The sequence below is a fragment of the Chanos chanos genome, chromosome 5 (genome assembly GCF_902362185.1).
Source record: "Chanos chanos chromosome 5, fChaCha1.1, whole genome shotgun sequence".
In the NCBI taxonomy this organism is placed as follows: Eukaryota; Metazoa; Chordata; class Actinopteri; order Gonorynchiformes; family Chanidae; genus Chanos; species Chanos chanos.
The window spans coordinates 14,384,092-14,456,180 of NC_044499.1; the positions used below are offsets into that span (position 1 = coordinate 14,384,092).

At 40.4% G+C, this 72,089-nt stretch overlaps 3 protein-coding genes across 3 annotated transcripts in view; 1 reads left to right on the forward strand and 2 right to left on the reverse strand.

Moving 5' to 3' along the window:
• LOC115812886 (protein strawberry notch homolog 2-like) overlaps window positions 1–10,686 on the reverse strand; it is a 23,088-nt gene extending 12,402 nt beyond the window's left edge. Inside the window, 9 exon segments of the mRNA XM_030775439.1 lie at window positions 277–410; window positions 943–1,103; window positions 1,342–1,453; window positions 1,706–1,786; window positions 2,108–2,263; window positions 8,175–8,262; window positions 8,855–8,934; window positions 9,604–9,798; window positions 10,552–10,686. Of these exon segments, the coding sequence (XP_030631299.1) occupies window positions 277–410; window positions 943–1,103; window positions 1,342–1,453; window positions 1,706–1,786; window positions 2,108–2,263; window positions 8,175–8,262; window positions 8,855–8,934; window positions 9,604–9,723 (932 nt within the window). The 5' untranslated portion in view covers window positions 9,724–9,798; window positions 10,552–10,686.
• Window positions 10,687–11,703: 1,017 nt separating this feature from the next.
• On the forward strand, window positions 11,704–15,627 carry tm6sf2a (transmembrane 6 superfamily member 2a). The gene is made up of 10 exons (XM_030773977.1): window positions 11,704–11,966; window positions 12,416–12,519; window positions 13,216–13,313; window positions 13,534–13,637; window positions 13,883–13,965; window positions 14,145–14,269; window positions 14,525–14,626; window positions 14,773–14,865; window positions 15,090–15,209; window positions 15,329–15,627. Exons 1-10 carry the CDS (start codon window positions 11,875–11,877, stop codon window positions 15,533–15,535), a joined length of 1,128 nt encoding a protein of 375 aa, XP_030629837.1. The 5' UTR covers window positions 11,704–11,874; the 3' UTR covers window positions 15,536–15,627.
• A 6,865-nt stretch (window positions 15,628–22,492) lies between these two features.
• Window positions 22,493–53,616, reverse strand: ncana (neurocan a). Its single transcript, XM_030774684.1, has 14 exons — window positions 53,556–53,616; window positions 49,067–49,468; window positions 47,398–47,572; window positions 46,600–46,727; window positions 45,961–46,248; window positions 44,772–45,278; window positions 41,309–42,154; window positions 36,747–36,851; window positions 29,527–29,640; window positions 28,145–28,303; window positions 25,613–25,695; window positions 25,176–25,320; window positions 23,060–23,242; window positions 22,493–22,593 (listed from the first exon to the last, which is right to left on the reverse strand). The coding sequence occupies exons 1-14, from the start codon at window positions 53,614–53,616 to the stop codon at window positions 22,493–22,495; spliced, it is 3,297 nt and encodes a 1,098-aa protein (XP_030630544.1).
• Window positions 53,617–72,089: the final 18,473 nt, after the last annotated feature.

The window sequence follows — 72,089 nt, forward strand, 5'->3', positions numbered from 1 at the left end:
AAATGCTTCAAGAATCGCTCCACGTGAAAAGGTTCATTTGAAGCTAATAAGCAAGAAAAAAATTGCAGCACTTATAAACGATTCTAACATGCTAATTATCATTACGGCCCAATGTCAATTTGAACTTTAAAGATGGCAAACCAGATGGAAACAATCTATTAAAACGTTCTATTCTAATTCTAATTGTAATAGCACAGTTCTGCTCCTTTTTGTGTACAAGAAAGCATTAATACATAGATCCTTTGTTATTCTTCTAAAGATGAACAAAAGTCTCACCATAATGCTCTTTTGCGTCCCTTTAAGTAGTTCTCCAGTATAATTCCAGCCACTGTTCGGCCTTTCCCAACTCCAGCTCCGTCTCCAATAAGAAATCCTGCTCTTTGTCCATTCTGCAGGATCACCTCATGTTGCTGGATGGAAGAGGAACATGCAAATGTTTTCACATACAATCCTAAAATCATAATCTTCAGATATCTCACTATCTCCAAAGATAAAAAGAACAAGGTCAGGGGCAGCAGGGAGATACAGGCAAGGACCTGAGCCACCAGGCAGGCACTCCTGAGAGCCACCGGGCAGGCACTCCTGAGAGCCACCGGGCAGGCACTCCTGAGAGCCACCGGGCAGGCACTCCTGAGAGCCACCGGGCAGGCACTCCTGAGAGCCACCAGGCAGGCACCTCAGAGAAAGCAGGTAAAGGTGGAAGAGTACCCACGAGACAGACAGGAATGAGAGAGAACTGGAAAGAAGGCAAGCAGATACGGAGCAGGGCCAGACAGAAAGCAAGGGGATAATAAAGGACCTGAGAGAGTGAGTGGGAAGGGTCCAGGACCTTAAAAAGCCAGAGGGAGTGAGGGGGGATCTCCACTAGCATAGAGAGATAAGGAAAAACATTCAAGAGGAAAAAAATAATTGCAAAAGGAGCTGAGGAATGGCAGTTCATACCTGGCAGGCATAGACAATGGCCTCCAGCTGTAAGGCGGAGAGTAAGCCATCGTTGATGGTGCTCTCTGGGATTGACAGGGTGTAAGTGATGTCGGGGGGAGGTACGCTGGAAAGTGTGTTGGTTTCCACAACAATATCCGGATGAGATTTTCCAATAGTGGCTTTAACCAGACAAAAAAAAAAAGAAAGAAAAGACAGACAGAAATTATGAATCATATGAATCATGTTCAATTCCCATGTTGCGGCAGCATTCCAAGGGCAGGCTTTAGGAAACCAAGTATCTGTGAGATATCTGCAAAACACTGTAATATCTCTTCGGTAAACCAAACTGAGTCAACGACAATAATCACAGACTCGAGCAGATCCTTCAGGCTGTGGAAATAGGAAATGGTTCCTTACATTTAGATGGCTTATACTCTGCATATGTATCCACGTGTCCGAGCTCTTCTGTCTCTTCCTCATCTGCTTCCTCTTCCTCTTCCACCTGAAGCTGAGCAGGCTGAGTAGGCAGCTACAGGTTAAGCACATAAAGACCAGTTTTAGGTGGACAGACAGTAAAAAATGATCTTTTGCAGTTGTTGACAAGATCTCAGTCATGCTTATCTGGAAGGATAGAAGACGCCCGAATGTATAAAAAAAAGGACTGAAGAATCATTATCTATGACCAGTTTCCGGTCTCTCTATATGGACATGATAAAATGGAAGACAAAGTGAAAAGACTTAAAACAAAAAAGGCAGAGGCACAAGGCAGGTAAAATGTCACCTTGAACTCTCATACCTGTGAGGTGTTGAGAATGGCTGCAATGTCCTCCAGGCTACTAAAGCCTGTAAACCTGCTCAGGCTCTGCTGATGGAAAACGGGAAGGAAAAGATACAAAGAAAACAAATGGGAATAAGAAAAAACAAAAAAAAACCAAAAACAAAAACAAAAAAAAAACATGAACACACATATGAACTGGGCAGACATATGAAATGGATAATTCACTGGATGACGGATGGAGATGATAAGAGACTGAAGTAAAACTAGCAGTGCAGTTCCAGCACTATCACTTGTGATATATGTCACCAGGACTCTGTGTCTGTGTGTGCTCGCGCGCGCGTGTGTGTGTGTGTGTGTGTTCCTCTCTGTCACTGTGCTGACAGGGTGTGGTGTGTATGTGTGTACCTCTCTCTGGTTCAGCCCGTGTAGAATCGGGTCCCAGACTCTGTTCTCTGGCAGAGCTGGTGCCACGCTGCTCTGAGGGTCAGGAAACTCGGACAGCGAGTCAGGAGAGGAGGGGAACAGGGACGTGTTGGAGAGGTCGTCTATACATGGCAGATCCTGAAAGAGGGAGGGAGCAAGAGAGACCATGTTAAATTAAAAAAAAAACAAAAACAAACAAACAAAAAAAACAGATCTGTCTCTATGTGATTCTGATACAAAGCATAAGACAACCATATGTTATACCATAACCATTTTGATTCAGATAAATTGGTTTGAATAAGAGAGGCAGACGCAAGCTATAAACTATCTATGAACTGACGAACGACTGCAAAAAGAATGGCCTTCATGTCCTGGGAACTCTGATAGTACTCTTCTTCTTAATCAAACTCCCTGTGGGTTAAGAGTGGTATTTCTGGGAAAATGGAATTCCAGTCAAACAACAAAATCTCCACTCTATAACGGGGGGGGGGGGGGGGGGCGGGCGTCTTCTATTCTTTTTTCTGCAGTTCTATTTAAGCTGTCCTTGACCTCCGGCTCTCTATTTTTCATATTAAAAAAAAAAACATCAGCAATCATATTCCATATGGATATGAAAGATGATAGAAAAAAAAAAGGTTCTACTTCATATCAGACTGCATCACACAGACCTTTAAGCAATTAGAAGTCCCATTTGAACATACTGCCCCTGATTTCGAACGAAATCTTTATAAATGATACAATATAGACTGAATGAAAAAGCTGCATGAGGTTAAATGGTCCCAGTACAGTCCCAGTGCTGGTAAAACTCTCCTCAATTCAGGGATGCCAGAAACCGCTAAAAAGACTAGCATCACAGGAAGCATTATCAAAAAACATGCTACACCGTAAGCACGACACACACCATCTGAATTTTAATCACTCCCACTGTATAATGCAAAGCAAGTGGGGGTGGGGGGGGGGAGACGGTAGCTAGGCTGTAAGCAGCTCTGATGTTGTCCCTAAGATTGAATTCTGCTTTAGATGAGTCTCTGCAAGGAGAAGATAAGACTTTTCTGCCCCGATGACGTCAACCATCTTCTTGCAGCCTCTGTCAACAGCCAATACATTTCATTTGTGAAGCAAGAGGTGCAGTCTTTCATCCTAATGTATGCCGTTTCCTGTTAGTAACAGCTCCAAATCTTCAATTTGCAGCCATTATTGCCTCAAGGTCTCTTCGGCTGGGTACAGCATTTAACTGTGTTATAAAAATGATTTGGGGCAGTAGTAAGACGATATTCGTTATCCATATTAGTGAGCCTGCTCCACTGTGACAAGCTCATTTTAAATTACACAGCCCTGTATCCTTTTGAAAAGAGTGCGATGTTAAAAATAAAAAAAAATGAAATGGAATTGCCTAGTAATTTCACACTAATTCTTGTCTGGAACGGAAAACGAATATGCAGCCTTCACAGAGAAGCTCCGTGAGTCTTAGAAAACACACACACACACACACACACACACACACACACACACACACACACACACACACACACACACACACAAACACAGACAAAGAACAGAATTTGCTAAGCACTGGAATGCAGATACATACATCTTAAGGGTGTACACAAGCTAAAGGCACAAAATGCTGACAGAACAATTCTCACATCACAGTTTTTATCATAATATAGAATAAGACACAACTGCTCTATTAGGTCAACGTATAAAAATATTTTCTGGACCAGGGTGAACAATCCTGAAAAATGCTAGCTCACAAAACTCTCTCATGAAAACAATACAAGCAGCTGACATGCTCTCCTCAGACTTCCTCTCCAAACAGGAAATTCAGTGACAGCTTCACTTATAGCATTGTTGTCTCCAGATGACAAACGCAACCCAGTAATAATAACAGGCCCAACGATCTCAGAGGAAATGAAAGGGAAAGGACACCTATGCAAGGCTGACAAATAAGACAAAACTATCACATAAAATAAATCTGTACTACTGTAGTTGTACGTTGTAAGATGTAAAATGTCTTTGTAGGTCACAGGCCCCAACAGTCTGCACTGTTATCAACAGCTGTTATTCAGCGAGCGTTTTCTTTATAATAAAGACAACTGAATTTCTAAGTGACCTACAGAGGGAAAACAGAAAGTGCCGATAATGCAAATACGCGTAAATCAAGGTGCAATGGAAAGAGTCCATGCTACAGTTACATGCAATCAAGCACATAATTCGTTCCCAGCGAACAAGAGCAGAAGACATCAGTGCCAGGCAGTGGAAAGTACTCTGGAAAAATCATTTGATTGAAAACTACAGACATTGTGCACAGTGACACGAGGATAACTTAACATAGAGTAACAGAAGATAAAGAGGGAAAAAAAAAAGGTCTGGCTTCCTCTCTCAGCTTAATGCAGCATCCTTTTCAAGGTCACCATCTAACCAAATATTATCACCAAGCCTGTAGCTGCAAAAAAGTTAACTGAGATGCACCAAAGGGCAAAGGCAGTAAAACCATACTGTGAACAATCAACACTTATTTAAGTGCAACATTTAAGTTCACTTCTTAAAATCATGCTTCGACTGGTAATAGTGCCACTGCTTTGGTCACTGCTAATAATAATGAGCTGTTTCTAATCGTAATGTTACAGGTAGGAGTATCTGCAGCGGGAGATAGCTTGCAGGCACTCATCTGCATTCAGGTCTGTAAAAAAAAAAAAAAAAAGGGAGGAGACGTGAGGATGTTTTTATTTGGTGGTTGGGGGTGGGGGGGGGGGTGATGATCTGTCAGGAAATGATGCTTTTGTTGGAGTGTGAGCAAGATTACTGGCAGTCAAACTTAATTTTACCTCATCTGCTATTCTGCTATTCAGTGAACCACAAATTTGGTGGAGGAACAAAAAAGCTCCTAACACCCCGAACCGAATGGGGTTTGGTGTTTTATCCTATGCGAACTCTTTAAGTAACTAGCCTAGCGTTAAAACTCACAACCCATTGCATAATCTACCTTTGTAGACTCCTTCAGTTTCTTCTGGTGGAATTCATTAGAAATACGAGTAAAATTTACCCAGAATTCAGAGCATATTTACACAAAAACAAGAAAAGAGGTGTGAGGAAGCAGTGTCCTGTGTTTTCAGCTGGAACACAACAGGCCTTTTCTTTAACAGTCACACATTACTTGTCCACATAACACTGATAAGAGAACCTTTTCATGTCTAGGAGCTCAGGCCTATGTAATCCACACCTGCAAAAAAACCTTTCAAATTTTGAAATGACAATACCTTACATCAGAGGCATATATTAAGAAACCCGTGGGTTCTTTTGAACATCTTTATAAATGCCTTATGGGCAAACTTCATAAGTCAGTCTTTTTATGTGCAAAACACTTGACACTTTTGTTTAAAGGCCAAGCTACAGTAAAACACTTTTCACCAGGGTACCCAAAAACTACTGACAGAGAGCTAGTGTTGTAACTGGTAGAGTTAGTGTTTTACTAAGATAACTCTATATTACTCGGTATTGTTTGCCCAGTAATCTTTCAGTATTCACTGTTAAATTCTCTTATTGGGTTGTTCTAACAAGGCTATAGCGTGGTGGTTTTGTCATTAACAGAGAGCTTCCTGGTCTGCCTTTGTAGGCAAGTTAGGACTGAAACAAAACCCAAAAAGTGCTTCATCATCATCATCAAAGAACCACATTTTCCTATTTGAACTTCAACAACAAAGGAAAGCCATTCAGAGATGGCTAAAATGGATATAATACTAATTCATATTTAGATCTATCACTCATTGACAATGAGGTTTTCTTAGAAGGTAAATTTCAGATAATGATGTGCATGTAGACAACACTCAATTCAAACAAATCACTTAAAACAACCATATTTACAAGTGCTATCACAGTTTTGTATCAAAACCAAAAACCACATTTCAGTAGTCATCACTTCAGTTCACTGAAGCATGATTTTTTTTCTACTCCTGTAAGTTGCTTTAGAAAAAAAAATGTATACAAATCACAAGGAATACTATATTCTTAGTACAGGAGAACAATCCACACTGTTTGTGTTTTTCATCATTAAGAATAAAGTTCATCATAATTTGAGGAAAATGCGCCTTCGATTTTCATTTCACCTCTCAGTGTGAGAAAATATATGTATTGCACCATACTTATCATGTAGTGCACTTACGCTTTCACCAAGCGGAGGATTAGAACAACTTCAATGACAATGTCTACCAAGTAGCCATTTTAAATAACAACACAGAACATGGTGGCATTACCCAGACCATAAAAAATTCACGTCATGTTGAAATATAGGAATCCACATAAATGAACAGATCTAATCTCTAGGCTTCCCTAAGCAGGAGCTCATTTTTCTTACACCGAGGAGCCGTGCACTGGTCCGAAAAAAGGTCAGGGCAGTTGGTTATCAGTTTGGAGCCTTGAAGATGCAAAATGTACTGATGTTTAGATTTATTTCACTCATTGTAATGGTGAAGCCCCATAACTGTTGCTCAATTTTAGTTTTCATACATTTATTTTCTAAAAGAACCTTAAAATAGGTTTAAACTAAAAAGAAAGAAAAGTTTCGGTTCTGAGGGTTCAATATTCTTTCAGTAAGAAAAAGAGTACAGTAAGAAAAAGGAAAAAAAACAAACAAACAGTGAACCAAAAACTGAAGTGCAAACCGAAGCGTGAAAAGGATAAATAGTTCCACCTCCAATATTTACACATCTTCACACGAGGGGGCATGTAATTAAAAGGTGAGGCGAGAGCTGATGCTCTTCCCTAGTCACACCCTTAGATATCTGATGTTATCAGAGCTGGGAGAGACAGAGTAGTCTTTGCAGTTGAAGATGCGATATTTTTTGGCGATGAGTGAACAGTTTCTGATCAAGTTATCTGACGTCTCACTCACACAGAATGCCTCAGAAGTCATGTTTCTCTGTCCGTCACTGACGTGCATGTGTGAGGAGGTATACGTGAGAACATGGGAAATATGTGGCATGTTACTGATATTATTCTCCATGAATATGGGTGAGTTTTTGCTCTGAAAAACCACAAGGTTCCCCTTAATGTGTAACCATATATTAGTACATTTTAGAGGCGATAGAAATGTATCTTGCAGCTGTTAAATAGCAAAAAGGTACATTTAATTCTCTATCTACCACATTCAAAGGAGGTTACTATCATACTTCTTTACTGCGCAAAGCATGGCACTTAAAAGAGGAAGTACGAAGTTGAACTTTCCTCTGGATTTTGATAGTGCACTTGATAGCAGACAGCAATGTTTCTTTCACCCCAATATACTTTCAGACAGAATACAGTAGACCAAACCATGATCAAGAAATCACAAGCAATAGAGGAATATTGATTTCAACAATATATACAGTATATAACACATTTAAGAATGTGAGAGTACTCTTATATTCTGAAACAAATATTTGTCTCAGTGACTTCCCAATCACTAACTTGAACAGTATCGTTATGACTAAACATTGTACAGAGCTGGAGTTTCCATTCTACTACTTTCAGTAGGTCGATTCAGATGGACGTTTTTGTCACGGAGCAACAGGGTTTATATGTGGGGGCCATTAAAAAAGGAAAAGAAAGTGTCATTGGTTCAGATATTCTGGGAAATTATTCAAACCAGCAATGGTACACCTCAAAAAGAAACTGGAAGTCATAAATCTGTTGAAATTGCAGAACTTTCATCTTTACAACTAAACTTTCAATATAGATTTTCTAAAGACAGAAATAAAACAAAAACACACCACGAGTACTGACTACAGAAAAAACGTTGCCAAAAAAGAGCTCTCTGATATGGAGGAGATCTTCTCAAATTCTGAACCCACTGCATGTATGTAGCACAGTGAGGAAATCAAAGGCGAACGTACTATCATTTGTATTGTCTCTTGAAAGAGCTCTAATAAAGTTGAAGGTTAGGCTATAATAACACAACATATTTTGCTTTGAACACTCAATGACTCCACTACTGTTGATTAGAGTTAGAATTTTGGTACTCTATATCTACTCCCAGAAATGAATGACCCCAAATGATAAACCTTTCTCTTACCACAGGGAAATCTGGCAAGTCAATATCATGTAAGCTTGTGTTGCATGGATCCACGTTTGCAACAGTCAAGGAGCTTGACTGAAACGGCCTGAAAAAAGGACACAAGAAAATACAATGTAACAGACTGTGATGTATACGCTGTAATGGCACTGTACAGTATATGTAATTTGATTTGATGGCATTTTCAACAGTATATGCAAAAAATGGCATTTTAAATATCTTTTCAATAAGCGGACAAATATTTGCATTGAATCAAATGCTGGCATGTATCTGTAACGCCCAGATACAGGGCACAGCCCATACGTAAGGGCAATTTAAAGCACAAATATCTAGTTTGCATGACAGAGCAGATTTTTTGACCTATTCATCACTTACACTTGAGGATGAATGATACTACCTGATTCATCACACAAAATAAGAGTCTAGCCTAAGCATGTTAAAGACAGTACACTGCTAGATAATACAATACTACTCAGACACACAACATTAAAAATGGAAGAGAATCAAAACATCTTGTCATCATGTGCTTGATTTAAGAAAACAGAAGAACATGATGTTTCTTCTTGTATGTAATGCTACCTATCTCATTTGTCTTCTTTCTTATGCCACTTTCTGGAACCGGCCAAAAACTATGTGTGGAGCGTTCTAATTTTTGAGACATACACAGAGTGGTAACTCACCTCCCAGATTGCATAGGATAGCGCAGGTTGACTGTTGAATGTTGAGAGAACGCCCATGAATTAGGGGTACACAGCTGACTCTATGGGGGAGAAATATGATCAGATGTATGAAAGTAGAATTAAGGGATAAGTGCACAACAACAGAAGCACTTTCATTCCCCTGTGAAATATAAACATTTTGCACAAATTTGTTCAAGGAAAACGCATGCAATACTAATAGTTCAGTGGAGAAGATCTCCATTACTGAACTCTACACTTTTCATCCAGATAACATATTCACAATACACCACTGCTGTGTCAGTCAAGTCATCCCCATAATGGTAACTGTGCACCACGTGAACCATCACAGACACCATGTATGAGGACAACATTACCACAGCAAGCACTGCAAGCATCTCTCTTTTTGTAGGGGGATGGCAGGGCCCAGGATGCATTTGAAGAAAGTAAATAATGAGATAGGACGACAGACAGATAGCCCTGGATGTACACCCAAAAAGACGTCTGATAAAACAAAGGGAAAGACTCATTAACTAAACTGAGAGTTAAGAAATGCACTCCCAAGATAAAAGTAAGTGCTGTGTATTCAGTATCGTGTCATGAGACTAATTAGTAGCCTATACATGAAAGTATGGGGATTAACCCGGCCTTTGTGCAGTTCCTAGATAATTATTTCCACTGAAAATTATAAAAGGAGTGGGAAGAACACATTTTGAACATTTTTTTTTTCCAAAAATGGAACTCAACCGTACCTCCAAAGAGTTCGGCAGAGGAGGACTGGGGGTGCTGTATTTGGGACTCCTCAGCTGAGGTCCCTCAGGATGTAGAAACTCCTCTATGTCCATGGTAACAGACGTGGTGAGAATGGACATCAGGCAGTGGGGAGGAACATGGTGACAGGCCCACTCAATGTGTCAAACAATGCCGCACTCATTCTCCAGCCATTTCTGAGGAGAGAGAAATGAGAGTTAATTTTGAGGAACAGTTACACACAGACAATGACATAGCATGGCAAGGCAAGGAAACAGTAGCAAAAAAATCTTGCAGAGCTACAACTTTTATACTTACAGCCATATGCTAATGATTGTTCACAATTTAACGAATATTTGGTACTCTTGTGAATTCCAGTTAATTCTAGTTGAGTTACATGATACTGCCATTCTTCCACTTGCTTTAAATTATACTAGACCCTCAGTTTAATACTTGTTAACTCTTCTGATGTAATATTTACTTGTCTCAGTTTCATTTTCACGAACCGACTTGTATCAGCCCGTTCCGGAAAACTGCTCGCGAGGAAAATTTGAGAGTTACGAGCTTGAATTTAGGACAAAGTAAACTGGCCGGCTAGCAAACCAGCCAGCAAGCTATCTACTATGATACAGGCAAATAATATTCACCTTTTACATGGTCCCTGTTGAAAATATCTTTCGCGAAGGATACAAACATGAAAATGCACCTGTAAATTTCATATATTACAGTTCTACATTTTCACATCGATGCCCGAAAATTTGAAGAATACACAGCGAGCGACCTCGCTCCGGTTAATTACAGGGCCAAACCCTATTGTTAGACCTGCTCGCTAGATTTGTGTAGCAAACTAAGCTAGCTGATTTAGCTGTTAGCTAGTCGGCTATATTCGTTCGACTCAAGCCTGTATTTGTTATTGACAACACTTTCTCATAAGGAAACAATGGACTTACCCCGTATGGTATAAACGCCTAGATCCTATAATACCTCTCTGAAAATTACATCCACCGCGATTACTTTGAAATCGACCAAAATAAAAACCCTAGTCCATATTTTACAGTACGGTTGTTTATCTCACTTCCTGGTCAGAGTCGCCATCTTAATCTAGGAAGAAGGAATCTTCCGATGTCGTCATGAGCTCCCTCTGTAGCTGTGTTTTACGAGATGCATGGACAGGAAAGTACTGTACTATGATAAGGTTAATTATTGTTAATTATGGTCAGAAACAGTGGGCACTTAATTATTTAAAAGCACACATATTTGTCATTATATTATATTATATTATATTATATTATATTATATTATATTATATTATATTATATTATATCTTTATAGAGCATCCTGGCTCTAGTGACCTTAAATTTTCATGGGATTCAACAGGGTTCCTGTGTAACTTTACTTTGACATGAAATTCTAGTCGAGCCATACCTTAGTCTCTGAGGCAGTCTCTTCGTTTTCTTTTTCTCTTAAATCAATGTCTTCAGTAAATTTAACCGAAGAAAAAAGTATAAATTGAAGAATATCGTATTCAACACGAAGGGGAATCTTAAAGGGTTTTCGGAGTTGCAGTTTAAAACGATTTTGTTGTGTCATTGGAAAAAGTCGATGTCACAAATGGTTCGTGTTCTAGATCTGAAATTCGATTAAAAAATGACAGAACTGGTGAATCCATGAGAATGGTACAGATAGTCTGAGCTGACAGTTGAGCTGACACAATGTCTAAAAAATAATAAAAGATATGTGTATTGGCTTCTAATTCACTCATACACAATGTCTTCACACACCACCAAAATAAAATAATTATGGCTTATCAATGTGAGAAACTTTGAGTTGTGCATTCCGAGCCGATTAATTCATTTTTGTTCCTTACATTCATTTTCTTCCCTGCCATGGTTTATCATGAGGTATTATTGCATGATGTGCTGCTTGACAGCGAGCCCTGGTGGAACATTCTGCAACTGCGGCTTCAACAACCTTACTCCCTACTTAGTTTTACAGCGGAACAAAGTTCTTGGACTTTGGAGGGTTTGTCCTGACACGGTAGCTCACGTTGCTCAATCTCAGGACAAACTTTTAGGACACAGAGCAGAGTAGATCATGCATTTGTAACCTTTTCACTGTGGCAGTCACAATGAATACATAGAGTATTTCACCAGGCTGCACTTTATTCCACGATTTTTCCTGTTATCACCCGAACATTTTCACGCTGGAATCTAAAGTTTTGAAAAATACAATCACAGTTTGAAGTACCTGCTCAGATTTTGCTCACTTTGGGGATGGATCTACCGCAGGAGGTGCATATTTTCACTGTATCTCTGACCGCGCCGTTTGTACTCTATGGCATGAACAATATATCAGCTTTTCAAGAGTAAGTTTTGCCGCCGTTATCTACTCAGACAGTCTCGTGTATGGTCATTTACATTGTGTCCCCTTGTAGTGCACAAACGATTTTTTAATCCTTAAATTAAATGTGAGATCATATAAGAAATTGCCCTTATTTTCCCTGGATAGGCACACTCCTTATCCTACAGAAGGCTCTAACAGTCAAATGTTGTTTGTTTTGCCGCCTGAAAGGCTTAGTGTCTTGTATGAACTGCTGAACAGAGAGGAGTTAATTTTCTCAGTTCATTGCACGATGTTACCCCCTTAAGCGTCACGACTGATCACAAACTGTAATTGAAGTTAGACTGTATATTCACATTGATGATCGTTTGTATCACTTTGGGTCACTGAATTCTCCATATACACGTTATCTCTTGGAAATACAATAAAGATTTGTAATATGCATCTCTGTAATCGTGTATCGTTTTTGCTTAGGCCTTTAGTTGTGCTGGCACTTGGAGGGATCGCTCTCCTGACTGTTTTGTTCCTGGCTCACCTCTCAGTTCGACACATAAAAACCGTTGATCCCCTTTTTTATGGTAAGACTAATTTTTACTTTGGGAAAAGCAAGCTCAATTAAAATGCTTTATTTTAAGGCCACCAATTAATGATTTTAGTTATTTAAAGAAAAATTGTGCAGTTCCTTTGGAAAAAAAAAAAAACTATATAAACACTGGCATTTTCAATGCCTTTGGAAACTGTAAAGTGAACTGTGTGATTGCTTGTGTGTGACATTTTACTTCAAAGATTCTAATCATGCAATTCGTGTATGAGATCAAATAGAATAACTACATGTCCAATAATGAACTTTGAACACTGCTTACACATCTTAATTTTGCTGCCAAGGAGCTGACTCGCCTCTTGAGTTGTGGATGGTCACTGAAATGCAATACAAAATATCTCTGCCTTTGCTACAGACTCACACAGGGCTTCTCCCTCCCTCTGTTTGTCTACATGACAGTCTTAACTTATGTCCCTTAGATCACACAGCCTTGCCTCTGCTGCTGTTTTATGTTAGTGAGAAGTGCTATATACTGGTGAACCGGGCACTTGGTTTGAGTCAGCCATGAGTTTATCTGTCCCTTCTCACGTGAGCACCTTTCAGCTATCATTAACTCAGAGCAGAAATCAATAAATGGACAGATGCGAATGAGTGAGAGAGAGAGAGAGAGAGACCTGGGGCTACAGTAGAGGCAAACCATATTCTCATTGTTTTGTGTTGTGCTTCATTCCAGTGTTTGCCCTCTTTTCTTTCACCTGTGTGGTTGGTCTCACTAATGCTTTGGAGCAGGATGGCTATATCGCTGGGTTCATGGGCTTCTACATGAGGAAGGTCAGTTCCCAAATGATGTCACCAACACACACTTAACACAACTTTTTTCAAGTTGCCGCCACCCCACACACACCCACACCCACACTTCATGCTCCTCCAACTCTCCAAAACATTCATACTACATAAAAAATGAAACTGAGAGAGAGAGAGAGAGAGAGAGAGATGTATTGGAATTTTATGTTGTTTACCTATTTGAGACATGCTTTTGTTTTTCTTGAAGGGAGAGCCTTACTTGAGTACAGCATATGCCATCATGATGAGCTACTGGGATGGAGTAGTGCACTTCATCCTTCTCCTCCTGATGGTACACCATATGTTCAGAGGGTAATTGGTTTCTCAAGCCTCCAAGTCATTAGTGAAGGATGATTTTTATACTCTTATGATTTTGAGATATTTTTTATCTTGGGTTTTTGCCATCTGTAAAGTTGAAGTTCGTCAAGGATTTACAATGCCTTAGCTGAGGTTCTCAAGAAAGTTGATGCTCTTTAATTGTTACAGTATCTATCTCAGGTCACTGAATATGCACAATACAGAAGAAGTGATATCACATAGGTTTTCTCTGTTTGCAGGAAACCATTTCGTAATTTGGCTCTCTTCTGGGCTGGCTCCATGATTGCTAATCAGTTGGTTTTCATCCCAGGCATCGTCATAGGTTAGAGATTCTCTCTTCAAATTATGAGACTGATAAACATCTTTTTAAAATATAATACATTAAAATGGAGTAACTGCTTCAACTGTGTACTTAGATATAGCTATGGATGATATTTTGGACACCTCTGAAATGTCAGTAAATAAATATATAACACTAACCACTGACTTTTTTCCCTTCAGGTAAACATGGCAAAAACATTTATCCAGCCTTCTGGCGCAACACACCCTTCCTGCTTTTGCCCATATGGGCAGCAGCCAAGCTCCTCCATAGGCCAAGGGAGCTGCCAATTATTACTGCAGACAAGGTGAACCTCAGTATGACAAACCTAGCAGACCAATGAGCTAAATTTCAGATTTCCCAAATTCGCCCTTTTTGTTGTGCATGCAACTCTTTATGGCTTCATTTTCAGAGGATAGTTTTAAATGGTGCATTCAGTCATATTAAATAAAAACAGGTTCCAGCTCTAATCATTGTATGAACCTTCAGTGCATGTGAAGTTTCTTAGACAACTGAACTGCATACCTCTAGAGCTACAGTGACCAAATCCTCTTGATCTTAGATTGCAGCTGAGCAGAAGAAAGGGTTATTTTCACGGCCCATAGACTTACTTCTCACTGTTGGATTACTGGGGACCATGGCCTTCACCATCTTCAGAGGCTTTGTAAGTGTTAGACATCTCAGCTTATTATCAGACCATTAACAACATTCTTTATAGCTTATTTCTCATTGCTCTTTTAATTTTTCTTTCTTTCGTTCTCTCTTTCTTTATTTCTAGCAGATGGCTAATACAATAAGTCTTTTTTACAGGTCGTACTGGAGTGTCCTCTGGACAACTGTTTCACCTATATCTACCAGTATGAGCCCTACCTCAAGGACAATGTCGGCTTTCCTAAAGTCATGGTAAGTCTGGCTTCTTACTCTGGCTGCACTGTAGGGTGCTGGATTGTGCTTTGAAGGATTAGAAGGAAAGTATTGTTTACTGTATGCTTTAAGTTAACAGTCAAAAACAGCTTGTTCCATGACTGTGCCAAAGTAATAAAGATATGAAGACTCTTTCACACTTTTCTTTTTTTTTTTTTAGAGAATATGTGTGACACTGGAGTTTTTGTTCCATCTTTTTGCAGATGCTGGTCTTCCTGTTCTACGCTTTGCCACTGCTAGCAGCATTTGTATGTGGACTTTACATTCCCGGGTGTACCTGGATGCTCGACTGGACGATGATTTTTGCCGGAGCATTGGCGCAGGTAATGAAGCGCTAAACAGTGATCATTTCAAACGTAGCATCGGATTCTGAATAACAAACTGTAGCCCGTGAGTATTGGGTAACATTTCCCAACCTTGCCACATCTCTGCCTTTCCCCAGGCTCAGTGGTGCCACATTGGCGCGTCGCTGCACTCCCGCACCCCCTTCACCTATCGCGTTCCCAGGGACGTGTGGCGAGTTGTGATGACGCTCAACGTGCTTTACATGGTACTCCCCCTCATTCTGGCACTCCGCTGTCACACCAGGGCTGCTTTCTTCCTGAAGGCCGTCCCTCAAGGACAAGCCAATGACAAGAAGAAAAAGTAGTCGCTTTCTTACACTGGCAACTTGGTATTGACTTTCTGCTGCAGTGTTTAAATTCTACGAAAATATTTGCGAATCCCTCTGACGGCGAGACTCGGGGGGGGGGGGGGGGGGGGGGGGGGGGGGGGGGGGGGGGGGGGGGGGATAGGACTTTGTTTGTTGTTATTGTTTGTTTTGTTTCTTCGTTTTGTTTTCTTTATTTTTTTCCTTTTTTTTTCTTTTTGTGAAGAGAATGGCTTTTCTGAATTTGTCTTAAAGTTGATACCAAGGAACGTGCTGTGAAACTGAACCGAAGACATAACTGCAAGTTCATGCTTGAATTCCTGAAGCTCGTGGCTAAGAAGAGACTTTCAACGCGGCAGTCCTAGCTTAAAAGTGATAAAACTCACAACACAGATTTAACTTATTTTTTAAGTTAATCCCGAATTGCTAATCTGTCAGCTCCGGTCAGACTATTGGACGATGATCAGCCTCACCTTCCTCTAGCTCAACTTATCTCGTTCCAGTGAGTGAGTTACCGGGAGACGTGCGGGCTCATGATGCAGTGTGTTTGGACTCTGTCACATCACTGTTACTATAGTCAGTTTCTAATCAGGAGCTTTAGAGACCAGTCAGAATGAGGGGGTTGATGTGTCTGGGTACTGAATGAACACCGTGTGTGTTTCCGCCTGTGCTTAGATAAGAAAGACAGCCACAAATACTTCACAAACAACTGATGTAATGTGCGTACATAGGTTTCAGCGCTGAAGCAGAAAGTGCAAGGTTCTCTGATTACGTGAGTCAGCCTGATGAGTCAGACGGGGAAGATTAATTTTACTGATCAACCACGTTGTTAGTTTTGGATTATATACTTATATAAAAGGAACCTAAACCGTAAATAACACAAAAAGCACCTGTTTGGTAATTCTGGTACCATTTCTGTTATCTTGCTTTGGGTATGTGGTTTTTGTAATGGGAAACTTCAGATTGCCTATTTAGAGGAATTCTGGAAGTGTTTGTTGTGTGTTTGCTTGTTTTTTGTACATCAGTCCACTGAGGGAGTCCCTAAGGTGTATGTTAAGGTGCTAAGGTGCATACTAAACACTGAAACCAAGGTTCACTAGATTACAGTAACCCCATCACTCTCATTCTCAGATTTAAAGCCTATCTTTATACAGCTACAAGTCCTCAACAATCTCCAGGAGACTGCAAGAGTCAAACATTATTTTTCTGACTTAACAGTTTGTTTTCAGTGTTATGTGGATGGCTGTGTACAACTCTATTTTTAAGGTGTTTCTGAGGTGTTTCAGAACCTTGAATGACACCTGCTGCCTTCTGCCACCAGTCTGTTAGTGATGATATCATTTTTTTCTGTGTGCAGTGTACCGTTGGCCTAGTAATCTTTGGTCGCATTACATGCTACTCCCAACAAGACAGATAACTGAGGAATTGCAGCATGTTTTTGCAGGTCCTCTTTCACTCAAATAAAAGTGACCGTCGACACTCTGTCTCAGTTGTTAGGAAAGACATTGAGGTGAGTGAACTGAGGACGTTTTCTTTTTGTTTTTTTTTCTCCAGTACTTTCAGAGACGGTTCATTAGTTTTCGCTTCATTTAAATGGTTAGCAATTTGACATTTACATTAGTTTTAAATATTAAAATGCGACAAGTTAAGCTTGTTAAAGTTAAGAGCCGCGTGAAGTCCTCAAACACAAACTTCTTATGTCGGGTCTAATATGCCACTTTAATATGACTGTGATTACAAGAATAGCGCATGAAACCAGCAAGATGCAAAGTAGCGACTCAAGGCTCCAGAGGGCTCAGCATGTCTGTAATAGTACTGTGGCTGACTTAATTAACTGTGTTTCATGCCATCCACATCCTCACTCCTTCTGACTTACTGTATTCAAGGTCTAGAGGCACAGCGGTCTGCCTAAATCCACAGAATGGATGATAACACCATTTAAATGATCAGGATCAGGATTCTTAGTCAAAATGCTTTATATACAGTGGCCTCTAATAAACAGATGCCTTCTTATGATAACTACACATGCAAATATGGTGAAACTCCCATGTTAGTCAACATGGTTACACTTGTACCAACAGTTTTTTACAATGCACAGCTTGAGTTCTTATGTAAATACACAGTTATTAGGGACACCTAGTATAAACGGGGACCTAAAAAAACAGATTAAACTGTCGTATATAGCTCGCAGTGAGTGCCGAACTATTCGCTCTATTTTTCAAAAACAGGTTTTGCACTCTTAGAATTGAGCCTGTAGAATGTGTGTGGGTGGTAACTGTGACAACACAAACTGTGATCTCATTGGCCTGAGGCAGTTGGATTAGTGATGATATGCTTATTAGTTCAAAGAGCCACAAGGATGTCTGCAGTCTCTAGTCTTTTATCAGATCCATTTGATATTTATTCAGTAAACAACTCTGCCAGTGGGTCTTTTATGACTGGCTGAAAAATATTTATAAAATTCACACCTCAAGGACAGAATGAGAAACCCTTAACAACTAATCGGAAATTGTAATCAGGATTGTACTATCCATGTAAAACCACAGAGAACGATTGAAAAGAGAATGAGAACAGAAGGCGGAGAATAACCCCGGCCTGTGTTTTTATTTGTCTGTCCTGCGATCATCTTTGAGTAGTGATATCTGAACTCACTGTTTTCCACTGTGCAAATCAGATTTACTTATCATTACATCATCTGGCAGCCATCAAAGAACTTTTTGACTTAACCTTAGCAATACATAAAACATCTCTCTCCAAAGATTGGCATTGGCAAAGCTGACAGGTTGTCAGAATAATGCTTGTCTGCCATGATGATAAAGGGAGGAAACTCAGGGGAAGTGAGGGAGTGTGTGTGTGTGTGTGTGTTAAAAAAGAGACAGGGGGATTGTTAGGTGTAATGAAACAGGCTGATATCTGTTTGGATGTGCTGTGGCTATTGCTAAAACACTCACCCTCACGACTACTATGACAGGGAGGGTGTTTTTGTGCCTGTTGGAGAGAAAAATGGAGTACTTTCCAGAGCAGAAAATGAAATAAACTGAACAATGGTACTGGGGGCTTGAGTGAATTCAACACAATCAAATCACAAAGGCTTTCAATTCTGCCTCATTTATCTTGAGGGGATGGGGTCACAGACAAATAGCTCTCCCTGAAGAAAAGCCAAGCAAGGTGAGAAAGAGGACAGACAATTTGCTCTACAACAGAATGACTGTAACAGAAACAGAGCTTTGAAAAAAACACCACACTGTGAAGACAACAGCCATCTGCTCTCTTTGTGTTGAGGTGATTCAAGCTGTATTTACTCTTTATTATCCTACATCTTCTAGGGAAAAAGGAGCAATGTAAGGACATGGGACTCCTAGGACAATCTGTTTTGTTGGTTAAATTTGTTTTGGACATAAGGGATTCAAATGATAGTTGTTCTTGAATATAACGTAGTGAGAGGCATGATAATGTGTGTGGGATTAGGTGTTGTTTTATAGGCCATATTTGACCTTTCCAAGTAAGTGAAACTTCTAGAGAAAGCAAATCAAATAGAAGATATAGTGGCTCCAAGCTTGGCTTTGAACCCAGTGGTCTGGAGGGATGTCATAATTAGTGATGATGATGACTTCTAGCTCATTAAGCAATGAGATATGTGCGAACATCTGAAATGAAGTCATGCACACATACACATACACACACACACACACACACACACATCTCTGCTGCTATACTTTTTAATTGCATTTTTTTTCAGTTCTGATTAACTTAAAAATACATAGACATGAACAGAAGTTGTGTTTTCTGTAGACAGTCCTTCACGTACAGCCTGTCTGTTTATGTTAACTGAAATCATGGAGAGGTTGTAATGGAACAGCAGGTCTGTGTGTGTGTGTGTGTGTGTGTGTGTGTATAAGGTCATTGGGAAGTTGAGAGAAGCAGGTGGTCATCCAGGTATCACAGCTGAGCGACGACATCGCATAATAGATGGAAAGAGGTGTCCTTCCAAAGGGAGAGAGCCTAATAGCCCGGTAATGAGGAACAAACAGCTACTACAGCATAATAAGGGCAACGGTGTATACAAATACATTCACGCAGTGCATCTCTTGTGCCCTTCATATGTCTTTACAGTGGTTTTATATGCCTCTGGGAATTGTTTTCATCATTAACAGACTTCTGGATTGCAAGGCCTCATCTTTCAACGTGCTATCTAAATAATTACACATCTAAATGAACTTACTAGACAGCCCTGCTGACAGTGTGTTGTGTCAGATTTATCCATAGGAATCTCCTTTGACGTTACCCATAGTGAAAATGTCTATATCAGTACAGAAACATTGTGAATCTCTAAATCCACAATCATGACAAAAGACATCAGATCGCAGAAAAGAGGCCTCGGAAAATGGTACTGATCCAATCAGTTTTATTGTTTGTTTTCTGCATAACAAATGAATAAAACACAGCAACAAGAATAGAAGTCATAACAACACCAAAGAGGGTTGATTAAGTCCTCAGAGATCCAATTCATCACGTTCCCCACACACTTTGCATTATATCCATTTACTGGCTGTTCCAGAGCAGTTCAAACTGATGTCATTGTTAAGAAGATGGAGAAGATGTGTTGTAGATAGTTTCCAAATTCAGTAGCTTATCTTCACCTCATACTCATCTTTACTCCCCTCAGTGATCTAATCTCAACTGATTTGTGAAAGATTCACGGCTGTTGACCCAAAATCAAGCCCCCCTCCACAACGACTGACTAATTTAGACGAGAGACAGATACAGCTGTCATGTTAACTGACCAATAACCTGTTTTTTAATGAAAGTAGAGTAGAAGAATGTTAGCTACAGGCTAGTCTGACAAAGCCTGTGATACAAAGTTATTACTCTTTGTATGGTGACTAGGGTCTTTGTCAAAAGCACCAGCAAAGCCTTGTAAACTGTGATAAATAGTTTTAAGGGGGAAATGAATGAACAAGTTTTCTGAGGATGAATAAGGAAAAACACAAGAAGAGAACAGAGAACGCCAAACTCCACAGCATCAACACAGAGAAGAACATCACTCAGAAGGTTTAATGGTCTTAATTTGCAGATAAACTAAAAGCCAAGTGAGTATGTCTGCATAAGCAAATATGTGCTATTGGTTATTGGTTTATGTATTTCTTCATCTAATATTATGTTTACTAACAAATACATCGTATAAATAAATACATAGAGAACACGAAAAGATAGCAAGTAATTATGTAGAGGAAAGTAAACCGTCTATAGGCTAGGAATAGACACGTTATTCAAGTTAGCGAAGAGAAAAAAAATCAATACTCAGTTATGTTTTCTGGGTTAATTTGGGACAAATGCTGATTGCATAACACCCATGGTTTTAAACTGGTAAATGATTACGTCTGCACTGTAGAAAACATCTCAAACTTCACCAAATTATACAAACCCCACTCAGACTTTCACACACTCACTTACACAGGCATAGGTACACACACACACACACACACACAGTCACACATTCTCCTCCACGCCATGCCATGTTATAATATGTGGCCTCTTTAAATCATGCAAACTAGCTAGTTTAAGCTTCACACTAGCATTTCACACTTCACCAAGATTTGCAATTAAACAGTCCCATTGCTCGCTATGTAACAGCTATCAGGAGTGTGATCACAGGCTCCCTAGAGTTAGTGTCTAGTGACTTGTTAGTGTACCAAAGTGTGAAGACATTGTATATGTGTTCACGGTGAAAGTAATTAACGGTGATATACAAGAGCAGGAAGGGCCTGAAGTTCAAACTGAGGACCCAACAAAAACCTCTGAAAAGCCTGATACACTCACAGATTGTGCCGTCTACTTAGACTATCATCACATTTAACCTGTCTGCTGTACCTCATGCATATACATAAAGGTGGGAATACTATTGTTTGTGATATTTGACGTGGTTGAACTTTTTCACTAATTTTAACTTTAGTCTCATTAAAAAAAAAAAAAAACATTAATTAATTAGCTGATAGACTACTCAAGAATCTGACTGGCAGTTTGATAAGCCAATCGTTATGGAAATGCGATGGGAGGCTGATATTTGCATGTGCACAAATATCGTATGCATATGTAGAATGAGAGAGAGGGTGAAAACCAAGACAGAAGCTGCAATCAGTACGAGGAAAGCAGAGAAAAGGGTATTAAGAGTCAAAAATGTCCTGATTCTCTCACTGACAATGAGTAGTATTGGCTTTGATATAACCATCATATGACCAGACTGTCAAATTTCGATGTATCTGCAGTTAAAAATCACAAAGTTGAGAATTTTTATATTTCTCCAAAGGTGAAAAAATCAGTCTAATTTAAACTCACTCACTACTGCAAATTGAAAATTAAAATATAATCTATGTATTGTGTCAGTTGTTTTTGTGGATAGGGCCAAATTCAACATCATTTAAGATTATTGCGCAACAAATAAAATGTAAATTACCTTAAAACTCTAACAAACATATACAGAACAAGATCTACTGGAACGTTCTCACACTACAACAACAACAACAACAAAAAAACCCAAAAACTTTAGGTTACTTCGACTGAGAGTTAGTATTCAATAGTTCATATTTTAGAAGTTGTCCTGCTCTTTAATTAAGTGAATATAATCAGTAGAGATAAAACAAGAGGAAGCAAGAGTGGGGCCATTAATATAGAGAGCGTGTAGTCTCTATGAGATAAAAACAAACACCTTAATGAAGTCTAGACTAGATTAGCAGACAGAGAGGGAAGAAAAAAAAAACCCCCGCACAGAACCGAGACAAACCTGTGAGGGAAAGGGAGAGAAAAGCAAAGAGCAATTAGAGAGGTCAATGTTTGCTTTTCAGGTCATTCAGATGTCCTGAGCTTCTGAGGAGACCGGTCCTCAGAGCCACGGTGAAGGGACCCAGGAAGTCATGTCATGAGATCGGGAATGAATGTGACGTAATAGGCATCAAGATCCTAATTGTGGCCCCTGTGGCCCCCAGCTCCGTGTCTCCGATGTCTCCGATGGTCACGGTGGGATCTGTGGTGTTGTCGACGGTAACGGTGAGACCTCCGGGCTAGAAAATAGAGATATATAACACTCAGAGCATGCAGGTCTAGTGCTAAATTCTTCAAATCTGTTGCTAGTGCTGTGTGGTGAAAGAACTGTTGAGTGGTCTAATAAAGTATTTATTTTCCAACAGCACTGACTTCACTGTGCAATGCTTAAACACAGCCGTGTGTATATACAGACTATTATATCATTACATAAATCCGTCAAAGATTAAGGTAAATCCGTATAGGCTACTTACTTCACACACTATATCAGCCGCTCATAAACGTGGGAACTGTGAAGTAGTTGTCAAAAACTATGCTGTTAATGACATCTCCCCTTTAAGGATCACCGCAAATCAGTCAGTCTAAGAGAGTACTTGAAACGCAATCCTTGTGTTGAATACTGTAAGTTTAACGAATTCAAATTCATTTTCCTAAATGGATCTCAACTTTGGCCCTAATTATGGTAGACTCTCTGCGTGTACTCACACTTAGTGCAGATAATCTTAGGTCGTTCCCATGTTCCATTTGGTCTACATCTGGCAGTGGGAATGTGTCTCTGGAAGAAGCCATCAGCACACTGGTAACGCACTACAGAATGGATGTCATAGTGTGACCGCCTCCGTCCAATCAGGTAAGCATTCTCCACTGCAGGTGGGGTTCCACACATCACTAGGTAATAGGCACAAAGAGAGTGATGAAATACGATGCCTGAACTTGTTCATGTACCACAGCTCTGGCTAGAAGGATTCATTGTCTACTATACAGAAATCCATCATTATCACATTAACAGAATTCCTTGAAAATTTCTAAATGAAGACAAGCAAAATAAAAACAAAAAACCTGTACTGTAATTCTAAGAATAATAACAGTTATAAAATGTGACAATGAAAAATGGGACAATGGTTTTATGTGAAAGGTTAGTAAAACTTAATATGGGTTTCACTTTCAAATGCGTCTGACTTTTAACAGCTCTTGGTGGAAGAACGCCCTCTTGTTGCAGAGCTGGATTTCTTCTTTAAATAGTTCCGTAGCTCTGCAGATGTTAAATCTAACCTCAGGGAATTTATACAAGCAGAGAGAGAGCTAGGGAGAGAGAGAGCGAGAGAGAGAGAGAGAGAGCGCACACAATTCAAACAGGAAACTCAGTCACGCACATGCTCATCCACACACACACACACACACACACACAAACACACACTCACACACACAAGAATGGGCATGCATACAAACACATGCACACACACACACGCACACGCGCACACACGCACACACGCACACACACACACAGAGTCCACAGAGACAGCAGGACCCCCTTCTGTGCATCTGGAAGCCAGCCAAGTCTGAACAGTCTCCTGAGGGTCTATGTCCAGTACTGATATCTAAAGTTGTAATGTTTTAGTGCAGACTCTTCCGAGGGCCTAATTTACATTAGTCTGCTCCTTGTCTCTCTTTATGGATGCAGGCACGGAGCTAAAGACACTACCATAAATCCAGATTGCGCCTTCAGTACTATATTAACGGTCACAGGACACAACCACAGAAAAGCCTGGGCTGCCCTACAAAGAGAGGAATCCTGAGAATTGTAGGACAGATCTGAGAACTGAAATTGACAGTCTTCAGCTCCTGTGGGATCTGAATGCTCCTTTTAAGACACAGTTAACTGATGTCTCCTGGTCTCAGTGTGGGAGAAAGGAAATGAACGCTTTAGATAAGGTAAAGGGGAGAGTGATGCTCTATATGCTACAGTGAGATCAATGGCAAATGTTTGCTGGTATAGCTTGGAATAATCTCACTCCACGGAATTCTGAAAGATGACTGAATTTTATTATATACTGTACATACATATGTATGTACATAACATTGGTTATTTATGACATTTATACTTGTTTTCAAGTTATTACTATGCAAAATGTAATACGTTATATTAAGATGTATAAATATTATTTATGCTGACACTATTGATTCAACACTGGATGTAGGTTAATAATTTGGAATACTGAAGATACAGTAATACAAGTTCAGTTTCAAGTCACCTCTAACAACAGCACTGTGCATGGAGCTATCACTTACCAAATTGCTCACCATGTTGAAAATTACATTGCATGTGATGCCACTTTTTTCATGTAGCTGATTAAGTGCTACAGTCCGGTGAAAGAAAGCAGGCTCACAAGTCAATCTAAGTGCCTTCGATCAATAACCACTTCAATTTGAAGACAGACACCATCTATAAATAAGAACTGTTTGTGATGATTCGAGGACTTTGGACAATTTCCTTATTAATAGCACAGCATTGCTTGGGCGAGAGCTATTCTGTTGAGTAACCTCTAGGAAAAGCAAGGCCGAACTCCAAATGAACTTACAGGAGGTTCCCCAATCTGCTGCTATGCTGTTCTTATATCCATAAATCCCTAATGTTGTTTTTTGAGGTGTGGTGGACCAGCAGTGATGATAGGATTACTGGGATGTTCCAGTGACTAGACTGGTAATCTGGTGATGTGATCAGTGACCTGGTGATGGGGTGATCTAATGCTTGGCAGGTGCAGGCTGATGATAGATGTGGTATGTAATTTAGTAAATCATTGGAGTAAATCATTGAACTCACCCGTTCCCTTCTTGCAAATATAGGGCAGGTTGTAGTTACAGGGGACATCGTTCCATTTTCCATCTTCTCGAGAGATCATCACCACACAGTCTTCACCACCAGCGAAAAAATTATCCGGTTGATTTTCACGCCAGTTCTCATACACCTGGGTAAAGAGAGACACAGTCAGTATCTGAAACGAGACAGCAGTCTTACATCATCTATTAAAGATGAAAATTGGTTGTACTGTTTGCGGTTAATTGTGTGAAATCAACAAGCAATAATACAACATTTCACTTTCAGTCACGGTTAGGCTTCATTAACGTAACCTAAAAATAGAAGTCTTAATATCAAATGCCAAGCACTTTTGTTTACCAAACTGGAGTGACTGAGAAAAGAATGAAGTGAAATTTTGGATAGAAGAGTCGTTGGTGAAGATTAAGGCGCTGCAGTCTCACCAGATCCATGTTATCAGTCCACTGGAAGTCGTCCTCTACAGTACGGTCATTCAGCCCAATCCACACATTATCATGGCCCAAACCTGTCAACACAGTAACAGTGATGTGTTCAGATGCTATTGGTTAGTTCCACGTGTAATGTGTTCATGCCATTATTTGTTTCCATATACAAGACATCAGATGAAAAAATTCAACTCTTTCAAAAAAAATTTGTCAACTTTAGAAACGCCCCTTTCCTCATGTTTCAGAAACCAAGAATGGTTTCATCTCTCGCTGAAATTTTGCTTTATTAAAACAAGAATGGTTACATCTCCCGCTGAAATTTTGCTTTTTTTTTTTTTTTTTTTTTTTAATTATTATCACTGTTGTTGCCTCAGGGAGCAGATAACTTGTAGCCCTGAGAATGGAATGTTTTGATGACATTGTTAAGAAGTGTGAAACGTAAGATTGAATTCCCATCATTACGCCACTAAAGGACACACCACGGAATGATCTCAGTCCCCTTAATTATAACAAAACTCTGGACCTCTAATGAAAGTGATTAGTGATCATCATTAAACACATTTATAATGGTCCCCAAAGGACTGTGACTAAATGAATTTTCAGGGTGTTATTGAGGGCCAGAAGCACTGCAAACAGTACGATTAAGTGTGCACTGTAAAATATTAATGCTCCACTAACTTCCAAGTCCCTAATCACAGCATATCTCTTAAGTTAGAAAAAAAATTGTGTAAGAAATTCTGTGGGGGAAAAAAAAACATCAGTTACCACAGGACAACACAGGAGTTTGTTCAAAAATCATATAAAAGCTGCCTGACCCTTACTGTGTGAAAATGAAAACTGCAGTTTGATATTTAAAATATCAACATCTGGAATTCAAAATTCAAATCTAAAATTTAAATTCTAACTTCGTCAAGGTCACTTTTTGCCGGGTACCCATATGGCTACAGGCAGAGTTAAGCATACTGGGCTTTATTTTCCATTTTTGTTACGTAGCTTGACGATGATGCTTAGCTCTCAGAGTGAAAAACCACTAGTTGGCCCACATGTATCAGATGTATGGCTGTCTGTTTCACCTAGACCACTGACTCTCAAACTGTGCTACACATAGCACTCCTTGGTGATACGCCAGACAGCTGTGGAAATTTATCTGCACTGAAAAATTGGAACCAAAACTGCTAAAAACGTATATATTTAATAAAAGAATTGATTTTAGACTAATAGCTTTTCACTTCTTTAAATAAAATAGCTATTTAAGGTTTTGACATTTAAAGTTTCACAATTTGAATAAAATATGTTTGTGTTTCTAACATGTAGCACATGTGGGCTACGCATGTTAGAAATGCAGGCTTGCTTTACAACTGTTCACTTAAATCCATGTTTAGTAGCAGCAGTTCCATTAATGTTTGTGATGGAAGTATCTGTTCTGAAGTCATGGACTTTTCATTTGTTGGTTTTGAAGTGCTAGTCTACTCCAATACTGTATTGTCTTTGTTGAAGATTAAGACTACACTCAGTGTCATCTTTAAAGTGTTGAACAAGGGTTTCTAGCATGGTCATTGATCAAGATTGAACCACAACCTGTCATAGGGGATATATATATGCTTTTTTCTCTCCCTCTCTCTGACATTTTTTATCTGCAGTGCAATAAAAGAGACAGATTATTGCCGCAGCAATCTTAGGGTACAGACTTTTTTGTTTGGAAGCTTAGTGGTGATCAATGTGAAGACATTACATTGTAAATGGTAATCCTGTAGTGCTGTTAGCCTTTGTTGTGGTGAAACTGTTTAATACAGTACTGCCCACAGCCTAAACACAAAAGTTAAATGCATAATCATGCAAAATCCTAACACCCAAACTTAAGTTCATATTGGCTACATTGGTAATTGGGATTTTTGTTTTGTAAGATAGTGGCTTGTAGGTGGTACTTGGATGGTTTGGTTTGATAAGAGGTCCAAAAGATTTGAGAACCTCTGACCTAGGCCTAGATGGCTGTGGGACTATGGTCATCGCATACATAAACACTGAAACTGAACCTCCTGAGAAGCACCTTTTCTGAGCTGAGATGAAGTAAGTTAGGTATATATAATATGAGTATTTACACAGAAACAGTATACATACTCCAACAGCAAAATGCAGAATACATGATATCTTAAAAAACATCTCTCTTCAGGGCTTTTTGTTGTGGGAAACATAACTAAAAACACAACTTTGATTCAACCTCTTGATATGACACAAGACTTCTTGCAGTAAAAGAATTTTTTGTTCCACAGAAATTTCTCCTATGAGTTAAGCGAGCCAATCAGTTTCTTCGTTTTTTTTTTTCCCCTTAGATTGAAAAAACTTTTTTCACTGTAAACTTGAAAGGTGCACTTACATTCATAGATGGGGTCTGTTACACTATAATAACAGCTGAAGCCTTCCAAAATCAACTGACAATACTTCAGATAACACTCAGACACCAGATGATCTGCATTTAGCAAGCTCACTCCCCAGGTTTCTGTTGAGTGTTTGAAGTGGGGATTCACTCACTGTTGAGGAAGTCCTGCTCAAGTGTTGATGTAACACTGGTCAGATGACCGCTGTGTTCACGGCAGTCCTTCTCTGCGTCTTCCCAGGTGTGTCGGCGTGGGAAGAGCCTGTAACAGTGCCCGTGGAACTTTCTCCAGCCATGCTCACAACCTTCTGTGTCTGCACAGGGAGAGAGACAGAAAGACAGAGAGAGGGAGAGAGAGAGAGAGAGATTACTGAGGGAGTGACATGCTGGTAACACCTTAAGGAATTTGAGAGAGAGAGAGAGAGAGAGAGAGAGAGAGAGAGAGAGAGAGAGAGAGAGAGATGGGTTTCTTTTTTTTTTCTCTGTCTTTGTAGAATGTTCAAATAATTTCAGAATGAGCAACCCAAGTATGTTCTTTGCCACAAGTAAGACAGTGGTGACACTGAACGTTTGTGAGTGTGTGAGTGTGTGTGTGTGTACACAAACATGTCTAAATCTTGCCCTAAATGTGCTAGCATTTATCACTCTGACATCTCAGGCTAATGAGGCCAACTCTGACAACGAGTGTCCTCCATGATGTTCGGTTTCCCTCAGTACTTTCTGTCCCTGCACTCCTCATTCCTTCTAAAGGAGAGCTGCAGGTAAACCCAGCAGATGCCGTCTACATTCAAGTGAAATTTCAGTTAGCCATGGAAGCATCCTTTTTCTTGTCCGTGCACTGCTCTTCAGGTTAAGGCTTGTCACATTACATAAACAAAGGATGAAAAGTCTGTGTATGTGTCTGTGTGTCTGTGTAAGTCTGTTAAGCCCTGGTAGCTGGTTTGCATTAGATGTTACCATGAGAAAACATGTTATTACAATGCCACTAGAATGATAATTAAGTCTCTATGTAAAACAGGGGGAATGGGGAGGTCCTGTGCTTTTCATAGACCATAACTGTCACTGGTAATGATAACACAGCTGATTTACCTTTATGTACTGCTGACAAGTTATTATCTCACAGTGATAATATGCTTAATTGCAAAGGAATCACTTCTCTTGCAATGCCTTTTAGGTTTATGCAATGTAAAACACAAGCTGTCATTTTCAGAAATTTTAAATAAGAATGTATACATTTAAATCATAAAGCATATTTTATTATACCACAAATTGTATTCTTACTCCAGTGCTCCCTTCCATATATATAGCACATACTGTAGTCTGCCACAATATTTTAGTATAAACTACTCAATCAGACAATGAAATATTGAGTCACAACATGACATTAATTACCTTGAATCAAACATATTTACATTGCTCAGACATAGAATTGTATGTAAAGTACTATGATTATGTTGTTGTTGTTGTTGTTGTTTTTCAGAAGCTTGTACTGTTGTCCTAGCTGTCATACAGTTAGAGGCTTTGAAATTTCCCTTACCTTTCTCACACATGTCTCCACTGTAACTGGGGAGACAGAGACAGGTGAAGGAGTCCACCTTGTCAATGCATGTGCCTCCATTTTGACAGGGGTTTGACTGGCAGTCATCAACATCTAAAAAAGGACAAAAAGCAATATGGGTGATACATCATTCTGTCTGCTGCAGAGACAGGTGCAAACCTTTTAATCAGGATTCAGTGATGTGCCTTTATAATCTTCCTAAACGCACTGATCTGATTAACATGAAACCATACAGGAATACATCTCAGAAAGGTTCCTACTGATAAACTCTTTTTAATTTTTTAGAAGAGATCCATTATCTTCACTAAGCAAAATTACTAGCTGACATGGAATTGTTAAGCAACACAGTATATCAAGAATTTGGCAAAACCATTTCAGCACACAACAAGAAAAAATTAAAACAACAATAAACTAATTATTACAAATAACTATATAATTATCGAAAAATGATTCCATAAATAATATTGTGATATTCAGTTATCAGAATCCTTTAGTGCATTGCTGTGGTGTGTCCATTCCTTAGCTTAGCGCTGTACATCAGCGTAGACATTTACAAGCCTACTGAGTCCATTGAGCTGATTGAATGCAGAGCAGTGGGGAATGCCAGCACATTGCAGACACTGGTTTCCCAGAAGCCTGAGTCAGTGAGACAGATTTACAGCAACGGGTCTATTGCCAGTCACTGCTGCACAACAGCACTGTTTCATATAGCAGGTTTCTGACTTACAGATAGGTAAGAAGATAAGCCTCGCACAATCAAAATCAGAAATGACTGAAACACTCTTAATTTACCCCAGGGTCACAGATTGGTCTACAGAATCATTAGGACTTCACATTGGCCTTATAACTGGTTTTGCACAAGCATTTGATTGGAGCACTTTTGGCTTGGTGACACATTGAAAAGAGATGTGGAGCTGTCATGGCTATTTTCTATTCAGTAAATGCCAGATTACCTATGTATCAGAGGTCAGTGACCTCTGGCATGCGTGTCAATGTTGACACATGGGGCATGTTCGCCCAACACATTGATTGGTGAGAGGGAAAAAAAACAATATTTCAGCTCAACTCCGTACATTATCAGTTGTCGTCTTTCTTTCTTTTTAAAATTGTTATGATATATTAAGTACAGGTGGGTCCTGCCCTATTTGACACCGTGAGATGAGTATTTTGGTTCTGCCATAGGTTACACCAGCAAAGTCTCTGTGGCATGTTAACAGTCATTCACCTCTAGTTTAATACGGCAGCCTAATAAGCTGAAGGAGACGTTCATGTATTTCAACAAGACTGGACAGACTCATTCAGATTTATTCAACAAAACAGTCGACCTGTCTAATGATTTTCATTTTCATTTCATTTTGCATAACAATATCATATTGCGCAGTGCACAGAGCTGATCAATTTTGGAAAACAATTTGAAAAAGGCACGTAGCACAAAAAAGGTTGCCAACTCCTGGCCTACATCATTAAAACAATATTCCTATATTTTCACTAGGCTTCGAGTTTACCAAGATATTTGACTTCAGTGGACAGACCCAAATCTGACCAAAAACAGATGAGCACTATCCATCAAAGACAGTAAAGGTCAGAGAGTTCCCACTCTAAATAAAGAATCCCTCTCCACATCCCGCAGAGGACACCACTCCAAACTCCTCTACCTGCCAAACTTGACCAACAGCCAGAATCAATTAAACCCCAGCTGGCATCTCAGAATTCCTTTCCTCTCAAGTGCTTGAATCTGCCTCCTGAGGCCAGTGCTGAAGAGGTTGGACTGGATTCAGGATGCGAGATGAATTTGTAATTGAACACAGTCATTTGAGTGAAGAAAATACCAAAGTTTAGAGAGAGAACTTTTTTGAAAAACAAAAAGGAGGTGTGCCGTCCCAGAACGCCAAAGTTCACCGTTTGCGAGACGCTTTGCAATTTCCCTGACAACTATCAAGGAACAAAGGGTCGTCGCCAACAACTGAATGAGTTTTCACACGTCAGCCCACGACAAAGATGGCTCAAAACAATCTTCAAAGGCTAGTGGGAAGGAACCTCTCCATGGTCACCACATAATGAACTGATGAGCCATCTTACAATGATCAACTGAATCTGAACTGACACCTACAATCTGCAAAAGTGGGAACAAAGATAAGCATGGAATTACCCCTCTGTCCAGCTGAGATGTGACCACCCTGGAACTCTGTGTGAGACCCAAGAGTGTGAGGAGTAACAAAGGAATCATCTCTTCACTTTGTTAGAAGTGTTAAAATAGTACGCCAAGGAGTGCATCAAAGCACTATGTTGTTCATCATATAACATATTCCATGGCGTGATGTATTATCTGATTTATTGTTCCGTGTTATGTGTCTCCCTCCCACACACAGCAACCACAGTAACAGTGGACGCTGAAACAAGTAATTACACACGCTGGCTTGCTCAGTACCATTTGAAAGTAAAGTTCATGACAGGCATCACTGTACTTGTCTTGTAAGGTTTATAACAGGAGTTTTATGTTATGGACAGTAATTGAACGCAAATGAACGTTTATTTGTTCATTCTGTGATAAGAACGTAGGGTGGGTATTACCCCAACCAAATCAGGCATGAATAGCCAATCACTAATGCCCAGACAGCTCTGATGGTCCATGAACACTCCCAATTTCACCTGAATAAAAGATGGTCCACCACAATTTATCTTTGCATGTTGTCAAAGTTACACACCTCCAGACGTGGTAATCTGTTTATTCGGCTAATGACTACGTCTGTAGTGGCCTCCTTCCCAAATGTATGATCTCAGACTTGATTGCAGAGTTGGAGACGATTACCTTCTTCTCCTGGTCTGAGAAGTCATCAGCCATCATCAGCCAGAGTGTAGGATAACCTGCTTTTTCTCTATTGCAATGGCATGGGTAACAGTTTAGCTCCTCTAATAATTGCAAGCTGTTAGCTATCGTTAAATCAAACAAACGGAGAAACTTGAAACTTGTGATTCAAACTGCTCTGAAACTTTCTCCAAAGACCTTTCTTCCATCTTATTCATTTTGACAGTCATTTCTAATCGCGAGCATGCACTGTCTAAGTCTATTCAATATCTTGCAGTTTACCATTATCCATTTCATGTTGTCTTGCCTTGATTTTAGCTTAACTGTCTTGGCTAGATAATCTGTTTTATATAATCCTGTTTTTATCTGATTTTCTTTTAGTTTACCATTTTCATTCTGTTATTTCTGTTTTTGAATGTCACATTAAACAGCTTTTTAACACTTTACTCACGTGATATGTATTTCTCTCATGTCATATCAGCTCTACAAACAAATGTCAAATTGTAGTTCTCCGTCAGGGCTTGTGTTCCGAAATCATAAACAGTAGTATTGATCAACTACTGGCACCTCATCAATTTCACCTAGACAGGCATTCACCTGTTCTCTTCAGTGACTTAAACGGATACAGAATGATATCTTTTTCTCATGCAGAGAAGTATAATACGGGAAACTACTGGTGCAGCAGAACAGGAACATGCAATTACCACATAAGAAAATGGGAGACAGCTCCGACATTTACCACCTGCTGTAGCATAGCTGCTGTGTTAAGGGGAACTTCAGGGTGATAGATTACACTAGACACAGTGTCCAGAAAGATTTATAGCAATTTTGCGCTATTTGTCGTAGTATTTTGCATAATGAGCCAATCTTACCAGGGGCTGTCTAAGGCAACAGTAGCAGAGTATATAATTAAAAGCAAAGGCCTGTAGGACATGTGTTGCTAAATAATGTAGGTGGTTACAAATGAAAAGAATCATAGTGCTTTCAGTGGACCTTACAATAAAGAACATTCTTATAAGGAGAGTTTTATTGAGATGCTGGATGATGAATTTTGAGAAAATAAGAGGAGGATACTATTTCATAGGCTTCTTAATACCAGTTCAGGCAGCTTCATAATAATATTAAACCTAAAAAAATCCTTACAATCTGTGAGACATGACACATAGTGCAAATATTGTTCACCTAATATGGCATGTTTCATACCAGCGACCTCAACTTACTTTACACAGCATGTATCAAAGCTGTCTGTCGCATCAACTGTAACTTTTCATTGAGAACTGAAACAGAGCAGAGACTCTTGGGTATGTAGCTGTTTTTGCTCTGAGCTCTGTCAGGATTGGAAAGTTTCATTCGAGACAGGCTAAAGCTGGCGTATTACTGGAACAAATCTGTGTGTGATGAAAACCTAATGAGGAAAGTTGTCACAACATTTCAAAACTTTCAGCAGCCCTCTTTCAGCTCCCTGCCTATACCTGCCTGTCACGCATAAGCCTTCTCCTGCCCTACTTAAAACAACACGCAAACCCAGAGAGCTAGAGCACTCACCCCCCCCCCCCCCACACCCCCCACCCCCATCTAAGTCTTACTGCACTGTCAGTTTGGTTGGTTGACTGCTAGGATTTGGGGGGACATGAGTGAGTTAGCAGAATGCCTTTGCCTATTTGTTGGACTACATGGACTCATCCCAGCACTGCCAACGAAGCCTAACACTGTCAAAGCCAAGCAAAGTCTCAATGTGGCACTCTAAGGGAGAAAACTTTACAAGCTCCCTAAAACACAGCAATGCCACCACTCCAACAGAGGGTATTACCGAACAACCTTATAAAAGCTTAATGGGCAGTTAAAATGCAATAACACTAGGGAGCCTGACAAGGAGAAGAAATGCTGCACATCACATGGCAAGAAATAAATAGCAGCTTTATCATGGGAAAATCGCGACGTTTTTTTTTTCTTTTCTTTTTTTTACCACTGTCGTTTAGTGATTATCGTCATAGAAACAGACACAGCTTAGCTTTCAGTTTTTATTTTTATTCTGTATGTAATCTCATTTTTTGTAGGAGCAGCCATGAAGGAGCTGAATGCACATTCAGTGCTTTAAAATCGGAACCAGTGGGCATCTGCAGGTCTGAACAGAACCTCTGGGACAGTGCAAGACATTTATTCAACAGCTCAAGGCCAGCATCACCCCCTGCATGTCCTTGAGGAGTCTCTCTCTCTCTCTCTCTCTCAGACACACACACACACACACACACACACACACACACACGCAAACAAACTCAAGATTTATTCCAACACTCTAAAACAAATGGCACTCAAACACTTTCTTGTGATTTCTACAGTTTTAGTGCTTAACAACACGAGAACCAAAGGTGCACTACAAAAATCAAAGCCTATAATGCAAAATTAGCTGTGTGCTGAGTTGCCCTTGAACAGGCTCCAGTACATAGCACCAAAGATGAGACAAAAAACTTGCTGACTTTGAATGGTGCCTATACTAAGTGAGCTTATTCCTTTGTACTCTTAGAAATGCACTATACCGCATGACAGTAAGGTTGGCTGCATGACTAAGATACTTGAGTAGCAACCTTGAAACAAAAACAAATGAAACAATCTAGTGAATTTGAAAAAAAAAAACATTTACCACAGCTGAAAACGCTTTGCAACTGTTGATACACTGACTCAACAGCTTTGTTGATTTGAAGAAAATTAAATGACTAAACTTAACAAACAAATATATGTCTACAACTGTTCACGAAATTGCCAAGGACAAATTTTTTGTTGTTGTTGTTTTTTTGGGTTTTTTTTAGTAAATGCAGAGAAACCAAAAGACAGTGTAGGAGTGGGTCATTTGAGGTATAGCTTGGGAGGGCATATTCTCTTTCTCTAAATTCACAACGTACTTTGGCTCCGTATGAATATTTGATTTTCTCATACATTATGTAAACGCATTAGACTCTAGAGGACTATCTCAAACACTGCAAATCCATAGGATCTGAGAAGAAGCTCAGTAAGCTCTCAGCCAACTCTGTTTTGTTGGCATATCCTGCTTAACTTACTACCTTGTCACAAAACAAATCAAGTCAATAAGATTAGTCATGCCACCTTTTGCTTGGAATGAGAAATGATAGCGATTTTCTTACGAAAACCTTTCCAGGGTTTATAAAATTATGTCTGAGAGATAGAGAGAGAACGCCATGCTAAGTAAAGGCATGACTGATGACGTTATGAAGAAATATCCATGAACGCTGTTATGCGACCGTAATATAAAATTTTTGCATAAACTTGACTACAAATATGCTTTTCTTTACCAGAAGACACCCAAAATCTTTCAATTTCTTTGACTCAACAAGAAACAATCAACCAGAGCATTGAAAATAATGTACATTCACAATGTTTAACATTGATAGAGTGTAATGAACCGTAAAACAACACTTCAATGTAAAAAACAAAAATACGCATGCACACAGCAAGCCTCCTCTATCTTAATGAAAAATCAACCTTGAAGTGTATTACACTGAGCCTTAATCTGCTACCTTTCACTGCTTATGAGATACAGAGTTAGAGCAGGGTCAAGCCCAAAAGAGAGTGCAATAAAAAAGAACGGACCAAGAGAAATGCATTAACCTTCAGCAGTGTGGCAATACCCCAGTCCTGACCCGACCACACCCATTTCTGTGTTTCAGACATAATGGACTACTTGACCTATCACCTCTTTAATGATCTCCTGTCCTGTGATGACCTCTGCCCATCCGACAGCTGAGGCTCAAACCCATTTCTTTGACTGCATGGATTTGTTAACTATGACCCAAGGGTTATGTACTATAGAATATATTATCAGACAGAGAATGGAGCACCACAGTAAAAATATGGGTCTGGCAGTCTTGACTCATTGTTCGTGTTTATGATTTAACACAGAAAAATCTGAGGGAAACACTTCTCTTTGTTTTCTTTTTTGAATAGCCAAAAAAGGCTTCTCTTTTTATTATATTCCTTGATATATCACCTTTTGTTCCGTTGTCCACAGAACAATGAAAAAGAAAAAAATTCGGTATTTTGCAGCACAGAAGACAGCAATCGTTCCAAAGCTTTTTTTTTTCTGCATAGTTCAGTGAGACCAACAATTTCAGGGTATAAATTACAAAACATTTTCATTTAAATGCTGTATTTTATTCATTCTCAGCCCCATTTAAAGCAACTGAAAATCTGCTCTGTGGACTTTGGCAGATGGTTGCATGAGACATTTTGCACAGGTTAAAAAATAACTTTGATGATATCTTTATTTTACGTTTAGGCGTTGCACAAATTAAATTCTGTTGATTCAAGTAAAACAAGAAGTAGACAAAATATTCTGAGGCATGAGGCTGCTGAACGGCTGTCAACAGCTCAGACTCACCGATCTCACAGCTCTCTCCAGTGTAGCCCTGTGGACAGAAACAGCGATAACCCTCCCCCTGAGGGAGACATGTCCCTCCATGTAGACAGCTGCATCTGTCCTCATCTGTGAAGAAAACACACACACACACACGCACACAGAGGTCACTGAGGGAGGAGGCCCGAGACAGCTTGGACGTGATCCTACCCAATCTGTCGCTCATTAAAAATCTGGCTAACTCATGCAGGCATCTGTGACACACTGAAAACAGGGTTACCCAGTCACTAATAGGAGCTCCAGCCCACCACTGAAACTGCAATTATTCACACTAAGCAAATAACAGGGTAGAGGTCAGAGATCTTCTGCATATTTGTAAAGCACAAATACTTCAGACTGTCTTATAGACATTGTGTCAAAAAGAAATGTCTTTTTAGGGTGTGTATAAATGCCACACAATTATAACCATAAAACCATAACGTATGAAACTCTCGGTTGTGTACTGCCCATCTGTGATAATGTTTGTTCACTTCATATCCACAGCAAATTCACTGTAACATTTCAGAAACACCAATTATGATTATGACATGCATGGATGTGACATCAGCTGTCACATCCTGCCTTTCTAGAATTGTACGGCTTTATAAATAGTTATGTAACAGCAACTTAATTAGGATCAGGATTTGAGCTGAGATTGGCCAATAACGCATGTCAGTCTCATTTAATAAAGTCAGAAAACTCAATCAAGTTTTGAGGATAAAAAGGTTCTCAAATATCTCTAATATGCTTTTTGACTCGTCATAAACAATGCCATTTTTGGGCTACGGATAAATAACTAAACTCAATAAATAGCATCAAATTCCATGTTATTTAGACAGCGTAGGTCACAGTGAGTTGTGAGTTATGAAGTGTGATGGCAGGATAAATAGCACCCTGTGCTGTTATTTAGACTTCACTGATCAGTAGGTCAGTGTGCTATACAGGATTAAGGAAAAGAGAACAAAAATGACATAATGAGAGCCTGTAGGGATGTCCCACTGGGTCTGTGCATGCAACGTTTTCGGTGAAATCATATGGAGACCAGTATAATACATTCAACATTTCAGTCACATCTGACTCTGGTTATCATGTTCAGAGAGAGCCAAAGTTGGGCTTCTTTTTTGAAGTGCTTCCAAGCTTGAACATCCTTGAATGTATATTCATTTCTGTCTTTTCTACCCTTCTGTCTCAACCCCTCCTCCACACAGACTCACATGAACACCAGGTGTGTCTTTGTAGAATTTACTGAAGCCTGTAATGGATTACCATTTTAGACTGACTACCTGTCAGCTGGTTAAGTCATTGACCTCTGTTGTGACAAACCTGTCTTAACAACATGAACCGCTGCACTGCGGAGGTGAGATCTCTGGTATTAAAATCTTGATTGGATGTCAGCTCCACTGAACCAGAGAAAATATATCTCACAGTCTAACAGAATTTCACTCAACATAGAGTCAGGTATCAACTCCAGCAGTTGCCTGTATGGCCTCTCTCCTGACAGACAACTAATGGAAGAAAAACCTGACACACGCATGATGACAGAAAGAATATTCTAGACTAGACTTGCAAGTGTAAGACACAGGGTGGAACTGATGTAGCTTGGTTATGATGATAGACGAAACACAGGTCTGAGTAAAGCTAAAAATATACATATATAAACTATATTTCTAATATATAAAGATTGCTGAAATCATACAGGTTTCATGACAAAGGATTTCAGTAGTACTTTGTGTGTACAGTGGCCAGTTATCTTCAATGTAAATTGTAAAAACAGTCCTGGGCTACTTTTAAAACTGAGCTGATGGTATTTTGTGTGAGTAAAACTTAAAAACAGAAGCAGAGAACCATATGATTTCTATAGATTCGTATCAAAGCACAAACTCTGACTCGTGAATGGCAGGAAAACACTAATCATCATTTGAGATCCATGTCTTCTTTGTATCACTTTGCAGGGGGTGGTATGAGGACAGTTGAGTAAAGCGGGAGACACTAAACATGTTTTAGACATAAACCATTGCTTCTAATTCACACACCTCCTCTTTCTTTCTTTCTTTCTTTCTTTCTTTCTTCCATGGTGGGAAGACCACATTTCTCCGCCAATTCTCCCACCAAACCGTCTTATGACTCTCTCTCCCTCTCTCTCTCTCTCTCTCTCTCTCTCTCTCTCTCTCTCTGTCTATGTCGTCATGGCAACTGCAAGAGGAGAGGTCTCGAAGGAGAGAAGTGGGCAACACTTGAGAAGACAGCTGACAATGCCCGGGTATCTCCACCACCCATCTCTCTCTCTCTCCGTGTGCCTCACGTCCTGCAGCTCTGACCCAATTATTTGGCTCTGATAATTATGAGTTGCACAGCATTATTTTACGCCAAGAGCAACGCTCTCCGTCTAAATTGGCTCGTTAAGCACTTTTCGCGGCCAGGCAAATGATCTCCTCTCTTTGTAATGCAATGACACTCAGGACTGACACTTCAATGGCCTATTCAGTCTGGCAGGCCTCACATCACACAGTCGTAATTATTCACCAGCGCACAGATTTACATAAAGCCCAATGCGTGTTTCTCCCTCTGACAATTGTTTTCAGAGGGCGAGTGGGTGGCTCACAAAACTCTGATTTGCCTGACAGGAATAAATCAATTAAGGCTTGTGTATGTCACGGAACAGATTTCAAGTCAGTTTTTACATAACGTGATATGCATATAATGCTACTGTCTCACACACAAGGACACAAACAAACAGCAAGCAGAGACATAAACATGGACTCTTTGCATTAACTAGCATTTGTGTGTATTAGAGGTCAGCCCTGGGTGGGTTTTAAATAGATTAGGGAGCTACAGAGGGAGGTATTATAAAATGTAAATACATAATTGCACTGTGATAAACTGACCACAGAGTTTATTGTATTATAGCAGCCACAACTACTACCATTAGGCGCTGCTTACCAGCAAAATTATTCAAATTACATCTTCACACAGTGCATTCCTTAAGGGGAACTAAAGGGAGTCTAGAAAGCAATATCATCAGTAACTCAACAGTGAATGAAATTCCCACAGCTAGCTAAAATATCTCCCTAAAATATAACTGTTTTTTTGGTTTTTTTTTCGGCGGGGGCGGGGGAGGGGTTGCTTCGGGGCATGTGGACCGAGCTTGTCGATGTGAAAGCCATCATAACCACAATGGAAATGAGAGTCTGTGACACCCTCCTCCAGCTGGGGCAGCCGTCCTGCGGGTAGCGGAGCGCTATTGACTAATGCCTGCTGCATCAGTCAAGGTCAAGGCAGGCCCTCCAAACAGCTGCGGGAAGGGATGCAAGAGGCTGACCGCAAGGCTAATAAACCATCTTTGTGGGAGAAATAAACCTGCTGGAACTGCCCTCTCGATATAGAACCCAAAGCAGGAAAATCAATAGTTCAAGAAATGAGCTCACTGTCTCTCATCACACAACACCAACATACAAGCACACGCACAAACAAAAAAAAAAAACCACACATACACAGGGGCTGCCTACAAACACCCCAGCAATCAAATCACAAAAGAACAAAGAGAAATGTTTGTGTGTGCTCTGTGTGGGCCTCTGCTGTTGGAATATATGGGGTACTTGTTTTTCTGTAGTAAAAATATACACACAGGGCTGAAACCTACCACACAATTATGCATGAATTTAAACTATTGCACACATATAATGTGTTTGTGTGTGTGTGTGTGAGAGAGAGAGAGAGAGAGAGAGGCAGAAGTAATTGAGCTATAGTGAGTGGGAGAGAGGACAGGTAGTGAGTTTATTATGGATCTTGTATGTTTGTATGTTGACAGCAGCATAGGGATGTTTATGTATAACTGACAGACTCTCCAGCCCTAATGACGGCCATCTGAGATCACATTACTGCAAGCTGTCACACGCCTGCTTTAACACTGAGCAGCACTGAAAAGAACCAACCTGTGCGACTATGTCAGGAGTCTCTCCAAAGCTGATTCACGGATGAAGACTAATGCAACAGTGATCAAAACATTCTCACACTACATACACACACAAACACGCTCGTGGTCACCGCTAAGTAAGGAGCATCTCTGTTAAAAAGCCTTTTCTGAAACCTGAAAAAAATAGATGAGACTCAAACTCCACTACTCTATGTTTTCGATGTGGTGAATACTATATCTATGGTTGATATTGCCTGTACTGGAGCTTTAGGCTTATTCATAAAGCTTGTTGTGTACTGCTGTCTGAAACAGACAGTCTTTACGACAACTGAATTCATGCATACAGGGATGCTCCTCAGAAATCATTACCATACTGAAGGCCAGCTCACGTCCACAGGGATTTGCACTTTCTGAGATGAGGCAGACAAAATGAACCAATCAGAGAAACCAAGGAAACTATAGGATAGAGAAGAAATAAAGATAATGCAATACATTATGAATCTGTGTCTGTTGACGTCACCCATAGTGAGGTGGCCGCGCAAGCGAATGCGCCACAGTTTGATGTGAGGCTGTTCCTCTGATACGATAAGACAGAGTACTTTACATAAGTGCGTGTGTTGGAAGGGAGGCCTACCTCCGGATCTGTGTGTGTTGTTGTTTCTAATGACCCCTGTTTTGGCATGGTCGTTCTCTGGGCTGCCACGCAGCAGAGGTCCAGAGCTTGACACTTGGACTGGTTCTTCGCCCTTGGCTTTGCTGGGAGACGCAGAAGTGGTTGGCCCGGGGCTCTGGGTCGGCTGGACCGACTGGCTCCCTACGTCTGCTTGAGGCCCCGCAGAGGATCTGGGGTTTGGCATTGGTGAGGTGGCTTCTGGATTCTGAGAGCCTGCTCTGGATGGTTTGTTAACTGCCGGGTTTTTGGACTTTGATTTGCGTTTGTACTGAACCTCTCCTCTAGCCTCAGCAGGCTCCCTGTCCTCCTCTCCCCGGGGAGTGGTGGAGCTTTGCCCACCGCTGGGTAACGTGGTTGATGATACCACGAGCAAAGTTTTGGAAGTGGGACTAGACAAGAGAGTGTCCCCCCATGTACTTCCCTCCATCTCCTGACCTTTGCTCTCTCCTGAGTAATTGTCTGGAGCTCCTATTATTCTGCCCCTGGCACTCTGAGTATCAGGACTCCTGACGTTGTCTTTGTGCTCATTTGTCACTGAGGGATTCTCTTTTCTCTGTTTGCCGCCCTTCAGGTCAAGGCTTCTGCCATGCTGCTGCGTAATCTCTGGGACTACTGCCCATTCTCCGGTTGCCATGGTGAACCCTCGCTCCGGTCCCTTCGCCTGTCCCGCGCTCCATCCATCATCCGTGATGGTGAGCGGGAATGCCGACGGAGCCGCTGTGCTTTCGGCCCCGGATGAGGAAGACGATTTATCAAAGGACGAAAAAGGGTTTGCCTGCCATGTGCGACCCCACCAAGACAGCAGACCTAGAGAGGCACGCCGACATATGCTGGTTAACATTCACACAGAAGGCACTGATTAAAAGTCTGTTAAGTCAAACATCAAGCACCACTCAAATCATCACCCAAAAAAGCACCGCAGTTTTTCTCCCTAATCAGTCGTCTGGGTAAGGTTGTGCGTATCTGTTTGTTCTCGCAGCTTATCATCAGTATATTACCATCCTATTTCAATAAAATCAGAGCGATGGAAAAAAACGACACTGCCTTGTTACCTAAACAGGACGATATTTACACTGAGAGACATTTCATTGTGTTTTCCTCTATAAGGTTTCCAAGCAGGATGTAAAGTGCCTCCAACAGAGAATATTTAAATAGGTAATTAACTTCTGATGTTTTTTTCCAATGAAGAGTCATGTTTGACTCCTCATGTGGATGTAATGTTTTATCTCCCCTCATCCCTCTCCTTCTCTAAACAGTTTCTCTTCAATGACAGCGAATCTTTCAGCAGCATCTCTTTAGGTACATGCCTATCAAGCTTGTTTATCATCAGTTCACTTGCAACAAATCCCATTTCGAGTTATTGCTTTATTCAGCCCCTGCCCTGGGCAATGCTATCTGTTAACGATTATTTAAAAATACAGAGAAAATTCAGAAATTCAGATCTCAGATACTGAAAAGAAGGATTAAAGGAATATGCATCTAGGATGGTAAAACCCTAATACCTATATTAGGTCTATATCACGCTCTGCAATATTCATGAAATTTACATGTGCTCCTCTTGCCACCTTATTCTGGGGTTAATATTATAAACGTTTTGGGGTTTTGTAACTCTTCACTAAGATAGTTTGTGTCATCCACCTACCAGACTCTTTAGCTGTTCAATTACTGGTTTAATTTCTATCAAATTTTTCCAGTTCACTACTTTCAATTAGCCAGTTAAGGAATTAAGCATGGATTTAATAGAGGAGAAACACCCTTGCATCTGAGAGCAGATTCTTTTGTGGCTTTTTCACATTATGCAAATTTTCTTTAATGAAATCTAACTGCTATCTCTTAAGTGGCAGGTCAGTAACCCCATACGCACACTAATTGATGGTGGATTACATAGCCTTAAGTAAAAAAGCAGTTCCCCTGAAAGAATATTTTAATTTTCCCCCAAATTCACTGATATTTATTTCAAATATAACATTCTCTGAGGGTCCACAGTACAAAGCAATAGAGAAAAACACATTTCATTCGTTCACATGCTCATGTAACATGATACCAACATAAATGATGTATGATCGAAGTCTTTCATTTTGCATGGGCTTCCTTAATTCAGATTTAAAACTCACAAAGTCTGCAGACAAATAGCATGTGAAGTGGAACTCTGCGGCCAAGCCCCAAATTTGCGTTAATTGCAACGGACTTGAATAATGTATGCAAAAGGGCTAAGTTTCCATTTGGCGTTAAACATTAATGCTTGTAAGTTGAGTTTGAGCCAGTGAGGATATCTGTATTAATGAAGCACAAGGAGAGGAGAGGGTCATCCCTTATTACATTAAAGTTCTGATAGACCTTACATTATACTGCTTTCTTTTCACTGTATCTTTGAATTCTGGGCAGAGAATTAACAGAGGCATGATGAAATGCTGATTCTGGCCTCCATGCAAGGAGAGCGACGCCATGCATTGCTTTTAATGTGGTCGCAGTGCTGACAGAACAACATTTATCACGGTCACCAAGTCTGGCCCTCCTCTCTACACATCTCCTCTGTCTACTTTTTTGTTTTCCTCTGTCAGCAAGTTGCATTTGGACTTTCTTATATTTCCCCTAAGCATAAGCTCTGATTTGAAACGATTTTTTTTAAACCCGTCAGCTGATGATTGGAACAGTTTGCTTGACAGTTTGTAATCTGCGGAATAAAACAATGTTTTGGACACAAACTCTGGATGCAGAGTGTTGGCACATTCAGACATTACGCATTGTCTGTCGGCCTGTCACACAGAATGCCTACGCACCGGGACCAATAATTGCACCTAGAGACAAATAAAAAAAAAAAAACAGCCGTACATTTTAGTAAGTTGAAAACTCTGGATCATTAAAAAAAAAAATCATGTAATCTGCATATAATCTCTAAATTTGTATCATTTATTTTGGTGCAGACCATTAATTCTCTTGGGTTGTCATTTGGTGTTCCAATACCTCTTGTTTTATTCTACTGCTAACCATCCACAGCCTGCTGTAGTTGTCTAGCCTGCCTGTGCTCCATATAGAGGGTAAGAGGCACTCCACGTCAAGTTCATTTTTCACTCAGAAAGGAAAACAAAGCTGGTGAAAAGAGGAAACCACTTTAACTGCAACCCTCCGAAAGTGCGGCAGAAGAAGATGCAGAGAACGTGCGACAGAATGAGTAAGAGCACAACAGAGAGGGAGAGACAGGGAGAGAGGGAGAGAGGGAGAGAGGGAGAGAGGGAGAGAGAGGGAGAGAGAGAGAGAGAGAGAGAGAGAGAGAGAGAGAGAGACAGCAAGCATGCAAACAGGGTTTTGAATAAGCCTCAAGAGAACAAATAAATTATGAGACCTTGCGACAGCTGAAGTGGCAGCTATGAAAATATCTCTTCTGTCTAACTGATACTTGATGGAATTATTTCACTGTATTCACCTGGTCTTGGAGATACAGAGGTCTTGATGTCCGGCACAGTTGTTGCTATGGTTACATGGCTTTCAGTTACCTCTTGTCCTTCACCCTCATTCCCAGTCAGGTAGTTCCAAGGTTTCCAGAAGGAGTTCACGATCTTGGTGAGAGAGTCTTTGCCCTTTTTCTGTCCGGGTACTGAGGAGGCTTTGACCTCAGGAGTTACAGACTGACCTGAAAGCCCCTCGCCGTCCTCTTCCTCTTTGGCCGACCCGCCGGGGCTCTCCACAGAGTCTGGACCTACAACTACCTTTTGTCTCTCTGAGGATGAGGAGTCCAACTGCCCACTCCAGTCCAGAGAGGTGTCTCCTGGTCTTAGGTGAAGGCTCACATACTCTGCAGATGATTCTGAAGACTCATCATCTATTGTAGAGATAATGGGTTCTTTGTCCAGGTCCACCTTTCCAGTCCAGTTTAAAGGCTGAGAAGATGGACTAGCATCTGTGGGCACTGACCGACCGGGATTCAGGGACCCTGAAATGCCATATTGCATGTTGTTACTTGTAATTTGTTCATTGGTGGACTGTAAACATCAAAGCTGGTGTCAGAAACACTCAAAAAAGAACTTCTTGGGAGTGCAAACTGAGAGTCATGTAGGCACTAAACGAAAAACAGATAGAGCATATTGATAAAAGTATGCTTATAAATTCTTGTAAGACCCAAAAAGAGTCATACCACTGTGTGACTGTGTGCTGAATGACGGGTCCACGGTGGTCGCTGTAGCTCCGGAGCTCTCTTCCGTGGGACTGGCTGAGCTGTCCTCAGTCATGTACTTCCAGGGTCTCAGGAGGGACTTGACAATGTTGGTGAGGACATTGCGTGGCCTCCCTGTGGAATAGTTTTGATTGTACCACTTCAAAACCTCTCAGCCCGTAAAAAAAGCATACACTTTACATTTGTTAACAAATTTACGATGGTGATCTAACCTGGAAGAACGGTGCGATATGTAATTTGAAACGATGCGATCTAATCCGTAGATAAACGTTAAGTTAGACTGACACGCTGTGATAACATCTCTCTGGAGAGTTCACTCAGAAAGGAAGAGCGGAATTCAGTTCGGTTAAAAAAAAAAAAAAAAAAACTGAATACAAAGAGTTCAAAGAATTCAATAAAACGAACGACGACACCAAACAGACTGAGGGGACATGTCGGCGACGGGTACCTCTGTAACAGTACGCATCAAATAGCGCTGTTCCATTCCCAAACTCTGAGGGAGCGACACTGCGGACTCCTGGTTTGTCTCCCCCGCACCCAGGCCGGGGTTTTGTGATGGGGTAGCGCACGCTGCCATCAGCCACCCAGCCTGGTTCACAGTGGTCCAGCCCAGACATCCAGGCAAGGTAGAGCTGCCCAGTCGTGGCGAGCTGCGCCCCGAGAGACGCACAGTGACCGGCGGCCGAGGGCAGGGTCAGCTTTCCTGGCACAGAAGAGTGGAACACCTCACCTGAAGAATACAAAGAGAGGATTTGTTTGACATCAGTGTGTTGAATTTTAGTCAGCAGAACATAAATGATAAAACTGCTATGATTAATAGACATTTGCAGAGAGGAACAAAAAAGTGAAAATGAATAACTACAGAAACTGTATGGGGGCACAAAAAAACTTGAAGAGCAAAGACACTATGCAGCCTTAAAGCTCCTAACAATTCTCTCTCTCTCTCTCTCTCTCTCTCTCTCTCTCTCTCTTTCCTTCTTTTGAAGGGTATTGACATATACATAAATTATCCAGGGGGTGAATCAGACATTAAAGCTTGAGGGACTACACATTTCTGTATGGGTAACACTGAATATCTCACCTTCCAATTCACTGGCAAAACAGTACACATCAAACAGTTCACTGGGGTCTCGTTTCCCATAATTCCTCACCCCACCAGCGTATTCTGTGTGTCCATAGCAACCAAGCTCTGGTGACTGGATAGGGTATCTGTGGAGAGGAGACAGAGCTTAAAATCTCACAAAAACCAAGCAGGAGGTAAGTGCTGAATCAGGGTGTCATTATGCAAATAAAGCTCCACTGGGTTGGCACGAGCCTCGCTGGTAAATAACTGCTTGGCTCTACAATAAAAGAGTCCTTAATGGCACCAAAAACTGAAAGAGAAAGAAGAGAAAGACTCTCTTTTCAGAGGCGATATGCTCCAAGCAAAGTTTCTTTTAACGGTGGCCCAAGAGAAGTGAAAGACCATATTGTTCTATGATTATTACGTTTCAAATTGTCTGCCAGTAAAAATTTTGAGATGCATTCTTCATCAATCATTCATGGAAACAACGCTGTCAGCCTAGAGTTCTGCAAGCCAAAACTGTCCACAATGTCAGGTCTGATGGTCATTGTGTCAACATTTTAAAATAACAACATATTGGAGCAACCAGAGCAGATGTCAGTCAATACAAATAGAAAAAGTTTGCTAGTAGGGACAAGTTGAAACTAGGCTTCATATTTAATGTTTTATAAAGACTTGCTTTCTATAACTTAAGATTTGCATTATGTGATGTTTAATAGTGTGTGGTAACACTGCTGTTATATCATGTCAACGATACAGCTCTAACAGGTTATAACTCATCACAGCGTTTCATCTTGACACAACTTGTGTTCTCACCTGACAGTCTGGTCCGAGAGCCATCCAGCAGCGCAGTTGTCCAGACCACCGTGAAAAGCTGCCCACAGCTGTGCTGGTGTAGCAATCTGTGCAGAGCTCTGCTGGCAGGCACGGTGGGCATCAGCAAACGTCAGGGAGTACCGCTCTCCAGTCGGCTGGTAGTGAAACACAACTCCTGTGGACATAGACATATAGTCTCAATGTCAGACACACACACACACACACACACACACACACATACACACATGCATACACACACACACATACACACACACACACGCATACACACACACACATACACACACGCATAGACACACACACTCACACACACACACACACACACATACACACACACACACAAACACACACAAACATATATATGCAAACACTTACATACATAGCCACACACTCACTAACTATAAAGATGCTATAGAAGTACACCAGATTTTGAGGTTTTCAGTGTTACGGATCTTTAAGGATCTACTGAGCGATGCATGACGTGTTTTAAAAGTTAAACAGCTGCAACACCACACTCACTGAACAATTCCTCCACTGACTCTAACAGACTCTAAGTGTAGAGATCAGCCATTTTCCCTGTTGCTAAGGAAATTCAGAGCAGTGCATTGTGAGTCATTTCCCTTTTTTTTAGTAGGTGCATTTGTGACAAAGATCCAGGCACAGGGCACTGGGAGTGTAAAACCTACTTTCATACCTTTTCATGAGGGAAAAAACACTATTCAGGATGTGTTTCAGCGGAAATGATGAATCGTGATATTCGACGGTGATGAATTCATTCATTTCCTGCTTTTGACTTCGAAGAAAACCTTTGTCGCTATCACAAATATACACAGGGCTAAACAGAAAAAAACTACACTTTCTTAACTGTGCGCACTAAGGGTTTTTTTTACCATTCCATGTGAGTCTCGTAAAAAGTCAACAAACTGAACTAACTCCCAGATGTCAGCGGGGTAAGGATCTGTCCTAAAACTTGCATAGTTTTATGATCAAGTTCACAGCAGAGCATACACCACCTGCTGTCAATGGCGATCAGTCCCCAGACTCTAATTAAAGAGTTATGGGTAATTAGCCAATTAATTAGAATTTCTCAAACAAAATTAAAATAAAGCCACAAAAAGCTAGGGAAAACCTGAATTAGTATGATATTGACCAGATGAATCAATGTAATTAGTGGATAATTAATTCATGGTGGCCTTGCAGAATCCATAATGAGAGTGTGGCAATTCCTCAGCCTCTCAAATTAAAGTAAAGCTTTGACTTTGTCCACTAGCTAACGCTCCGCAATAGATATTTTCACCTTTTTTTTTTACTAACTTAATTAAACTCCTCCGCTCTCAAGTTTGGAATTAAACATCAATTAATATTTCTCATGAATAACAGCATATTAATCAATAAAACTTAATTACAGCGGACTCCAGTCACTATACTTCATTTACACATCATATCTATAACCTCAATTTAAATCATACATTATATTTACCTTAAGACATGTAAATATCAATTTTAATGAAAATGAATATTATAATCAAACATTTGCATATAAACAGTCACGCTAATATTAGCTAATGTGTGCTATGTATAGCTGTGTATGTTGGAAAACAGAACCAACATTTATGTTTGAATCCAAATGTGCCTCTTCTACTTAACTCACCTGTGACCTCTAAGGACACCATGTCTTGTTCATAATTGTCTCCCACAACGACCTGACAGCGAAACTCAGCCGAGTCATTGGAGCGGAGTTCAGTGAGGAGCAGGGAGGCGTTGAGGGGGTTGGCTGCGTATTCGGGCAGGCTGACGCGGCCAGCGAAGGCTTTGTGGACCCTGACCACTCCATCTTTGGCAGAGAGGACGGTCCTCTGCCTCTGTCTGGGTCCCTCGGGGCTCGGGCTCTCCCAGGCTCTGATCCAGTGGATGTGGGGGGTCTTGCCCCTGTGGGAGGGGCTTAGCGGCAGGGTGAAGACGCAAGGCAAGAGAGCAGTGCCTGCCAGGGGCTGCCGTACGGAGGGGTGTCTGACTCTACGCACGGTCACCAACGTCTCCGCCACGCTCACACCTTGAGAGAAAGAGAAAAGTGAGAGGGCATGAGAAGCATGAGGACGAGTCACGAGTTAGAGTCAGAGATGTTATAAAGATTTGATTGGTCAACAGAATGTTTGCATATTCTGTCTAATACAAATCCTCTGCCAACGTTTCATGGCAAAGACCTCGAACCCTCTCGTAAAAGTCTGACAGAAGACTGAGGATGAGTGACTCATTAGATCACTTCATTAGACAAGTACAGAGGGAGGGAGGCCCTGGCCTGACTGTTTGAAGTTTACATATCAAAAACAAACACTCTCCAAACACAAAGTCTCTGAAACTTCTCTGTTATAACTTCTTTAATGATTCAATTCCCAAAACACCCCCTTACAACCCCCCCCCCCCCCCCCCCCCCTGCCGTTCAGGCTCTTTCAACTTAATGTTAGAATAAAAAAATCATATCCCACTGGATTAGAAAAAGACAGAGATTTTGTGTGTGTGTGTGTGTGTGTGTGTGTGTGTGTGTGTGTGTGTGAGGATGGGTCGGTTTCTTCTGTCTCATTCATGAAACACTGTGATTTGTGAGTATACTTAAAGAAAGTTTTAAGTTTGAAGTCAGTGTGAGCATCCTACATCAAGTTGCCTCTTTCCCTTTCTTTCTCTGTGCCACTCTCTCCCTCTCTCTCTCTCAAACACACATACACACACTTGCACAACACCACCCACACACAGAACGAACCAAACTTCGCTGACACTCATTAACACATATTCAGTACCTTCATTATCACAGTTACGCCAGCATCCTCTGAGATTCATTACTGACCATGACACCAAATGAAAGTTTTAAAATCAGATGCAAACTGTTGATCTCTCTCTCTCTCTCTCTCTCTCTCTCTCTGCAGCACAGCCCCATATGTGTGGACAAGAGAGGAGGACTATCAGCTCAGTGATGAAAAGTCAAAGTGTGATACAGTACAACTGACAGCCATATGTCATATGTAAGTGCAAATGGACTCAAAACCAACTTTAAAAAGTACCTAATGGAAACAGTTACACACTCATCCATACTTTGAAAATTCTTAAACATACATACTCTACTGTTAAACTTTCAAAGTTGAAAATTCCATGTAGCCCCTGAAAATATATTCTATAAGGCTTTGATACATTTCAGTTGTGTGTAAAGATATTTTTAAGATTAGAGGGAATGAGTACACTGTCTGTAAGTCTCTGAGAACATTCTTAAAGGACGTTGAGGTCACTGGAGAATTCACCACTTTAATGCACCATTTTTCAGAAATATTGAGCTGTGTGAGTAAAATGGCTATTGGCAAATAAATATTGTATTACTAACAGCAACCAGTATATAAATGTTTTATGAAATGTAAGTTGATGTTCATTGTTTGTAGAATGATGTTGATTTTTGGAGACACATCCATATACAGTACAAACATGCAAACTCACTCTCTCTTTCTCTCTTTCTTACACACACACACACACACACACACACACACACACAGAGTATGCACGCAAATTTGCTGAGGTGAATCATCAGTTAATTTTACATATTTACTTTTTTTATTTTACGACTCTTGCCTTCTCCCCATGGTATCTCTCTTTTGCTCTAAACAATTTGCTACAGCGAATGCAAATAAAATCAATTGAAGACATTTAATACAATATGGCTTAAGGAAGATGGGGAATAGAAATATTTGCAATTGTTTGAATAATGGATTTAAGCAGCAAAATTCCCCAGCAAGGAGAAAAAAAAAAAAAATCAAATCTGCATTTAGATGGAACTGCTTTCACCAGCACTACCCCCCAGAGGCCTGGCTTTGTTAAAAAATCCTCTCATTTTTCCCTCAAATGAGATGTAACACCCCCCCCCCTTTCCTTCCTCTCTCTCTCTTTGTGCCTTCTCCTCTCTTTCTTTCACGTACACTGACGAATGCACTTTTGCTCTTTTACCTGCAAATGAGCTGTAATCAAAAAGAGTGGGTGTGTTGTGAGAGAATCAAACAGTCACATTCACTATAGAAGATTCACTATAGACATGAATGTATCCTCTGCAGGCAGAAAAAAAAAACTGACACTGTCAAGACATCGACTGGACGACCCCTCCACATTGTCCAGACAGTCAAAACCCTTCACTCTTCATTCCCTCTCCATCACTGTCTCACACACACACACACACACACACACACACACACACACACACAGCTACATAGTCACACACAAACACATGTACACCCAATTTATTTACAGCAGAGGCAGGAAAAACCAGCAAGTGCTGCACCACACATGCCAACGTTTACTAATCACAAACATCGCTACAGATAACCATGGTAACAGCTGCTCAACAACTGGCTGAAACAAGATAGCGGATTTGGTCAAAATTATGCACACAAAACCAGCAAACAGCTTTATAACTATTTCTGTCACAGAGGAGGTGGATAAAGAAATAGAGAGAGAGTGAGTGAATGACAAAGAGGGGAAGAGAGAGAGAAAAGAAGGAGGGAGACAGAGAAAGAGTAGAGAGAGAGAGAGAGACAGACAGACAGACAGAGAAAGAGAGAGAGAGAGTAAAGAAAGGGAGTAGCTTTTTAAACAACTAACCATCAATATCAGAGTGAATAATGAAGTGTCTGCTTCTGTTTCAGACTCACACCTTATAATAACGCAAAGCTTTTCAGATCTGCGTCAAAGTACCATGTGTGAGAGTATGTGACTGTGAGAGTTTGTGTGTGTGCATTTGTGCACAGATGTTACAGTTTATTGCTAGTGAGTGTAGAGGAAATAGAGGCTTAATTTCCCTCTGTGCTCTTTCATTTCCATAGACAATGTACAAACTCTTTCTCTCGCACACAGACATAGAAACAGACACACACACATACACACACACACACATACACACACACACGCACACGTACACACACCAAGCTGTCACCAATCAGGTAAACAGACACGGCAATCACACACTACATTAAAACAGGGAGACGCTAATTCAATTTGTGTGTGTGTGTTTGTGTGTGTGTGTGTGTGTGTGTTTGTGTGTGTGTGTACGTGCATACGTGCACGCATGTGTAAACATCCACACGATCTCCTTCTACATGCAGATCACATAACACACATTGTACATAGTTCACACAATACAACCCAACAAGATCTAAACCAGTTCACTGATTCCAGTGCCAGGAATCTCAATGTTGTATAACCCTATACAACATTCTATAGGGCCTACACATCGAAGGCATAAATTGACTAGACAGAAGGAGAGCCTTTCCCACCATTCCACATAATGGCCATGTCATTGGCACCCTGGCTGATGAAACCAGTGGTTGTATGAGGCTTTCAGAGACACCATTTGGGGCTAGTGACGTATGACATGTCCAAACACATCCAGTGTTCATGTAGAGGCCATGGAAGGGGCCTCACCGCTCCTTATAGTCAAATCTTGTTCCGCTAAACCAGGGGAACTGCATCAAAGAGGACCTGCTGGGGGGGACAAGCAAACACCAGCAGTACCACGCTAACCTCCGAAAACCACACACACACACACACACACACACACACACACACACAGCGGGGACAGAGCAGAAATGCACAGACCTCTCTGAGAGGAGTCAGTATGTAGGACATATCTGACATTTATATGATGTGCGTATGATGTTAATATGATGTATACGTGTGGTAAAAGGTTGGTGAAGAAGTTGTAGTGCTGAAGGAACCTGTGTTGCACTTCACAATCTGATCCTTTTAGAATCTGCAGGTTAATTTTGTCCTCACCAAAGCAGCTATTCTAATCCTTTGTTTGAACTTCAAAGATTATTCTAATGTTTTGGCATTGAACCATTTATAACTGTAGCGGGTGAAAATGTCACAAACATTGCATAAACCTTCATCAATGTTTTATTTAACAGTCAAAGTCGACCAGTTCTAACATCTCCTGCCGACTTAACAGCCACCGTGTATAAAAAATGGCTAGTGTCATTAAATTTGATGTCGTTATGTCAGTACTGCCAGAGAAGAAAACTGTGGTTTATGGCTCTTTTGTCAGAGCCTTTAAAGAAAAGTGTCAGTAAATGAGTGTGTGATTTAGGACATCTCCTCACAGAGACACTCACCACATCCTGCAGAGAGGAAGAGGAACAAAGCCAGAGCCTGGAGGGCAGCTAAAGCAACCATATTCACTGTCTTCAGCCTGCAGAGAGACAGAGGGGAGGGGGGAGGAGAGGGGTGAAATTGTTAAGTTAGTCCAAAGTCTTATATCATTACACTCATTTCAATACAAATTTATCACTTAAAAATAACTTAAAAATACCATACAGAGGGAAAAAATGAAAACACTTGAAGTTGACGTTGCTCATCTATGTTCTCTGGAGGTTCTCTCTCTCTCTCTCTCTCTCTCTCTCTCTCTGTGTGTGTGTATGTCTGTTAATAACCATCACAGAATAAAAATCATTATTTTGCTCATGATGTTTATACTGTCTCAACCAGTGGCCAGTGACCTTCCATACATCTGTCATCATCAACTAGGCAACAGGAAGGTTTGCTTACAGTTTGAGAATATCGGTTTCATGCGTAGACACACACACACACACACACACACACACACACACACACACTGACACAGTGAAGTAACTACTGTTCACTGTGTGACATTGAAAGAGGAAGGGCAAAGGCAATCAGTCATCGCCTAATCACACAGCAGAGCTTGCTTTTGTGAATACACACACACACACACACACACACACACACACACATGCACGGACACACCGCCCCCTCCCACACACCAACACACGTGTCACCACGGACAAAACAATAGGGTTCACAGGACCCGGTGGCCTTTGTTAGAGATATGAAGGAGAAATATGAATAGAAATGCAGGAACATGGAAATGTACAGACATGGCCTTATTTTTAATCCAAATCAGATGGCAGTCAGGTACACCAGTAATCACACTTTGAATATTAATAAACCCCGTCCCTTCCTTTCTTTTCTTTCCTTTCCTTTCCTGTTCCCCTCTCTCTGTCTTTCTCCCTCCCTCCCTCGCTCCCTCCCTCTCTTTCTTCCCTTTCTCCCTCTCTCTCTAAGTGGGTGGTCCAGCATCACACATTAAGCCCTCTGAAAATAATAATAGGTCAAGATCCTGCTGAAAGCACACGCACGCACGCGCACACACACACACACACACAAACGCGCACACACACACATGTACACATTTAAACACATGCGGGCGCACACGCACGCACACACACGCACACACACACAATGTCTGTATAAACATTTTATAAACGTGTTTACGCTACGTGTTGTGTCGTTTCCATAAAATTATATTTGTGCACATACGTTGTCTTTCACTTAAAATGACAAAACACATATCCAGCCACATTAATGCTAAAATACTGGAAAGCAAGCCAACTAGACACAACACACCTATTAAATTCATTTGATAAACATCTATCATATTGTGTGCTCTGAAGTTCTGGACGTTGTAGTAGAGCGAACATGGAAGATCGTGAATATGAATATATGGTTTAGCAGTGAAGTGTGAGTGTGAATCTATAATCATTTGTGCCTGTTTGTATCTATATTTGTGACTCCTTTACTTGGCTGTCAGCAAAAAAGCAATTGAGAGTTTAGTTCCTTCATCCATTATGCATGGAGAGGAGTCTGTCTCCGAGGGCTGGCAGATCACTGGCACAGCAAACAGGCCTTGTCACCTCTGACCTCCATTCTGTGTTTGAATCCTGACCCCCAGGAGAGAACAGACCAGCTGGCAGGGCCTGGCCCACAGCCTAACCTCACTCATCTCACAGACACAGAGCGTGGACACGATGCTACAGTGCTCCAGCACGGTTACAGGGGACCAGGCCAGCTTTCTCTCTCTCTCTCTCTCTAACACACAAACAGAAACACACACGCGCGCGCACACACTCACACGCACATGCACACGCACACACACACACAAACAGTTAGAGAGAGGTTTGTAGAGAGGGCAGAGAGGGACGGAAACCATAATGTCAAAAAGACACATAGAGAAAGACAGACTGAATGGTATTGAGGTATGTGGATGGAGGTGTATTTACAGGCATGGGAAAGCTATCCTCTTTGAATGCTGCTCTAAGTCTTAGGCCAAACCCATTCATATTAAAATGTGCAATGAGTTTCTGTGTGACTGAGCACACTGTCAGTGCTTCTCCAACTACTGTAAACCTGTCATGAATTGGGGTGAGAATGTTTTTCAGCATTCAAACTTTCAGCAGATGAAGATTTAAATCTCTACTATTCAGCTCTCTTGATTCCTCACTCAGACAATAATGTCAGGCTTTCTCAAAGGTGCATTCTAAGAGCAGCTTGACGCAGCTACACTTTGGATTGTATTTCATTTCTCCCATCAATGGGTAATAATGGTGTTCAGTATTAGTGCTTGCTAAGAATCCCTACGGTTACTGCGGCAGTAAAGATAAGTTATATGAAACAATGAAATACAAATCTGGGTCAAACTGAATGGTGTTTTTTTTGTTGCTGTTGTTGTTTGTTTTGTTTTTTTTTAATTCCTAGCTAGTGGCCCTTCCTTGCCTGTTTGGTCTCTTGTTATCTCACCATAAAACTTCATAAGCGCGTTAAAGGAAGCAGTGAAACACAAGCATTTCCTCAATGCTTTCATTCAACATTTAAATAGCAATATTTGCTATTTAATTATTAACTGATCATTGACTATATTAACTTAATATATTATTAATTATGACTTTCTGCTCCGAAAAAGTCTTGACAAGAGAATTCAACATGCTTGCAAAACAGTGTAATATGTTATTAATGAAATCAGCATCATCTTCCAGTTAGAAAACTCATGATTTATGCAAAATCTGATTAAAGGGTTATGAACAGGGAATGCAGTGCAAATACCCCGCTCATCTCAGTGAGTCATCCCTTTCCACGTTACAGCAATAACATTTTCTTAAACCTGTCCAATCCACAAAAATATCTCCTATCTAAAAATGTAAAAATGAACACAAATTATAGCCTCTTGTGGAATCATTATCCCTAAATTGCTATCCCAAAATGTCACAAAACTAAAATGTGATGCTGGAAATCTTAAACAGCGGCATTCACGCACCCAGGGGCCAATAAGAAGACGGTAGGATCGCAGTAAATCACGACTGAGAGTAAAACATAAGCACCCTGTGGACCAAAGCTCTGACCGCTCTCCCTCTGTCTCATATTATGACGGGTTGACACAGCCAGCCTTCCAGGGCTTACCCATAAATATGGACCCATGCTGACAGAGAGCTGTTAGAACCCTCTGCTTAATCAAAGTTACGGCCAGGGCAGCATTGATGAATGCCCCTCTGCCACATGCCTCCGTACCGGGATCGTCAGTCTTTCATCAGGCTCTCGATTGAGTGGGACTTTCCTGTGAAAGCTTTCAGCGTTCTCCAGCTAAAAGAACAGACCAGCACAACATATGCTCCACTACAGAGCCATTAACAAAGTGCTAAACAACAGCGAAAAACACATCGTGCAGTACAATGGAGTTTCGCTATGGTGTTTGACCGTATTCAAACAGAGATTAGGTACGGCGTGAGATTATACTGAAGTGGAGAGATTAGGTATGGTATAGGATAATCCTGAAAGAAAGTTTTGGTACGTTATGGGATTATAATGAAAGAGAGTTCAGGTACGGTGTTAGACTGTGCCGAAACAGAGTTGAGGTGTTGTGTAAAGTTATACCGAGACATAGTTGAGCTGTTGCGTAATGCTAAAAGATGGTAAAACCTCTCAATCCATTTGTCACAGCGGTGACCAACGTATAGTGCAGAGAAGAAAAGTCAATGGAAAACCAACGAGTAGGTTTGCCAACACAATGCTACCATGATGAAACTGCCTACATATCCGTCACAGACAATTTCACTCTCTACTCGGTCTTACAATATTGTATGGAAGCCTATCATTTGAAAGTAATATAACGCAGGAGAGCGCTTTCAGAGACAGGGCCGGACACTGGAGTCGGATTTACAATGAACATTCTAAAAAAGCATAGCATGCAAGAAAGAGCACAATGAAAGTTATTTTATCCTGCTTCATCTCAAGAATAAGCCCCAACAACGTGAAGTCCAACACATTTTTCATTTAATACCAACGTATGACAAACAAACCAAGCTCAGACAAAAGTACTGTTCCTATGAGGAGCAGTAAGGGAATGGGAAACATGAGAGAAATGGAGCACGATCTGATCACAGTGGCTTTTGAAAAAAAAAAGAAAGAAAAAGACTGTGAAACATGAAAGGATCCTTTTTTTTTATTCAGATCAAGAGAAGAGAGGTCAAACAGAGACTGTATCTGAGCTCTCCACGCACCAAATACAACACAGTGCCCCGCTCTGCTGAAACATCATCAAAAAAACATCAAAACCCCCACAAAAACGCCAAATCTGATACCTACAACAAGTTAGAATGATGATAATTCATCTTTACTGTGACAGATGATTTAAAATTCAGCGTGTGTACTTGCACGAAATTCTGTATGAATCCTTCTAAATAATAGCCCCCATCGACATCATCTGCAAAGTTCTGCTCGTTCCACAGACCCCACAAGCATTAATTTATCAAAGGAACAAAAAGTTTTGGCACACATCAGCTTGCTACAGCTCAGAGTAACATTCAAACTAATGAAGCACTGTAGCTTGACAACAGATCTAAGAGGGTTTAATGAGCATTAATTACCAGCGCGCTCTCCACTGATACCTTCTCTCGGTCAGAGCAAATGAATGATTAAAAAACAAATAGCTTCTCTCAGAATATTGAGGTTTCTGTCCAAAATGTAATCATGACAGATGGGAAGACGCTTGGCTCTTCACATGCTCTTAATTGACCTTTAAAATGACAGGCAGCAGGGGTGCACTGGAGCATCCTGTGCCCCAAATTTCAGAACTTCTGGACCGCTAAAGAGTCTCAGTTGTTGTTGTTTGGCTCCGAGACAAACTCGGGCTGGACTAAAATCCCCATATTATCAAAGACTGAGCCAGAACATATGAGGGTGACTATAGAACACCATAAGAAACTTAAGAATTCTCCTGGCAAGGTTTGATATGACGCCACTTAACCAATATATGCCCGTTGTTTAAATGGGAATGAGTCTGTATTAACAAAAGCAATCTGTAATTAAGCTGTCACTTCATTAGATCCATGGCATACATCCCTTCGAAACCTCTGGCAAATCATGTATTTCAGTGACGGTAAATCCCTGAAAAGTCTCTGCAACAAACAACCACAAGGTGTGAACAGCAAAAAAACAGGAGGCAACCCTAGAAGAAAACACAATATCCACAAAAAATAAACAAATACACAAAAATTTCAAATGTAAAAAATATCTGAAAAAACATTCCTACCAATAACAGTAACCATGGACATTTTTTTTATGGAGCGTCTCAGAACACAGGCACTTTCTGCCCTTATTTATTTTGAACATGTAATTGAACATATTGATAACACAGCCGGAGTGTGATTAATCTTACAAGATGTCCTTCAGTGACATAAGGTCAGAGGGCAAATCAATATGTTCAGGTGCCGCTGTCCAATCAAAATCAGCCAGGTATGTGTTGTTCAGAAATAGATGCTAGCAACAGTCTTTCAGTGCATGTATATCGCATGTGTTAATTCTTACAACTGCTTGTAACATTTTGTAGCATTCTGTATATGATACAAAAACACAGTCTGGTACAGACTACGTCATCAACACCATGCTGCCCATTTTTCAGTATGCTAATTTAAGAGCATATATCATTTGCTGGCAGACAGACAGACAGCGTAATAGATAGATAGATAGACAGATAGATTGATAGTCACGCCATCAAATGGTAGCAGCAAATGGTGATTGGCCTCCAGAGAGAAAGTCACGCGGTACATTAGCAAGCATAGCCAATTAAGCAGTATGATGGCTGACTGGCTTCTCAGGTGCAGGTTTGTCTTACAGTGTGTTAGCTGGCAGTTGCAGTGTTAACAGCCTGTCTGGTTGCTATGGTTTCCCTCAATACCGGGAGACTCAAACTGGCTTGTGAAAAAAGCCTTTTGTCTTTTGGCGTATGGATCCCTGTTCACACTTCAAGTGGCAAATACATATGTTAACACTTGAGGTGATTTTTTTTTTTTTTCAAACAAGGCATCTTATCATGGACTGGAATTTATCATAAAGTCCCCACACTTACATATATCTACTAAATCTCTGACCTACATGAGCTTCAAACAGAGATTTTTTTTTTTTTTGGTTGAAGTGAAAATGCATAGCATTCTAATTCCTTCCCGGACTCACAACTTTATTAATGAAGCTTCCTGCTTCATCACGGATAATAAGCAATTTATGAAGGATTAATTAGCGTATATGGATCGACACGTAACAGTATGGTCTTATATAACAGGGTGTAGTAAATCATCCATAAATGTATGAATAGTCTCTGCTTGAATTCTTGAAGTATACTTTGTAAATTTCTGTCCTCATTCTTTTCTGAAAAGAGGCTTATGTCTATTTTTGTTTTGTTTTGTACATCCAGATGCAGAGGCTCTCATGGTTGGTCCATATGGCCCCTATGGTTCAGTAACACGCTATAAGCAAGCCCTGCATAGATTTAACTGAACTATGTTTGAGTCTACTGGTCAAGTACCTATGATGAAGAGCCTTGAACAAAATGCTCAAAAAAAGAGTGAATGAACAGGCTGAAAATATATCAACCACACTGGCAAGATGGAGAGTGAGTGAGAGAGAGTGAGAGAGAGAGAGAGAGAGAGAGATGCTTTTGTGTAGGAGCTTTCGTTTCCTTTTTTTCTTACTTTTTTTCCCTCATCTTAATGTGGGTGATGCTGATTGGCTTAGAGGTGCGGGGAAGGCCCTCCCATAGAAAACCAATAGAACACAATGCTTGTGACTGATGGGAAGACCTCTGAGTTTCCCACAGCAGCAAACCAGCAGAATAAAAAGAGGGATGCAAGGTGGCCCCTTGTCTCTCATCTCAAAGTGATCTCATTCACAATAGGATAACTTGAAAGCCTATAGACCAGATAATGAGGCTGGTCTCCTGGTAAAAGAAAAAAAAGCTGCACAGAGACATTGTCATAGGCACTTGCGAGACCAACAAGACTGTATCTGTAGTAAAATGCATTAGGAGCAAATGATTTCTTTATCATTATAAATAGGAACAGGGCAAAGATATATGAGCTTTCATCACATTACAGAAATGTTACGTCAGGGAAATCTTGAAGAAGAAATGATTATTCCCTAACGCATTGTATTACATACTGTATTACGTGGCTGGTAATCAGGCACTAATGAAGGCGGTCTACTGTAATCTATACACTAGGAGCTGTCCAGTGCTGAAAAATGAGAAACAGAGCGTCTGGCTAAAGAAGACCAGGTGGTGGAAGTTACATTTAAAGAGACGGTACAAAGCAAACAAAAGAATCCAGAATGAAGACATGACAGCTGCATGCAGTATTAATGTGTGATACATATGACTCTTTAGTGCTTTATGTTGATTTAAAGTTTTTCTATAACATTGGTTTAAAATATATATAATGAATTGATTTACATAAATGCCTAAGATTACGTGAAAGTTCCCTCTGTGCTTATGAATAGTGTCTATATAACTCTGTATGATCTTGAACTGTTTGGGAAGATGTGTTTGTTTTATAATAAATATTCACTGGAAAGTGACAACTGCAAAGAGTTATACATACAATAGACAACAAGCATGACATAAACAACACAACCACAGGAGAAGGGAAGTAAATTTGACTCCAGGTTTGGCTCCATTCCCACATCTAATTTATTCAACACTTTGAATCATACAAAGGAAATGCTAAGGGGGAAAAACAGATAAATGAAGACATCAGGTATCCTTCAGTGGTTTGTCTATGCCTCCTTCAGTAGGACTTTAGAGGAACATTAGACACTCTGATAATACTGAATTCTAAAAGGGCAACAAGACTTGTCTATGATTTGTTTCAATATTCTTTATCCTTAAAAATATGGCAGTATTTCATATGATTTAGAAGTAACAGCCTGGCCAATCACATAAAACTACTATAGCATTAGTAATTCTTTATTTACTTTCTATTAGTTATTTACTATCACTTGTCCTTTGTTAAAGCCATTTCAACATTTTTTTTTAATTAATTACACTAACATCACACTCCATGTGATAGAGATAAACTGAGAGAATGCACCACAAGCTGTCTCTAGCCACTGCCCAGTTCTGAGTTATGACGCTGTGTTCTGGAAAGGTCTCTACTTTGTCCAGCAGAATAGAGTAGAAACACTCCTTTTATTCAGTTTTATCTGGGAGTGACCTTGGTGACTCAGAGTCTGTTAAACGACTGTGGTCATTCTTAAGACCGGTCCGTGGATTATTTTTGCTCACCTCTATTTCTCCTTTAACCGGTCGTCACTGGCTAGAGAATACATGGCTCTGATCTCCTTGACACTGGCCCTGCCGAGCTGCTGGCAGTGTGCCAGAAACCCTCGTGCGAACTTCAAATCTTCCAGACAGAATTAAAATTTCATGTTTGCCACTGAGCAACTTTCAGCTGTCTACTTGACTTAAGTTCTGTGACACATGTAAGTGTATAAGACTTTGGGGCCCAGAGACTTTGTGTGTGTGTGTGTGTGTGTGTGTGTGTGTGTGTGTGTAATCTTGCATATGCCCGTACATATACTGCTTGCTACATTTCCTTCTTCTTTCATATTCTGTCTTTTTTGCCTCTTTTGTCCGAACCGAGTAACCTCCTCGACACTCATCAGAAGAAACTACATGATTGAGATGGCTGGCAGCACTGTAGGACAATCAATAGAACAGAGCTCTCTCCTGCCTTGCCGAGGCAGTTCCGCTCCCACAAACACAACCGAGCCAGTCAATTTGTTTGTTTAGCAAACATCCTGTCGGAATCACTTCATAAAGAAGAGGTTCGCTGTTGTACAGAGCTTAGTACCCTGAACAGTACTGTTTCATCTCTACTTTTCTTTTTGTGCCAGATTAGTGTGGTGAAAGCAAAAGGAGGGATCAAAGAATACTATTGAACAGTATATTGAAGAGCCTTCCGTAGGACCCCGTGCATTATTTGTTTCTGTAGATTAACAAAAACTACTTTACATGCTACACTTGGGTCTTTGTGCGTTTCTGAAAGGATGAGTGGCACTGAGTGTATGCTCTGAGAGACATGTGGTATTGATGGGATGTAGAGAGTCTTTGTGGGCAGAATCTGTCTCTAAGGTAATGGACAAAGAGACGGACAGCTGCAGGAAACATAGGCAGATCAGGACTGATCAGCTCTGGACAAAGACAAAAAAAAAACACAAAGGCGGTTATCCCAATACAACACGCAGCACTGCAAACAAGACCAAACTCCAGACCGTTATCTCTGGTCCATAACCATCTCAGTAAGGGCAAACACCATAACCTCTCACTATGAACACTGCTTCTAATCCCAATGTAAACATCAAACCCTCATATCTTACCGCAGCCCAAATCACAAACAATAAGCTTAATGTAAACAGCAATCTCCTACAACTGACCTTAACCTACAAACCCTAATCACTGGAACCCAATTCAGACCCTAAAATCTGTCCATAGCGCCTCCCCCAGACATCATCTACCAAAACCAGAGCCTTTCACTTAACATTTGACCTTAAACCCCAAATGTGATTACTACACTATAACCCTCTCTCATTTCCACTTCGATATAAATGAAACAGAAATCACAACAATATTTGTGCTTTTGTTATCACAAGTGTCCTGTGTTTGTAGTACCACAGGTCCAGGGTCATGAGAAGAGAGGTGTAATTTGCCAGGCCTCTGTACGGCTGATCAGCCACTGAGGAGGTGTCTGTATGAATAATGAATACAGCAGCTGCTGAGGGAGTTTTGATCTTGCTCAATTTCAGTACAGCTGCCACAAGGGAAAGAGAGCCTAGTCTACCTCCAATACTGCCAGCATCCCACTGTCAACTGCAGTTAATGATACACATGGAGGTCTCTCTTTACTGCACTGAACAAGAGGGGGTGTTCACAGATGGAGTAAAAGGATGGATGCACTGTATTATTACTGCCGGTATTATGACAAACTATTACTATATTTATTATAACAAGGGTAGCAATAGAAATATAACCCTTCAAATCAGTAGCACCACAGGTCCAGCCCAACACACACACGTACGCGTGCACGCATACACACACACACACTCACACATTCACACACACACATCAGCAACGGAAACCTTAAACAAGTGTTGTTCACTTTTTCATTTGCGCTCACTTTTTTGTCACAGAAACATTTTGCAAGTTATCGAGTCAACAGGATATTTAATCTAAGTCATTTAAATCTATCTTTGCTGGGAGGTCTGTGGTGTTTTCATTGAAAATTTCGAAAGCTTTTCTTTATTTACAGTGCTGACAAGAATAAAACCTACCTTCTAATGAGCAAAACAGTTTGCATTGTTTTAGTGATATAAGAATCTTAACATCGTTTTGAACATGCCCAATTGACACATGGAGATAAGTGTGATCTTTGAGACTGGAGCATGCATAAGACTAATCATTTTGACTCAAATTTTCCGCTCAGATGCACATGTGGCACAAAAGAATTAGCATCAAAGCACTAATATGGTTTGCCGCACAAGTGCCAATGACATTAGAGGCATGGACATAATTCGCAGCAATGGAGCGATATTTACCGCACCGGTAGCCAAATCAAGCCGTTCCCCAGTCAGAGGAGTCAATAAGACAGGATACTTCTGTAGAGCAATGTCGTATTTTAGTGATGGGGGATTTTGACATAAATCCGTCATGGAGCAGAAGCATTCGGTCGAACCACCTGAACGTTTATGATTGGCTTGTCCATCTAAAACGTGGACTATTCTGCTGAATTTATGGCAGTTGTCTAGTTTATGGCACGTGAGCATCTTCGAATCAGAGCACAACTCATTAACAAAGTCTTAACAGTAAACCGTCATTTTTTACGCTTACCTGGAGTTGTTCAAGTAATAGAAGAAAGTGTCAGTCCTGTGTGAATATGGTTAAAGAACTGGCTCTCCTTTCACCAAATTACAGGTACCCCAACGCCTACAGTGAGCTGCCGCTACGGCGGACGCCGATCAGCTTTAGTGAGGTTGCACCTCTTTTTCTAGCACAAAAAAATAAGTGGCGAAATCAAAACCTTAAATGCTCTAACTTCAGAGTGTACCACCGTTGAACAGCCGAGTCGATTAGGTTCAAGAATCAGCTGACTAGTTCTACACCCGTAACCGGCAGAGGAGAGGAGCTCAGAGAAGAGATTCTCTCTCTCCCGGTAGCGGCACCACTGCTACTGAACAGATCTGAAACAAAAGGCGATGACAAGCAAGGGTCTACTCCCCCTCCCGGGCGAAAAATGGGTTGGGGGCGGGCGTATGGGTAAGGGAGCATCACCATCGATTAATCCGATTAACGAACAAACTACCGATTTCAGATACATTTAGTGCAGGTATGCATTACGGCGTCGTAGCTCAATTTAGGCGACAAATAAACTGAGTAAAGTGAGTAAAAAGTTAAAAGTTTTACGTAAGGAGTTGTAGCCCTCTATATAACGCACGTCAGTTAATCCATGGTTTATAACACACATAATCGTTATACGAAGGCTTCTGTTGCTGTCACCTGTATCAGTATGAAGAGAGAAAACTGTATCTAGTCTGCACTGCGTTTCATTCATCTAGCATAGGTTCTACTTAATTTTTAACAAAGGCTGCGCTTTGCTTTGCTGATCTCTTCTCGCTCAGAAACTGACTCTTGGCTTTCCTTACATTCACTGCACATTCGAGATATCCCAACAGATTGTCAGTAATATTCAAGTGGGATACAGTGATGACCATTCCAAAACCATGTAACCAAGTTTCCTGCCCATAAAAAGAAAAGTTTATTAAGGTCATTTTGGGTTTTATTGCTGATCACTGTCTTGCCAATACATCCAACCTCTTTTCAGCTTCAGTATCTTTACTGGCTGGAAGGACACTGGCAAGGTTTGGTTGGCTTCAAATGCCTCACCTTTTCTTTTTTTTTCTCCAAATCCATTTTCTGTTGTTGTGGATGAACAGTTCAATTTTCATTCCATCAGCTGAAAGTGTCTTGTTCCAAAAAGCTTCAGGCTTATCAAGGTTCTCCTCCACATACCTGAGATGAAAAAAGGCTTCCTTCCAACAAATACACCATTGTCAGCTGAACCTTAATGTCAGTGATCTCCGGGTTCTTTTTGTGGATCTGGTTGTTTTTAAGTGCAGATCTATCAGAGATTTTTCCATGTCTTATCTGTAATTCAGCTGTTCCACTTTTATTTCTTGACAATGTCTGTGACAGTTGAAATTGCTTGCAGAGTGCATTAAGAAAGTTGTAGTCTCCCCTTATTGGTAAAAGTCATTATCTTTATTTTAAAATCCTCAGATAAAGGTCCAGAAGTTTCTATGGTGGTTGAAACCAGAGACCAGAGAACAGTGCCAATCATGCTGTGATAGATTAGATGATACAAAGTTATTTTAGAATATAGTTTGACCCTCATGTTGTCTTCATCTGAATCCCTGACAAATTATTAAACTTTTCCTGGTCTTAGTGATCACTTTTTAAACAAAAAAGGTAATAAAAAATCTTTAAGAGGGGCACTCACAAAATTTGTATGTGCCATGTTCACCATTTAAAATTATTATATTGAATGTGTAAAACTGAAAATAGATAATAAACATATTCTATAACTCTCAAAAAGTTATCAAATCTGTACTGTATATCATGTCAGGTCAATTTATGCTCATTTACAGATTCATCACAACTCACCCACCAACCACAGTGTTCCAAACATTAGATTTTTTTATGTGAAGCCCTACAGCAGACATTTTGGAACACTGCTGTGCAGTCATTGCCAACACAGCAACCATCTGCCTTCAGTTTTCTGTCGAGAAAAAAGGTTTTTGTATCACCTCTTCAGAAGAGTTGGCATAGAGGACAACATACTTCAGTGTTTGCTTCAGAAATGGCAGCTAGGAGAGACTTTTTACAGGAGTTTTTAAGATGTAAAAGCCAGGAGCAGGATGTTAATGTACCACATAGCAAAGAACGGGGATCAAGAGACGACTTCTTGAAGAGAAAGATTCTTGGCACAATCCTTGATTAACATGTAATCATAACGTACAACGTGTATTTTCTTTTTTTTTCTGTTCCATTGATAAGACACAGTTTTCTAAGCCATATTTGTTAAAGAATAAAACAAATATTTGAAAAGTATAGCCAGACTAAGAGGAGAACTCTTAATGGAGGGGATGTAGGAATTACTACAGAATAATTACTGTGTTGAAGGTGATAATAAATTTAGAACACAAACTCATTCCTTCATTTAGTGTGTGTGTGTGTGTGTGTGTGTTCATTGGTCACACACACTAGAGCAGTGAGCAGTGAAATGTAGCCTCTGCATTTAACCCATCCTATACACCAGAGAGCACACACACACTAGAGCAGTGAGCACACACACACATTAGGAGCTGGGAGTCATGGGTAGCTGCAGGTGCCCAGGGACCAACTCCAGGTCTTTTTGCCAGTGCCTTGGTCAAGGTCACTGACAGGGGTATTAATCCTAGCATACATGTCTTTGATGGTGGGAGGAAACCGGAGCACCTGGAGGAAACCCACGCAAACATGGGAGAACATGCAAACCCCACAGAGAAAGGACCTGGGACGGCTGGGACTCGAACCCGGGGTGCTAACCACTGAGCCACCATGAAGCTCCAGTCAAAAGTATGGACACACCTATTCATTTACTATATTCTACATTGTAGAACAATACTGGAGACATCAAAACTATGAAATAACACATATTGAATCATGTCGTAAACAAAAAATTGGTAAAAAACAAAACGAAACAAAACAAAATACAATTCATATTTTAGATTCTTCAAAGTAGCCACCGTTCGCCTTGATGCACACTTTGCACACTATTGGCATTATCTTAACCATCTTTATGAGGTAGTTACCTGGAATGGCTTTCAGTTAACAGGTGTGCCTTGTCAAAAGTTAATTAGTGGAATTTCTTGCCTTCTTAATGCATTTTTAGACCATGGCTGTGTCCGAAATGACATACTACATGCTACTCGTATACTGATCTTGACGTAAAAGTAGTAAGTAGTATGCAGTCCATGAAACATAAAAATTTTCCAGTACACGACAGTTACCTGGATGATATACTACTCTGGTGAAAATTTGCAGTATACAACCAGAGCTCACTTCGTTGGGTACTGCATCCCATGAAGCAGCATGGTGATTTCCAACGGTCAAAAAACTAAAAAAAAACATGGCGGGGAGCAACAGAAGCGGCTTCAACTTCAACTCCAGCTGCAGTTCCAAATATAAATGTATTATTTGCATGTTTGGTGTAATAAGTCTTCATCCATTTTCTTATAGGGCTACTTTTGATAGATATTTGTTGTAGTCGTGTGTTGTTCGTTTTTAACAGAACAAATAGCCCAACTGACAGCAAACGTGTAGTACACTATATGAAAGTTCTCATAATTGCGTACCATACTGTATACTAGGGTGGGGAGTAGTGTGCAGTACACTAGTATGCCATTCTGGACACAGCCCATCAGTTGTGTTGTGCCGAGGTAGTGTTGGTATACAGTACATAGCCCTATTGAACTACTGTAGTAATCCATATTATGGCAAGAAAAGCTCAACTAAGTAAAGAGAAACGACAGTCTATCATTACTTTAAGACAGGAAGATAAGTCAAAAAAAATTTAAGAAAAATTAAAAAATTTAAGAATTTTGAATGTATCTTCAAGTGCAGATGAAACTGGCGCTCATGAGCACCGCCCCAGGAAAGGAAGACCAAGATTTTCCTCTGCTGCAGAGGAAAACATCTTTAGAGTACCAGCCTTAGAAATCGCCGATTAATGGCACCTCAGATTAGAGCCTACATGAATGCCTCACAGAGTTCAAGTAGCAGACACGTCTCAACATCAGCTGTTCGGAGGAGACTGCGTGAATCAGGCTTTCATGGTCGAATTGTTGCAAAGAAACCACTACTGAGGGAGACCAATAATAAGAGGAGAATTGCTTGTGCCCAGAAACACAAAGAATGAACATTAGAGCAGTGGAAATCTGTACTTTGCTCTGATGAGTCCAAATTTTAGATTTTTTTGTTCCAACCGCAGTGTCACTGTGACATGCAGAGTAGGTGAACGGATGGCATCTGCATGTGTGGTGCCCACCATGGCACGTGGGGGAGGAGGTGTGATGGTGTGGGGGTGCTTTGCTGGTGACACTGTTGGCAATTTATTCAAAATTCAAGGCACACTTAACCAGCGTGGCAACCACACCGTTCTGCAGCGACATGCCATCCCGTCTGGTTTGCGCTTCGTGGGACCATCATTTGTTTTTCAATAGTACAATGACCCAAAACACACCTCCACAGTATGTAAGGGCGAGTGATGGAGTGTTGCATTAGGTGACCTGGCCTCCACAATCACCTGACCTAAACCCATCTGAGGTGGTTTTTGATGAGTTGGACCGCAGGGTGAAGGAAACGCAGCCAACAAGTGCTTAGTATATGTGGGAACTCCTTCTAGACTGCCGGAAAACCATCCCAGGTGACTACCTCATGAAGCTGGTTGAGAGAATGCAAAGAGTATGTGAAGCTGTCATCAAAGCGAAAAGGTGGCTACTTTGAAGAATCTAAAATAAAAAACATTTTGCATTGTTTGCACTTTTTTTGCTCACTGCATAATTCCATATGTGTTATTTTATAGTTTTGATGCCTTCAGCATTGTTCTTCAATGTAGAAAAAAATAATAAAAATAATAGAAATAAAGAAAAAACATTGGATTGAAGGTGTGGCCAAATTTTTGTCTGGTGCTATATATATATATATATATATATATATATATACACACACACACACACGTACATATTACACATTTTATTTTTTTTTGCTTTTTTGAAACTGAATGATAAGCAAATTATAGCCTGTTTTTCTTTCATGCTGGCTCTGGCTTCAGTCCTTCAGTCTGGTTAATCAATGGCTTTGAAGTGCCATTAAGGCCGAATGATGAAAACTCTTCCACTTTCACTACTTCATAGAGTGCTCCTTTGTTGTTGTTTTTTTGTTTTTTTCTCTTTTTTTAGTGAATGCAAAGAAGCTACCCCAGCCAGCTCTCCATTTCAGAGTAAGGTCATTTTTAATACCTACAAAAAGACATTTGTTTGTAAATTGTAATACTTGTTCAGTATGAGATATAATCAACTTTTTCCCTTGCTCTTCAGAGACTGTATAAACTTCAGAAAAACTTGCATGACAATGCTGTTATTGACAGAACATAATACAGATGTCATTCAGACTGAACAGTGTTTGATAAAGCTTTAGCGATGTGTGGTTCCTCAACTCAGCCTGTGGATCAGCCACCTGGTCTAATTCTGTTGGTGTACTTCAAAAGATCAGATAAACAAAATAAATAAAATAAACCATTTTCTGAGTTGCTTCAACATTGTTTAACACACAGAATGGTGCAAAAATAATCTGAGTAAAACTACTCTCTGATTAGCATAGTCTAGATTTATAATCATATGTTCGAATGTAGGTGGTGACAGCACACAATATTGCATGCTATGTTAGTGACATACAGCAGCCCTTATAGAGTCCTATGTCTTTTATTCAACCGTTAATTATACAGCCATTTTACTGCAAAGAATGGTATATTTTCAGAAAAAAATAAGCTTAATGATAAAAAATAAGCTCAACACTTGGTAGAGTTAATCCTGGTACTTCAGAAGCGGAGATGCTTAGGGCTGTAAATCCTACAGTAGCTCTGTTTGATTTGGAATTAAAGACTGTTGACCTGTTTGGCCACATGGAGAGAAACATTTCGCCGGCTTCATTAGGCATCTCATTAAATGTCTTATCCTCCATGATTTTATAATATCTTTCCCTTGCCTAAGTCCTGATACATAGATACAAGAGAAGACTACAGGAAGACCTAAAGCCATAGAGATTCAACATGCTTTGCTCTACGCAGGCCAAAACAACATTGCTCAGTCTGAAACATTTATCCCAGCTATGAATTATGCAAAAAAAAACCCACAACAGTTCCTGGTCAGATGTGCCATTTGCATCAATATAAAATGCTAACACTCATTGAATCACCATCCCAGTATGCAAAACTGAAAATGACACCTCTAGTAGATTTTCACCTTCATGTTTATTCATAACACAATACCATAGAAATTAGAATGTTACTTCATTATTATGTACTCCAGAAATCTTGTACCTCAAGCCAGCTTTGACCACATATAAGTGCATAATTTACATTGTCAACCGTCACCTTGTTAAAAAAAAAAGGAATATGTGCTTTGCTATGACTGTAGTATCATCACTGGTGTTAACACAGAGTTCTTTTCAGATCAAATGACCCAAACTGTGCAGGATTAATTGAAGTAAAACGCAGAGGGAAGTATAACTCAGTGGTTGAGTGAAGGGCCCATTCACTAATTAGTTTCTCAATGGATGTTATTAATCTCCTCCCTGAGTACTTAATAGCTGTTTATTTAGACATTTGTGTAAAACTTACCTCACCTTGAGACAGGGACCTGAGGAGCATTAAGGAATGAATATTCAGTGGTTGCATGAATGACTCACTTAGGATATGACGCTGAAGTGTTGATATTTAAAAGATATTTAAATATTGATACTGATATTTAAAGACATTTAAACACAGCAGAGTAAGCACAGACTGGTTAAAGCTTACTGACTCAATGGAATGATAATGTTGACTTTGCAGTTGTGATCCTTAAACAAGACCAAGAACATATGCTGTTTCCCTCCACCAATCTGAATTCATAATGTTGCAATTTTCCAATTTTCTGAATGGAGTTAGAGGAGTGATTATACACATACTAGCACACACACACACACACACACACACACACACACATATACACACACATGCGCACACAGACATGCAAATACTCATAACACATCATGATTCATTTGCTTGCGCAGACAGAGCAAACAGGCAAAGCAGAGGAATAACAGCCCACTCACCATTATTCAAATTCACTTTTCACGTCTCATATCTTCTGTTTGTTTATTTCCTCAAAGAACAAATGTTTCCTCCAACATTTATCCTCAACACAATAAATGGCCCTGCAGGGATAAACTCTTGGGGACTAATCTTAACAAAGCCTGAAAGAAGCATTTGCATGACTGAAACAGGAATGCTGTTGGCAGTAAAAAAAATAAAATAAAAAAACTCAACTGTTTGTGTCTGATCAGAAACAAAATTTTTACTTGTCTTGTGCCAGTAAGGCTTAAATTACAACCACAGTGGAACCAACAGATCCAATATAAACATAGATCCAGCATCCTGCACATTATGAATAATGCTTCTTCCCACCAAAGGTTTATTACTGCCAAAATGAATATTCTTTTTTGTTCGGTTTTGCTGTTCCACATCCCACTTAAACACATAGAACCCAGTGGCCAGATTTAGGATGTCTGAAAGATGACAATAAGTGATATTTTGTGGGTTCTGTGGCTCAGTTTGTCAAAAATATGTTAGATTAGATTAGATTAGATTAGATAGCATTTTATTAATCCTTGATGTTGT

What these genes read in the sequence shown, in the direction of transcription:
- ncana (XM_030774684.1), bottom strand. Translation starts at nt 53,616, where the DNA reads ATGGTTGCTTTAGCTGCCCTCCAGGCTCTGGCTTTGTTCCTCTTCCTC. An exon ending in CTCTGTATCTCCAAGACCAG is followed by an intron (nt 42,155 to 44,771) that starts GTGAATACAGTG and finishes GTGCCTCTCTAG; the next exon opens with GTCTGCTGTCTTGGTGGGGT. An exon ending in TGAGCAGGACTTCCTCAACA is followed by an intron (nt 25,696 to 28,144) that starts GTGAGTGAATCC and finishes CTGTGTTGACAG; the next exon opens with GTTTGGGCCATGATAATGTG.
- tm6sf2a (XM_030773977.1), top strand. Translation starts at nt 11,875, where the DNA reads ATGGATCTACCGCAGGAGGTGCATATTTTCACTGTATCTCTGACCGCG. An exon ending in GTACACCATATGTTCAGAGG is followed by an intron (nt 13,638 to 13,882) that starts GTAATTGGTTTC and finishes CTCTGTTTGCAG; the next exon opens with GAAACCATTTCGTAATTTGG. An exon ending in CATCCCAGGCATCGTCATAG is followed by an intron (nt 13,966 to 14,144) that starts GTTAGAGATTCT and finishes TTTTCCCTTCAG; the next exon opens with GTAAACATGGCAAAAACATT.